The 72,089-nt window shown below is 41.1% G+C and overlaps 2 long non-coding RNA genes across 2 annotated transcripts; both read left to right on the plus strand.

Annotated features, from left to right (window-relative positions):
• The first annotated feature begins 7,634 nt into the window (after positions 1-7,634).
• LOC134142331 (uncharacterized) lies at positions 7,635-20,067 on the plus strand. Its single transcript, XR_009958831.1, has 3 exons — positions 7,635-7,963; positions 10,605-10,791; positions 15,618-20,067. It is a non-coding gene; the product is annotated as an uncharacterized LOC134142331 (long non-coding RNA).
• A 2,759-nt stretch (positions 20,068-22,826) lies between these two features.
• Positions 22,827-53,985, plus strand: LOC134142327 (uncharacterized). Its single transcript, XR_009958829.1, has 4 exons — positions 22,827-22,906; positions 24,227-24,301; positions 25,378-25,485; positions 53,885-53,985. It is a non-coding gene; the product is annotated as an uncharacterized LOC134142327 (long non-coding RNA).
• The last annotated feature ends 18,104 nt before the right edge of the window (positions 53,986-72,089 follow it).

Raw genomic sequence — 72,089 nt, forward strand, 5'->3', positions numbered from 1 at the left:
AGTGAAAGACTGCTGCTGCTCCTCTCCATTCTACTTGTATATTCAAGAACACTATGAAAAAGCATTCTTCATTTTTAAATTTTAGCCATATAAATGTCATAAATCAAGCCTCAGGGTAAAACCCCAGAGGATTAAAATAATAATTTTAATCTTGCCTCCTTCTTATTGCCTTCAAATGGCTGAAGTATGTGATGAGACCCTCACAAAACCAAATGACACTGGAATAACATAAAGTGTTATTTACTTTTTTAATACATAGCTGAAAATCTTCAACAGGAAAGACTGGACTCCAGTCCCGTGCTGGGAAGGTAAAAGGGAATGTGACTCCCGTGCTTGCCAGTGCCAGCTGGCTCCTACACCAATGGCTATGAGATAAGAGCTTTTTAGGTCTGTTGGCCCACTGCAGTATGTTATTGCATGGTGTTTGGGGGAAAATGCATGCTTTCCCCTGCTGAGCACTAGTTAAGCTGTCCCGCTGTGTTCCCAGCCCACAGAGTCGTCCTTTGCTGTGCCAGCAGGATTTGTGCAGTGCCTGCTCCGAGATGCTGCCTGCTCTGTTTCTCCTGTGCCCCCGGAAAACTCTGCAAGGGGAGGATTTAATCTTATGTAAAATCTGCTATGGAACAGGTAAGGTGATTCATTCCCCTGGCAGAACAACAGCTGAACTTGGATCCAGTCCTTGTTTTCAGTAGACTGATTAAATTTGGATCTGTAATTCTGAATGCACAGTCAGCATGAATTATCAGTGTCCAGCACTTACCAAGCAATTGCAGAGCCAGCATAGGTGACAGATTCCACTTTTATGTCAATACAATCCATCTTCAGTATCAGAGGGAAAAAGAAAATAGCTTTTGTATCATGATATCGTTTGCCCATGAAAAAAAATTTCAAAATCACTTTTTTTAATCTGAAAATTGAAGTAAAAAAAGATCATGACGCCAGTAGGATTAACCCCTTTCCCTCTCAAACAACAAACTTTTATGGAGCCGTGCAGCTGCTGCAGCAACCACCCATAAAATTAGTGCTCAGAGAAATGCAAAACTAAATGACATATTTTTGGATAGTTAAGTGTCACTTCAGTGAAATGTATTCATGTTTGAATAGCTCCAGTTTATTTTCTAGAGGTGGTTAAAAATGAAGAAATTTTGACAATTTTTGAATATTTTCCATTGCTTTTCCTTCTGTTATTTTTGCTGAATGAGGAGAATGTTTTTATTTTTGAATGTTTCAAGGGGAAAAATATTCAAAACATTCAGTTTTGCCACTACTTTTAATCACTTCACCTCTTTTTCTCCTTCCCATATTTGCTGCTGAAATGAGGAGGAAGTTCAGAAATGGGGAAAGGAGATGTAGAGGGAAGTGGAGGTGAGAGAAAACATGAAAGCCTGAAAAAAAGGTTTCTTTCAGTGTAAATGATAAAATGGAAGATTTTGTCTTGAAGGTAAGTGTTTTCAGTGAAAAAGCTTTATAAAAATCTTTAGGGGGACTGAAAAGAAGGGAAATATTAATTCCACTGTATTCTCATGCTTGCTTTGTTGAGATGGTGGTTTCAAGGAGCAGGAGAGATGCTTGTGCTGCTGATCTTGCCTTGTCCCAAAGGCCTCACTGTTGCTGAGTGGCTAAATATAGGGGCAGTAACAACATCTTTTGGGAGTGAGAGAGGTTGGTACAGGAAGGAGCTGAAGACAGAGCCATGGGAAGTAGCAGAAGGAGGGCAACCCCACCAGCAAATTTAGCTTGGAGGTGCCATAAAGATGAGAGAGAAAAAGATATAAATTAGGTGTTTATGTGTGGCTTCACTGGAGTGAAGGGGAGAAAGAATAAACATGCATAAATAATTAATCCCCAAAATATGTCTTTGAAAATACCAGCAACTAACTTGTTAAGAGTGAAAGCCCTGCCTTATTTCAGTCTTTATTTCAAAGGAGCATTTGACACCCTGTGACACAATAGATTGATGTGGTTTTTTAAGGTAAAAAGTAGCTTAGGAGAAAAGCTATTGAAATGGATTATAAACTGGCTTATGGAGATGAAGCAGAGGGTGTCAGTGAAGGAGAGCAATTCAGAGTGAGGTGGGAAACACGTGGGATCAGGACCATAGGACTATTTCCTGAGTAATCTTGAATGTGGCTGACCTTGGTGAAGGTAATATTTCAAAAGAAGTTTGCACAGTGCTAATCACACAAGGCTGGAGCATAGCAGCCAAACACAACCAAGCAGACAGACAAGCCAAGAGAGCTAAAGTTAAGAATAAAGGTGAATAAGTGATTCATGAAGTTTAGCATTTGCAGTATAGTGTGGTAACGTGGTTTTAAACTATTGAAATGGAAACTTAATTTAGAGCGGAACAGAGATGTCAAGGTGTCAGCTAGAAAGGAAACTTTGCTGGGTGATTGAAATAGTCCACAGACCATAGTCAGTACTGTATAGGGCACAGTTGGAAAACAAATTCTAAAATTATTTTGCTTGACTAGTGGAAAATATGTTTTCCTGAGACTCTGTTCCCCTACAATGTCTCTGTAGTCAGGAGAGTCTTATGAGTCACCTTAGAATAAATCATCATATCACCTGGACTCCAGAGTCTGGAGGGGTTGTCCTGGTTGGGATTGCCCTGGTGCTTTGGGCAGGGATGTGGACAGCTCTGAATATGTTAAATGGTGGTCAAAGTTCAGAGCAGTCAAGGCAGTAAAAAGTTGACAATCAAGTGGGAGGATGTACTAGTCTGACATGCCTTCATCCTTTAAGCAGCAACACATTTCTGAACAAAACTAAGCTTAAAAGAGTTTTATCAAGAGATACCATTGGGAAAACTGAACTAAGAGGAGAATTTGTGATTCCTTTTTAGGGTTTGAATCTATCCCTTTGAATCTTTGGCATCTAGAAAATATTCAGGGGCTTAGTTATCACTAAGATGATGCTCTTTTTGAAGGAATATATTGTGTGATCATAAAGATGTACTTCATCCAACAGATCATTTCAGCTGAATTCTGTAATATGGACAAGAACCCAAGAATTTGGTTTCCTGTTGAAAGTCTCTAAACTTCACAGGACAGCCACAGCATAAAATGTATTTTCCCGCAATGTTTGTAGTACTTCCACCTGAACATGGTTCTAGACCCGAATACTCCCTCAGGCGAGGCAGTAGTGGCTTACTGGGGGCTTACTTGCTGCTTCTGTGATTTGCTTGTTTCTTCTTGCTTCTAACCATTGAATGGGAGGCAGATACACTTTTGCAGTATTTGAATGTTCTGGGTTAGTACCTGGAGCCAGAGACAGGCAAGAAATGCATGAGGTAAAAATTAACTGAACTTTTTTCAGTCCTTAAATTTGTTTTAGCTTTGGCACATTTTGTCCAAACCAATTTGTCCATCTCTAATACAGTGTAAATAGCATAAAGCAGTTACTTTGTGAAATGTGTGACGTTTGTAGAAAAGTATATATAGACTGGGTTCCAAAATCAATATAGTAAACTCTTGATATTGCATACCGAAGTTCATTTCTGTTTTGACAGATCTCCAAAGTAAGACCAGAGAGTCCGTTATTTCACACGCTTTGTAAATTTAAATTCAGCAATTTATGTATTGATGAAAATGTATAATCATCATCATTATGAATGGTTTATGGAATCCATTTATCAGAAATCTGTGGTTCTATTTTATATGCACTTTTCTCATTGTTTATTTGATTAAACAAAGAGTCTGTAGATTTTCATGGTTTTTAGACAAACTGAATTGCTAAATGAACTTCTTGGGAGTATAGCTTTCAGTTACAATTCACTAAAACCACACATGCCACTTGTACATTCTGTCTTGCAACACCCAGAGAAATTATGTTTTGTTTTTTGTAAATATTTTTGTTAGGTAATATTATTGGAGAGACCATGGAGTATGAAATTGTCCTCTGATCTCTTTTCTCATGCCCATTGGCAAGTATCCCAGTACAAGGCCTGATGCTTTAAAGTCAAACTTTAAAGAGACTCCAAACACCAAAACTTGCCTGGGGCCTCCTCCGACCCTGCTTGTGGCCTGGGGCTTTGTGCCACTTCAGTGACGCCTCAGCTGTACTGCTCTCCAGCTCGGCCACTGGCATGCCCCCACCCATCCCCATTCCCATCCCCATCTGCATCCCTATTCCCATCTCCATCCCCATCCTCATCTTTATCCCTATCTACATCCCCAATTCCATCTCCATCTCCATCCCCATCTTCATCCCCATCTCCATCCCCACCCACAGGCCACCTGCCTGGCCTGGCCTTGGCCTTGCCCCACAATAGTGGCTGGTGCTTGGTCTGCCCCAGCTGCCCCACTCCCTCACAGGGTGGTGGGACATCCCCACTGCCAGCCCCACAGCCTCCAATACCCCCAGCCCATGTGGCACCTTGGCACTGCCTACCTGGGCATGTAGAGACCATTTGCCTCTACAAGGTTTTGAAGGTGTGAGCTCCAAGGGCATCTGAGGTTGCAAATCTAATTTAAGCTTTCTCTCAGCTGTCTTTTAACTTTTTTAACAGTTCTCAGAGACATGGGAGAGAGAAAATAGACATTATATCTCAACCTGCTATGCAAAATGAAATGTTATCTGAATCTGTTCATTGGAATGGTTTAAAAAGTTGTTTAGAACTAATTTTACCAAGTTTCCAAAATGCATGAAACCATTTTTCCAGGCAGTGAGGTTTTGATTTTTTTTTTTTTTTTGATTTTTCGCTTTAATCCAGTAAAACAGAATCACCTTTAGTGTAAGCCTTTAACAGCTGAGTGGCGTTTGCACAGGAGAGCTGGAGCCACGGGTGCGTCCCTGGCCCATAGGAACATCTCCTCATGGGGTGCACTTTATTTTGGGAGCCAGGAGGCTGGTGGCTGGCTGCCCTCCCACTAGCTGCAGAGCTTAGTTTCAGAGGAGTCTGTGGATATTATGTCCAGGAGGCTTTCAGATTTCCGTTGCTGAGAGGGAGCTGTATAGGAAAATCAGATGACGAGCACTGATGTTTAAGACTGTAGAAGGATGAAATAGGGGTGTAGGGGTGAAATGGATAAAAGAACTGACTTCCTAAATTTTTTGTCTTTGGAGTCTCTTCATTCTGTTTAACTGAGGAGAATGTTATTGGCTGGAATGATAAATAATTGGAAGCAAAACTAAGATTTCTCTGTTGTTACTTGCTCAGCAAAACAAGGTCCTTGAGGCATATTGTCTAAGCAGTCCTCCCGAGGACTTTTCCTGGGTACTTATGCTCCTCTTCAGGCTCAGCTGTCTTCTACTTCCTTCACTTACTGCAGACAATAAGGACTGAATTAATGAAAAAATCAAACTATTGTTCCACTGTGTTTTTGATGTGTGTGGGAAGCCTGGTCTGGCCAGCTTTACGCAGCACATGTTTTTTTGCTTGTCGAATAGCATTGCCATCAGTGTGAACGGTCTTCTGGGCTGCCAAACCAGCAGCTGAGCTCCCAGTGCTCAACTGGGAGAAAAAATGTCAGAGGACTGACAATGAGGAACATTTTTGGTATCTGCATAGAAAATTTGGAGTCAGGATTTGTAATTTTTGTCCCAGATGTGCAACTATGTGACTCTATGTATGTTTTAACAAATAATTAAGTCAAATAGTTCCCGTAGCTCATGTGGACATAAATACTGAAACAAAACTTTAGTTAAACCAAAGAAAGTGCTGAGCAGATATGGCTACACTCATTTTGGGACATGAGCGTGTGTTTCTGCATGATGTGGGTTGTGCTGCACCTCTTTTAAGGGGCTCTTAACAAGGGACAGCTCTCAGGACACATGTTCCTAGGAAGGATATGTTATGCCATGCAATTCTTATGTGTCAGAATTATAAATTTTCTTTCTCTTAGAACAGGTGGACTACATGAGGTTTTGTGGTGGGTGTGCTCTGCAGTGTGCCTGCCTGCAGGCTGGGGACACGGCCGGAGTGCAGCCCGCTCCCCAGTGCCATGCGGATACTGGTGTCCGACCGTGCTGGGGTGCTCCCGGGTCCTCGTATCTCAGCATAGTTGGAGACATGAGGAGAAGAGTTGAGACTGCCTCTGGCCTTTTTCCAAGCACAGGTTGATTCAGAATTATTTCTAAATCAGGCTGAAGGCCAGAGAAAGTTGTGGCAAAAAGGGTTTTGTGAGGGCTGAAGGCCTAATTGTCAGTCATTCTCAGTCGGTGGGTTGAAAAAGGGATACAGAGGAGGGACGGCGGAGTTTTTTGGCTAGCGATCAAGAAAAAATGAGCTGTGTCCCAGGAAGGAAAGCTGGGAGCCTCTGGCAGAACAGAAGAGAAACCCTGGCAGGGAGGGCGGTGGAGGCTTTTGCGGTGCATTTGATGGCTGTGGAGACTTTTGCGGCGCATTCGAGGCACCGGAGGCCGGGCAGGAGGCATCGCTGCTGCAGCGTGGCGGCGGAGCAGAGATGTCGGCGGGCCCAGAGGGAGGCTGGGCTGGGCGAGAGGTGCCAGCAAGGCACAGCTCGGCTCCGCGGCAGGCCGGGCTGGGCGGCCAGCAAAGGACAAATTAGGGCAGCTGCACTGCATACCATGTAGTCTTAGGGAGAGGATCTGTCTTCTTTCCAGCATCTGGTTATTTGTGTAATCATTGCAGTACGAGCAACAGTGTTGTCTGTTCTATTGTCTCAGCGGAGGCTTAACATTGGGATGTCTTATTTGGAGCTAATGCCCGCATCAGATCCTGCCGTGTTTGGATGGAAAATGAGTTATGTCAGCTCAGCCTTAAATCCTGGAACTGTTTTAAATAAGCTGCTCTGCACTTCCTGTAACACTGGCATGCTGTGGCCAAGAAATGGAGTTTAAGACATAGTGTATCTTCTACAAACCAAATTTATGTTGTTAGGTGTTTTTTGATTACTAGACACTGCAAATACAGTGACTGTTCCAATCAGGATCAACATTAATTTCTTCCTAGCTTTCAAATGTTATAACTACATTTCTCCCGACATGTTGGCATCTGTGTTGGTATCTATAAATTTTTGCATGCTTTGACTGCCATGCAAATTGTTCCAGCAAGTATCCTCTAAGGAACTGAAGTGAGAGAGAACTCAGCAGTTCTAGTAATCCTGCCTTTTAAAAGATTATTTTGCAATTACAGTTCTGATGCTTTTATAGAATAGATGCACAGATAGTGACTTGCTGGCATCAATAACAGATAAAATAGGACTTTGCATTCGTAAATAAAAGTTTTAATCCACTGAACTTGCATAGATAGTATCAGGGTTTTTTTTGCCTTTTTTTTGTATTTGCCTGCTGAGAGGGCTCATGTACACAGTATAGAGGTGTCCTGGGTGAGGGCAATTTTTCCCAAGGGGACATATGCAGAAACTCCCATCAAGCAGAATAATTATCAGCGAGGGGTTATTTGACAGAAGCAAATGGGCTTTATGCATCCTTACTGTAGTTGAAATACCATGCAAACTTTTCTGTGAGTTAACCTTTTGAAGGCTGTCAGGCTGATGCCGATGTTCTCGCCTCCCACCGAACCCCGCGGGAGTGGAGAGTGCAGCCTCCCGGTGCGACCTTCCTCCGCTTCCCTCCCGTGATCTTGCCTACGGACTACACCACCCCGCCGGCATGCGCCCGAGCGCAGCTGCCGCTCGGGGAGCTGCCAGACCTCGGGCAGCCGCGGGGAAAGGGCGGTATTTCGCTCCCCATACATCACGCCGGCAGCGGGCTGGAAGAAGGAGGCTCCCGCTGGCCGCTGCCTCCGCCGCTCGCTCACCCCCAGGCTGCCCATGTTCCCCCTCGCCTCACTGTAAGCTCCTGGAAGCTGCATAACATTCCAGGGCTCTGAGGTATAAACGTATTTAAACCCACGTGCTCAAGAAGGAAATACGATCTATTTATTTTGCTTTCTAATGTGTGCCTCACCAAAGAGATGGAAACCTGTAACGGGAGTATGACTTCCCCCACTGGAAAAGGAAACAAAGGAGCAGGGCAAAGTTCTGTCTCTGCCAAGGTAAGCAGAAAAGCGGGGTAGTATAGAAAGAAGTAAAATCCACTGCAGTATGCCCATGTGATATGGGCATCCTCACCAGGAAGCCTGTTACTACTGGCAGCCCTGCTCTCCCCATTGCTGAGATCCTGACCTCTCCTTCCCTTTGTCAAAAATAAATTTACCATAACAAAATTAGGTCTCTACCAGCAGGTTATTAGTGAGCAGAATATATAGCTTGGGGCCTCTGAGCTCACCTTCTAAAATCATTATGAAAACCTGTCCCTGTTGAAATCACTGGGAATTTTGCCACTGTTTTCAAGGAACCAGGATTTCTTTGCAGGTTTTGAAGTTGCTTCTCCAAAATGGAGAGCTGTTTAGTTCTGTGTAGAGGGAGTGTATGTACCTCAGATATTTATATTACTCTACTGTCACATTGCTTCAAGCTGTGATTGCTTAGAAATAACATTGATGCTAAGAGGGTTCAACATGTTCTGCTGATTAAAGTTTAAACTAAGCTTAGACTGAGCAAGATAGATTAATGTATAAAAAGTTAAATGTTTAAACCTGAATACATGAACTGAATATAGAAAAAAGTCTATGAAATGATAAAGACACATCTCATGACACCGTTTATCATGGATCCATTTGTCACATCCCACTTTATGAAGTGCCAACAAACTGGTTATACCTTTTTGCTGTGAAGTTCTCTGTCCACAGAACACTTCTCCTGTCCTCTTATTTTCCAGAAGAAGTTAGGAATACAGATTTTAGGGCTAAACGGAGGAAGTTTATCCTTACTGTGAAGCTCCTTTCTGCTAGAAGTTATCGAGCCGCATACATGATAAATGTAACCCAGTTGTGCCTGTGTTTCTGTCAGCACTCCTCTCAGATTGCAGCCTCATATGATCTTAAAATAGCACTGAAAAGACATCAGTGCATAGCATATACCTCTATACCATATGCTAGGGATAAAGGAATCTAATTGGGTTTTTTTTTGCATGTATTATAATTTTTTATCTTTGGCTTCTGCAAAACATTTTTTACTTTCAAGAGAACCTACTAAAATATATTTGACTCCAATTATGCAAAGAGTGATTCTTGTCCTGGTCTTTTGTAGGTTAAGGCATTAAAGAAAAACCAGGGGTAATGCGAGTTTTAAGTTAGTTGTTCCCCCCCCCCCCCAAAAAAAAAAAAAAAAAAAAACTCTTTTAATCACAGAATCAACCCTTTTGGAATGGGTTCCTCGTCTGTTGAAACCAGGTCTCCCCCAATACTGTCATCAGCATAATTTTGTTTGAATACATCTCAAAAAGTTGCAGGCAATGTGTGTATCTGATACGCATTACTTATCTGGTGCAATCACAGTGAACAGGGCACTTGGTGCTTACCACTTTCCATGCATACTAATGCTTTCAAATTGTACGGACATAAATGTTCATGGAAAATTAACTTGCGTTTGTTGAAGCATACTGCGTTTAGAAAGTGTGTACTTGGGTGAGAGTCAGCAGCAGCACAAGCCGGTACAATGCAATTTGTCTGCGAGCCTTTGCACAGAAGTGCGTTAGATTCAGATGTGGTTATGTCCACTTGGAAATGTTTGCTCACTCATCTAGGCAGGAAATGAAAACACTTACACGTAAGTTATGTGTCAAATCACTCCTAGACAGCACAACTTGAATATCAGATTATGCTTTTCAGTTAGCCCGGAACATGAATGTCTTTCACAGAATGTTTTCTCAATTCTTTTCTCAGTTATAAATGTTATTTGATGAAATGATCAAATAGGAACAGTAAAATCATGAACAGCATCTGCTTAGAAAATAAGCGAGAACTATCTATATCTCAGTATAATAAAATGGCTCAGCACATAGTTGACCTTTTAGGCATTTCTATAATAAACACGATTAAAATAGTAAAGAAAAATGCTTGTAGGACTTGAATAACATATGAAACTATCTTTTCTTTCCTTGCTTTTGTATATGATATATATGAAGTACCCATGTGAGCTTTAATATGGGTTTTGCTTAATGCAAGAATCTGAAGTTAAGAAAAATGGGTTCTTCAAAAATGAGAAAAATGTTCATAGAACTTCTAATCATTTCTGGAGTATTAAAAAACATAGTTAGATCTCAATTTTTAGATAACTAGCTATTCATAGATTTAGAACACTTTATTTTTTGCCCTGCCTCTAAGAATTTGCTGTTGTCCCATTTTACAAAAGTATTTATAACGTTTCCTTCAGTCTGAGAATAACACACTCAGCTGGAGAAGATGGTAAGTTGGGCCTGAGAAGTCTTACAAATAGCAGCTGGCACTGCAATTGTTATTAAATATCCACATCCCTCTCTGATTTCAGAACCTGGCCTTCCTGCGGTTTTGGTTAAAGCCCAGGGTCTCAGGAGCAACAGCAATCATGGCAGCAAAATACGGCTAGATTTTCTCCTCTGTTGAGGACTGGATACACAAGATTTGTGACAAATCTATTTCTTTCTTTTTGAAAGATCCTTTCTATTTGAGGATTATATGCCCAGCTGGCACTCTGGAAAGAGCTAGATCGAGGATGACTTGGTTTGGTTGGTCTAATATGTTACTAAGGGTCCAAGAAAGGAGCGGGATGTCAGGTCTCTGTAAAACCTGTGCTCTCGTAACATCTTCCCTGCAGCCTCCATGTCGGTCTCAATGAGGGGCCATCACCATGTGGGGCCCTCTGGACTCTGTCACCTGGTGGGACCCTGTGGCTTGTGAGGAGAAGAATCAAACTGCTGTTGCTGAGGGCCTTCTCAGATGCTAAACTTACCTGAAGATCTTAAATGCTATTAGAAATTCCACCATAGCTTGCTGAGAGAAGAGTAAGTATTGCCGTTTGTTAGACTGCTTTTATTCCTTCACTTATCACACAGCTACCTCGCTGGCTATAAACTGCTGAAGGCGCTTTATCAGCACTAGATACCCCTTCCCTCTTAGCAGCAAGGCTATCTAAAGAGGAATGGGCTTTACCATCTGTGGACAAAGTAAGCCTCTCCAGCCAGAAACCTTCTCACGCTTCCTAACGGATGGGAAAGTTCAGTGGTGGTGGTGGTGGTGGGGGCTGGGGCTGCCTCCCAAATGCTTTTACTTTGATTTTATTTTGACTTTTTTTTTTCCTGCCAATTTGATAGTATCTCATGAAATGTTTTGGCCTGCAACACAGACCCTTTCTTTGGTCCTGCTGTACCAGTGCATCTTTTGTGCAGTGTTTTAAATATGAGCTGGTTACATGAGCAGAAGTTACTTTGCATCCTAAATTTTAAGCATTTCTCAGACGAAAAGTTATTGATCAAGCAGCCTTGGGAGCAGTAGCTGTAGCTGAAGCACAGCATCTTCTAGAGGAAAAATTAGCATTATTAGCACCTCTAGGGAACTCCCTCCTTATGTGCAGCAGTTTCGGAAGCCTCCTTAAATCCAAAAATCCATCTGTTTCAAGCTAGCTGACAAATAAAGAAGCCAAGCATCTGCATGCCACTTGGTTGTGTACACATCAAAGTATTTAAATGGTCAGAAGTTCTCTCTGGTGTACCAAAAATTTATTTTGTTCTGCTTTTTGCATCCTGACAATTTTCAAGTCCAGGCTCTTTACAGAGGAAGTAGGTCCAAAATATAATTAGGAACATTTTACATTTTTTTGGTTCATATGACGCACTTGTTACCCGGCAGGACATTTTGGAGAGCTTGCTCTAAAGGAATGGAGCTTTCCTTGTTCCATTTAACGCCCAAAGCAACCTCCTTTGAAATATTGTTTTGTCAAAAGCTGGGAAAGTTTGGGTGATGGGAGTAGGAGGTTTTGGAGTAAGGACTCAATCCCTAGCAGGAAATTTACTGAACTGCCAATTTTTGATCATCTAATTGACTTAGAAAGAATTTGGATGAGTTGCTAAATATCTGCTGGCAATCAATGGTGACTGTATTTTAGGCCTGGGGCAGATTGAAATGGAGACAGTAAAGGAGAGCGGTGGCTGGCAGCTTCGCAGCAAGCTTTGGGGGAAGAGGAGGAGGAGCAACCAGGGGCTCCCGCAGACTGGGGAGGTTATAGAGGCGGCAGAGCAGCCGCCGCTTGCTTAGTCCAAGGGGCCAAACTCTGCTCCATCCGAGGATCCTCGCCGCCGGCTCGGCTCTTGAGAGTGCCCTGCGGAGGAGAAAACCCTCATCCCCACTGCTTTTAATCTCTTTCACACTCGAATCCTCAGAGAATTTAAGTGTCTGTAAAATGTTGTGAGAGTCTCCATTTTTAGGTGTAATTAACTAAAAATACATTTAACTAATGGTATGTAAGATCAGTATGTTTTTATTACAATTTTATACTGTGTATAAAGGTGTAATCTGTCTTAATACAGCATCATGTACCTAAACTAGGAGTAGACTGTTAATAGCCCAGGAAATGACAACTTTTTTTTTTTTTTTTTTTTTTTTTTTTTTTTTTTAAAAAAAAACCCTTTTATTGCCCTGGTGTATCTGGTAACGCTGATCTGACCCCAGCCTAGAAGCCTTTAATGCAATTATGCTGAACAATATTTAAAACTGTGAACAGATGCAGGCCCCCTGACTCTAGGACACGTTTCCCCATCTACATGATCTCCCCGGCCGCCTTTTGAAGTCCTCCTCGTCCGGGAGGTGGAATGTGTTTGGTATGAACTGGAAATCGAAATAGCTCTGCGAACACGAGGACAGATGGCAAAATCCCAGTTGGAACGTGCGACCAGCAAAGTGGCTGCTCTGTGCTTTCGCGCCGGGGCCACCGGCAGCCACGCTGCGTCTGCAGAGCAGCTGCGGCCGGGGGCTCCTGCGAGAGCTGGCGAGAGCCGGGAGAGCTGCCAGGGAGACGCTACCTGCGCCCTCGCTTCGTCTCGCCTCAAAAACAAGAGGGGAAACTTTCTGTAGCCCCGGGGGTAGAAGAAAAAGCTCAGGAAGTAGAAAATGAGTAATAGTATATATCATATTTATGCTCTCAGTTGAGTGCAGCTTACTGCCTTGGTCTAATACAGAGAACAAAAGCAGAGTCTGCTCAAGTGAAGATGCTGGCTTTTCAATGCCAGAGAGACTTTCGAATGTTGAACAATATGCTTTCTTCAGGGAACCGGTTTTTTGTTTAAGAATATTTTTAATAAGATCGTTTGAAAAGTGACGCACTTTCATATGAGTCCAAGTTAGTAAGACCTGCAGACCTCTGAAATGAACTCTTTATTATTACAATCTTTTTGCTCTTTAGAATGAAAAATAAGTATATAAGAATGCAGTCAACGGGCTGGAGTACTATCAGAATGAGAATTATGAGAATGCTCCAAGTGCCTTTTCTGTTCAAGTACTGAACATAGCTAATAAGTAGTACATAAATGTTGCACTAGATATTACGTTTTTCTTTTCCCTCTTCTGTTTTTTCACTTTTACATATACTCAAAATAAGTAGTCTGCCCTTATCCTGACTCCTTTAAAACTGATGGTAAATTTTGTTTGAAAACAGTATCAAGTTTAAGCAATGAGACCCCATATCCAGTATTACCCCGCATTCCTCTGCATCTGCTTCGCTTTTCCTGCATCTTTGTATGCTGCTGAATTCTCCAAGTACATTATCTTGGCTCTCAGTCTCTGCTTTCCAGAGGCATTAAAGAACAGCATATTGTATTTGAGTACCATGACAAAAGTCCCAAATGTGCCATTTCATTTAAGTAACATAAAAAAGATGAATGTTTCACTTTAAGAAAAGTTTTCTTTCCAAAAAACCCTTCAAAAGTAGATTTAATTCACAACTAAATTCCTAAGAGGGGACACTGAATGGAGATCTATAACATTACTGTTTTAAATGGAATGTGGCTTGGCTACAAAACATGTTAGCACTAGCATGTGAGTCTGAAATACATAGTATGTATGTGTGTGTATGTACGTAGATAAATAGATGTGTATACAGAAGTCTATTTAATCTTCTGTTTCTTATACTTTAACAACTGAGGTCTTGGTCTGTTTCCCAATGCAGAAAAAAATAGTTCACATAAGTAATCACAAAATACAATTTAGATACTTTTTCTTATCTGCTGATATGAAGTAGAAAAAGGCGACATTTATATGGGAATCCTGAGTAGAAGAAAGGATATTAAAGTGTACAGGATTAGAAGAAATTATTTCAGGTTTAAAGCAAGGTTCAGAACAGGGAGGAGTAAAGCTGAATTCATGGAGAATGAAATATTACTAGACAACATAGGGCTATGTTCATTTTAACTGGATTGATGTTTACAATCTCTGTTATTCTTGAAAATATAAAAAGCAGTGTTAGCTCAAGCCTTTCTACTTATGGATAAATAGTATCATTACTTCTTTTGTATGACTTTTTTGTTACTTCAATCTCATTTTTCTAAGCTGTTTTTGTATTTGAAAGCATTTTAATCGTTACAACAATAGCCTTTGGAAGACTGTTTTTTAAAAAAGAGTTGTGCTCTTGAAACATTTATTCTGGTAACTGTTTCACTATATAATTTCTCTAGAAGAAATGGCCAGGTCAGATCTGATGGTGGGAAAGAGCCCTGGTTTACAAAGGATGTTCTCTTTTCATGCATTCAAGAATGGAGGGATGGTCTTTTCAGGGCGAGCATTGAGCTAGCAGCTCCTATTCAGTTTGGTATCCACAGTATCTGCCAGACTGTTCTCAGAGCTGCTGTTTCCTAGGAATCCCCCATCCTATAAATATGGACTACGTTCTTTGTTCCTAGAAGTACACCCGAAATTTCATTGTGCTGAAATGAATGTTGTTTGCTTATGCAAAGTAGCTCACTTGAGGCTGTATCAATGACCTACTTGTTCATTTAATATGTTCAGGACATTAAACTAACTAATTATTAATGAACCTGTTGGTAAGTTTATGCTCACTGAACTTTTCATCATGTCCTTCAGGGAACATGCCGCATAACAGAAGAAATTTGCTGTCCCTCCTGGTGAGAACAGGCTTGGGGAGGAACTTTCTAGGGGCAGAGCAGTATCATTGTTTGCTTAGGGCAGAAGCTCATAGAAATAACCTTTATTTCTCGCATACCACTACATAGGCATATTTACAAAGCAATATGGGCATCATTACTTCTATGATTACAGATGCATAAAATGAGGAATAGAGAGAAGAACAAAAGATCTTAGAAGTAGTGAGGTCAAAACCTGGTGTCGACTCCTTCATCTGATGCTCTGCCTAGAAACAAGCTGCTCACAGTAAAACCAAAAAATAGTACGGCTGCGAGGTGGCAGTTTGTAAAGGCAGGAGCCTACTAAGACAGAGAAAAAAAAAACAAAGCAGGGATGGCAGCTCTTATCAAGGGGCTAGAAATACAGAATTCTTCTGTCCCAGCTTCACCTACAATATTCAAATAATAGAAGCAAATACAGCTGTTCAATAATAGCACAGGACTTCACCACGGAGCAAAGTGTAGCCCAGATCCCCCAGCTCAGGGAGTGAATGTGAACTAGTGTAGCAACAACACACTCTTACCAGGGGGAGCTCTGAACTGTCCTCAAGCCAGTTTGCTCAGAAGACCGAACGATGGATGAGGGTAAATTGATTTGGTGTTCAGAAGTAATTAAAAAAAAAAAAAAGATTCCAACCCAAACCCAAAATAGATGTGTGCCTAGAGAAATAAAAGGGGATGTTTTGTGTTTTCTTCCACAGATGCAGAGACAAAGCCGTGAAGCCACGTTCAGAACAGATGTACTGCATGTTTTATAAGCCTTGAAGGGCTTTTTCTGTTGTGCCTGATGGACTCGCATCTGCACCTGCATCTGTACCTAGTGATTTCTGGAGAACAGTGTCACTGATTTCAAACAGCCTCTTTGGGGTTCCATCTTGCCTGCTAATATCATTGTGAAGACACCTGCACAGCACGCAAAAGAGTAATAGTGACACATGAGTATGTAGCGGGGCTGGCCTAAATTTAGCTTTCACAGAGCCATTTGAGGCAGAAAAATGCTCTTATTTTGTGGGGCAAGATGTAATTTCAGAGAAAGCATCAGAACAACTCCAAGCAGCTGTGTTGTTTGAAACAAACAAGCAAAAAATCCTAAATCCACACAACTTCAGTGTGCGATGGGAAGATCGGCAACATTTGGTAATCAGGTTAGGAACTGGGGAGCAGGAACAGCCAAATGACTGCTGTCTTCCCCTAAAACCTCAGTATCCCTAGAAACCACTGTCATCTCTATCTTTACCATGTATTGCAAAGAAGCAACCTGGTAGTTCAGTCATTTCAAGAGTTCTAGATATTGATCAGGCTTCTATGAATGTGAAATTTTGGGGGAAGTCAGGGAGTAACTTGTCCTCTGAACTGCTGACATTGCTGCAGCTGGTCCGTATGCGGATGGCAACTTCAGGAGGGAAGGAGAGTGACTGCTTTCACACTGCATCCTGCTCGTGGAGGCTCTAGTCCTCCTCAAAACCTGCGTCTGTCTGTTCTCTAAACAGTTAGCTCTGGCGATGCTCTCCCTGCCACTCAGGGCATTTGGCGTGCAAACCAATGAATTTAGTTACTTAACCGAGTTCAGAATTTCGTTACTTTGAGTTGCTTGTGGGCTGGGGTAACAACGTCAAAAGTGGACAGCATGAGGAAAACCTGGCAGGCAAACCAAGGTTACATGATACATAAATTCACATAGGTGCAGACTGGAGTTTAATGCATACGGTGTAGTGTGTGTGCAATGCGCACATTTCTTCCCCCTTGGCAGGGTAATTGCTTTGTGGATTTCTTGTGGAAATTAGATCAATCTATAGCTGTGCTGCTAGCTGCTTATCCCCAAGTTGTCACTCCTTTAGTGTCTGAGCTCTCCCAGTGGGTTGCAAATTGTTCTAGATAAATGGTTGCATTTATTTCCTTCTCATACTGTGTCCAACCACCTGCTTTTTTGTGTTGCTGTAGGAGCTTGTAAAATACTCCACAGTTCATAGATTTTTTGAACTGGAGCCCATAAACATGGCAGAACAAATTTGGAGCCAATTTCACAGTGGCGCAAGTTGCCAGAAAGGACCATTAATTAAAGGAATCTTCACTCTGTCATCTGCAGTAATACTGATTAAAGGTTTTCCATTCTAGATCTTTCAGATATATTCTGTGTATGAACTTGCATGATCTACAACACAGCTAAGGAAAAGGCTTGAGGTTTTTTAAGAGGAGAGGGGTTATGTTTTTCACTTTTTTGAAAATGTTCTGAGCTAAGAACCAGATTTAAACTTGGCATAAGCGGGTACCTCATTAATGCCAAGACTGATGCAGGGGCCGCACCAGTGCACATATTAGTAGTTATCCCTGAGAGTATTTGAGAAGTCGAACTGTAAGGCGACAGTCCGAGCTCTTCCCGATGAGATGAAGCGTGGAGTAGTGACATTAGGAATGTATTAAGGGAACCAAAGAGGGTGGCTGTTCTTTCTGTTCTTGTGTTTATACATCAGTAAGTAATATGCCAAGCACATACCTTACTTTTATACTAACTAATATAAAGGCTTTTCTCTGATTTATAGACTGGAAAGGTTATTTCTTTAAACCTGACAAATGGTGCGATTTCAAGTGAGGAACTGATCCTGCTGTTCTAAGCCAGCTGCAATGATCAGTTTGAGCTCAGGATTATGTAAGTAGGAGGAATAAACCTTGGCAGACCAAATTTGAAATATTTGTTTTACACCTCAAAACAGACTGGTAACTGTAATACAAATGTTTGTAGATGATTTCTTTGATTTCCAGTGGCAGAGGTAGATCTGCCATAATGTCTGACCATTGGGCTCTGGAGCAGGCTTTTGCTGAGCAGTGTTTGATTTCTCCCTTCTCACTGCCCATTCTTTCCATTTATTCTCATTAAAAAGAGCCTCCTGAAAGTCTGCAGAATAGTCGAGTGCACAGCTTTCCGATGAGCTCCCGTGCCATTTTGCAGCAGGGGAAGGTAGCAAGCAGCTACTTGCAGAAACAGCTATGGAGAGGTCCTTGAGATGCGTTCCTCCCTTGAAAGGCTGTTGCAGCAATAAAGGCCTTATCCAAAGGCAGAAAGTCAATGCAAAGACTGACCTGAGAGAATACAAGCTATAAAACAAGCCAAACCAAAATAAACACTGTAATTAGCAAAGTGGATTTTTTGTAAGGGTTACAGTTTTAGCAAGATCAGATATTTATGGCAGTATAAAATCTCATTCCTAGTATATATTTTAAAATAAATTTGAATGGAAGTTAATAGAAATTGATTAAAACTTCATATGTATCATGCTTTCATTTTTTCTTATTCCCTTTCTAAACAGTTTTTAATGAAATTAGTATTACCAGACAGTCTGCTCATCTCACTTATGACATCTTAAAAGGCATTTTCCATTTCTTTAAAATCCTTTGGGTGGCTTTCTATTTGGAAGAATGAGAAAATTCAAATACAAACATCAGATAAGAGATATCCAAAGATGTAGATATGCATGTACTTTAAGAATTTGAGAATTTAGGACAGGCACTTAATTTTTGAAATCATTACTCTGTGCTTTCTTCCAGTAAAACTCAAAGATTTTTTGTTTGGTTTCAGTATGTAAGCTCCACATACATGGTGTGGTGCCACATATATACATATATGGTAGGCAACAAACAATGACTTGTAAATGCCTAATGCTATTTAATATCAAAAAGAGATTATTAAATGAGATAAGGTGGGTAGGGGGAGTGTACATATGTTTCACAAGCTTTCCATGCTAAGCAGTAGAGGAGATACTGCCTGTTGGAGTATCAGTCTCATATGGCTCCTATATTAACTGGAACTTATGGCATCACATTTATTGAATTGAATTGATGCAGAACGCTAAAAATACTCTCCTCTCTGCTGAACTCAATGATTATGTTCCCTAGCTGGCATCTACACCACACTTAGCCTGTGTATTTAGATCAGCAACGAGGGCAGCAAAAGATCTACTTTATATTTATAGTTAGTTAAATTTAATTCATTGGTGTGAGGATCTCAGGTCATAATTGAAGTGACTAGTGATCATTTTTTTGCAAAATTGTCCATCACTGTCTTGCCCTTACCACCCTGACGTTTCCTTTCGCATCTCCATCTCCTGCTGCATTCACTGAGAAATGTCCTTCCTCGGGGCTCTCATCGCTCACATAGCGCAGGAAAGCGCTGGGTGACGGTACCTGCTCCCAGCCGCAAAGCTGGCTCTGCTTATCTGGGGTCTGGACAGGTTAGCTAGCTCTGCGGTGAGCCAGGCCTTACTTCTTATGCCTCAGTGACATTATAAGTGCAGTTTTTCTGGTAGCTAAGTGCAGTCAGACTCCCTCGGGAGCGCCCGCAGTGCTAGATGATACTGAAGGAGCATATCCTTGCTGCCCTGCTTTGCAGGATGCTTCTCACTTTCACAAAGTTCAGCCAAACTCCTCCTCATCTTCTGACAGCTCTGGTGGTTCCAAATCAAATCACTTCTTATCTCCTTCCGTTTGTCTAATTCGACTTTTCTCCTTCTCCTGACACACTCAGTTTGGCACAGGAGCACGCTCTGCCAGTTTGCCATCTGGTACTCTCTTCTCGTACGCCGCCGCTTTCCTAAAGAGACTTTCCATCACGCTTCAGAAGCTCCATCGCTCTGCAGAGTCTTTACCCATATCTCCTGGTGTTTGTCCACTGCAGAGTCTTTACCCATATCTCATGGTGTTTGTCCACTCATCTCTTAGTTACCCTTTACCATACTCTCTAGCTCTCCAGAGGACACTGATCTGTTTTTTTTTTTTTTTTTTTTTTTCTGATAGGGCTGAACATTTTGTCATACCATGTCTTGAGGAAAATCTATGAAAGTTCTGGGGAAAACAAAAATCATTTAAATTCACCAAAACCCCATGTTCTGCCTGTCCTTCAAAAATATAAAATTTCCTACAGAGTAGTGGTCACAACTGGATGCATGCTCCAGCTGCAGCTCCATAATGTAGAAAATTGTATGTCTTTATGGTGATTAAATGAAAGTAACTTAAGCTTTTCAGTAAATTGCTAGATAATTATAAATGCTTTAAAAAAAGTATTCTGATCAATAGGGTAGTGCTGACTTTTGTGTCTCCTGTTTCGGCAGCCATGGGATAAAACTCTGCCAATAAATATTTACTACTATGTTGCTTTTAGAGATTTGTTTTTAGTCTGAGTTTTTCTTACTCTTAAATGAACACCGAAATGAAAGAAGCATATAGCATTAACTTCTGCTCTGTTACACTGCTGCAATGCATTGAAAAGAAAAATATAAAACAGAACAGAAACATCCCCATTATATAGAATTACTGGCTTTTTACATAGAATTTGCTTGAGTCTTTTGAGAGAGAGTTACAGGTCTCACAGCCATGACTTCAGTAAGCATGTAGCTTATAAAATACATTATTCTGTGTTATTCTGTCTTATTCACTAATGTGCTTTTAAAATTTCATCAAAATGGCTTGTCTAAACAATTTTTTAGAGAATTTACATTTTGCAACCAAAAGTACAGTTAAATATTACAGTGAAAACCAAGAAATCTGGAGATTCATTTTATACCCTTAACTGCTGATTGTTTGCTTTCTGCTCTGTATGGCTGTGCAGCTTCATTGTCCTATAATGGTGATGAAATTAAAGGAAAAAGATGATGATTATCATATATGCATCCACATAAAATTACAGGATTCCGAGTGTGAATGAAGAAAGAAAATATTCAAGCCAAATTTTCCTTGTGTTCTAAGTCTTGAAGATAAAACAAATGCTGCTGAACATAAGGTTTTAAGGCCAAATCCAAAAAAGGATTTAGCAGTGAGGCAGACTTTAGTGTCTAAATCCAAAATTGCACTACCAAAATATCATCAGCTCAGCTCTGGAAGTAATGAAAATGTACTGGCCGTCTCTCCTTGGAAATGTCTCTGCTTTTCAGCTCCCCTGTGTGCCCAGCTGCCTCACCCTGGCTGCTAGATGTCTGGCTCTCGCTGGAAGCCAGGAAGGAGACAAACGGCATGTAGATCATCAGAGCGTGTCCTCCCACACGCTGACGGGGTTGTGTCCCTGCTGAATTCATTCGGAGTAACTCTTTTCTTAAAATGATACTGATGGAAGTAAGGGTTGTGGTGCTTCCTAGAGCCACGCTTTATCACGTAGAGCCAAGCTTTTAGAGAAATTCAGTCAGAAAGCAGATGACCCAGCTTGTTCTTATGTCCATGGAGGTCACCGCCGCATTGCTCTTCTCAGTGAAGAGTGGTCACACCGCAGGTTGTAGACTAGACTGGATAGGTTAATTATTCCAAGTTTTTGTTTGGATTTTACTACCGTATGCGAGTTAATGCAAGACGCATTGCACTAGAGAGAAACAGGCAAAAACCACCCTGCAGCTGATTCAGCATCCCATGTGGGCCCAACAGGAAAGTCCTGCACACTGGACTTCTAACTTTGCTAAATCTAAGAACTATTTAATGTTAAATACATCATGTCTTGGGCAGCAAAGTCAGAATGGAGGACTTGCTATTGAATGTTGAATATTGAATGTATTGACATTAGAGGGTCAGTTTTCTTTGTAACCTTTCTCCTTTTGGTCCCAGGAATCTGGCGTTCCTAGTTGGCAGCACAGTCTGGCAGGGGAAAGCAGAGCAAGGCCTCTTGCCACCAAGTCCCTTGCACAGGGATTGGCTTTTCCTGTAGACTGGTTTTCCTATAGACCGTCTTCCCACTTCAGCCCTTTTTGTCAGGTAGTCCCACTGGAACTACTTGTTCCCTGAAGTGTCAGTCAGCAAAGGAGAAGAAATTGCTCTAAGGCCAACTGTAAGGCCAAACTGGTCATTCTGTGGTGCCCACAGGACATCTCCCAGTCTCCGCAGTTTGGACTGTATTACACGGTATGAGATGCAGCGCGTGCTGGGAAGCAAAGCTCATCGCCATAGTGCTAGGTGTCCCTATCATTATTATGTGAGGGGGTGGAATGTATGATTAAATATCAAAGAGATTCCTCATGTCCAGCAACAACTTGAATTTAGTGTGACTAACCAGAGTGACTGGCAGAGGGTATTGTTTCTGATTTTGGAAACTAACCATTGGAAGGCTGTACTTTGCAAAGAAATTCAGGCTAGGGGGTTTTGATCCTTTTGGTATTCTCATTAGTTTCTTAGAGAATCCAGTAGGGATTTTGTTTCAAATGCTGTTGCAGTGGTAGTGATTGATTTCCTGTCAGATTTATGGATTGTGCAGTGGCAGTATGAAGAGATTTCTCCCGAAGGATGACATTTATTATTGGAAACTCAGAGTTTGTTGGATTCCTGTTTGAAGAAGGAAGAGAAATTGGGATAACTGCTGGGTAACTTCCAAGTGGCAATATGCTGACCTCCCAATAGCTGTACGTTGCACCTCTCCTTCCTAAGGAGCAAATTATGCCTCTGTTACTCACTGGGTAGTAGTTCTTCATTTCCACTTACAAGATAAAGTAGTATTAAATACAGGTAAAGTTGTCAGAGTTTGGAACATAAATACTTACTTTTAGTAGCTCCATGTCTCACACCCCTAGGTATATAAATGTTTGCCTCTTCTGCGTTTGTAAAGGCTGCTGTTCATTCCGTTACATCTGAAGAACTGCATCCTTAATGCATACCAGTTAGTGCTCTAGAAAACTATCTTCATATTTTTCATATTGTCATCTTCAGGAAGCAATATGTGAGTCAGGGAGCTGCTCTAAGGTTAGATTCATTTATATTGGGCTCTGTGGACTTTTCTGCTTTGTAGCAAAGATTATTTGAACAACACATTCACAGTAATCTCAATTTTATATATTAAATTTCTTAATTATTACAATGCAGCACTAAGTTTTGGTGAATTTGTACTAATTTGACATTGTAGTCATAAAAGTTCAGACTCAAAAAGTTTTATTTGGTTTCCATTCCATTAGGAAAGACATTCATAAGGAAGTTGACAAGAATATCAGCCTCATATTAGAAAGAATGAAATGAAAAAAAATAATTCCAGGTAATTTTCTTGTTTCTTTTCATATACTATTTATTTTCCATTTATGAGTTTATCAATTTTTTATTTATTAACTTTTTTAAAAAACATAGATTTACATTATTAGAGAGATGCTTTAATGGGCTCAGACTATTTTCAGGAGAGTGACAGTTCAAGATCAGACCTGATTTTACTAACTTTTAAAACCATTCCTTAATATATAACCAGTTAGAAGCCACTGAGGCCACATTGGTTTGCTTAGTACCGAGCCTCTCTTCAGAAGTCAGATTACATTACGTTTGTGTGCAAGGGCTTGACGGTGCTTTCCAGCAGATCCAGTGTCAGAATATTAAAAAACTCTATGTGTAAAATGTGCAGTGGCTTAATCAAAAAACAGATAAACCACACAAAACCAAAACAAATAAAAATGAAATTAGATATTTTGCACTGTAAGATGGATTTGCACCGAGTAAGTGATTTGCATTTTGTCAGTCAGCTAGTCAGATTTTTTTGGTGAGCCTGGAAGCGCTGTAACATTTCTGCCCACAAGAGACAGTTCCGTCAAGGCTTTGGGACATTGTATTGGAGTCAATGAGAGAACTTCCATTGACTGCAGCTGGAACAGGATCAAGCCCTTTACGCATGCAGTGAAATGGCTTTCTAAAGCCTATAAACTTAAGCCCAGTATTTATCAAGTCTGTGTCATATTATATGTTGAAATCAGGCAACAATTGAATTTTCACATAGCTTTGGCAAGAAACCAGGAAAGACTTGGGGACTTCAACTGACTTTCTCATGAAGTAAAACCAGAAGAAATATTTTTACAACACCCTGTAGGACAAAACTTGGTAGTTAGCTACACGGTTGTCTTCCAGCAAGTTTGGAAGGCAATGGAGTTCTTTGCCGTGTTGCTCTGCTGTACAGAGGCTCTTCTCTCTGTTTATTTGTACTTAGTGTTTATGGGCAGAAAGACCCTTCAGTTCTTCAACAACAGGATTATAATAAATCTGGCTGAGCCACTGCTTCTCTGTCAGCTCTTGTACTCTGGCAGTGAAATATCCCAGTACGTGCGTTGGATTTTTTATTGATAGATATCGGGCAGCTTTCTTAGCAATAGGGGAATCAATTGCAAAGTTTAACACAAATACAAACTTTCTGAAAACATAAAGCACTGACTAAAGACTGGCCTTGAATTAATTTAGGCTGGAGATCCAAAATCCTGAAAAAGGGATGAAGAAACCGATAATATTTCCCAATGTTTGCTTGATGTTAAATATCTTTAAAATGATGAGTCTTAAAAGGTGATCCTAATGAACTGTAATCATATATCATCCATCCCTGCAGGATAATCTCTGTATTCACATGATTATAATAGTCACATGCAAGTCTATGCGTTGGGATCCCTGCACTCAAGTTAATGTAAGTATTTCTTTTCATTTGAAAATGTACATCTTGGCTTTGCCTCCATTTGCTTTGGCCAACCAGTGAGACATTTCGCTAACATTTGGAGGCTCATACCTTCCTATAGGGCTTATCTGTTCTATTAACTTTGTCATTAAACCTGCTTCTTGTTTGTTTGGATGTTATCTTCTGCATGATTGATAAAATGTTTAAAATTTTCACAGAATTTATATTAAAATAACAAGCATTTTAATCTGTCAGCAGTAAGTGCTAGTCTCTGTGTAGGTATCTGTAAACTTTGAGGTGTCATCTGTGCAGAGCCTGAAGGAAGACTGAGCCAGCTTCCGGGCAAACAAAAGCATTCCTGCAGGTTTTAAAACTTGTATAGTTTTGTGTCAGTGCCTCTTTGAGTTTTGCAAGAGCAGAGAATCAGCAGTGGAAGGGAAAGTGTGGGAACATTAGCAACAATGGTGTTGTCAAAATACTTTCAAAATGCCTGTAGGCAAATTCTATTAATTAAAACAAGTAGGAAACTCTGTGGGTCTCTACTTCCATGGGAATTTCAGTGTGTAGGGGGTAGACGGTTTAGTGTGGTTTATGTGTATGTTGTGTTGCTTGAAGGATTTTTTTTTTTTTTTAATTTTGAGGTTGGCCATAGGCCAGAACTCCTTTGATTTCCCCATTACAGTTGCTGACTGCAGCAGTGCCTAGATTTGGGCTCTGGGTTGCCTTCTGCCTTCTCAGTTGCCTGCGTGGTTTTGCTAAAGTGTGCAGTTTGTACCCCTGCTTTCTGCAGGTGCTGTACACCATCAGAGTTGCTGCATCCTCCCAAAGTCATCTGCCTTTTGAGTTGGAGATTTTCAGCCTTGATGCTGGTTTCTCAGGACTCACTGAGAGCAGGAAACCCTCTGCTGTGTCAGTCTTCCCATTAGCACCAGATAGCAGCAGACTTATCTCAAGCAGCTTTTAATCAGGAGATGAGGATCTTTCACAGAGTGATACTGCAGCTGCAGGGGGGAGCAGATATGTGTGTGGGCTGTAAGAGTCACTTCATTGACTCTGGGAACTGACAGCTTGTTTTTCCTCTCTCCTAGGAGCTCACCTGAGGTTCGTGGTGTTATCGGGGCTGTTTGGGTTAGAGTTACTCTGCACTTTCCGCTCGCATCCTGCACCTCCTCCAGGCACCAGAAGCTCCAGAGAAGGTATTTTTATAGACTACATTGTCAACGTGCTCCTAAAATTTGGCTATCCCTTTCCTGCCATATGTCCCTGGCAACTTCCTTCAGTTGAAGCAAACCCCCCTCAGAGCCAGCACAGAAGCTCAGAGCCTGCTGTCAATCGCGTCCACATCCATTCAGTCACTTAACAGGCCCGAGACCACCTGCTCGTGGGGCTGACTTCTTTCCCCCATCCCTTAGGTCTGCCTCAAAGCTGTCCCTGATCAAACACTTCTATTTCCTGGTTCCCTAACCACCATTGCGTTTCTGCACTATCCTCTTCTCTCTCTGATCTTCAACTAAAATCAGAATATAAGTACCACCTATAAATGATAATAGTTGACATAAAAGGAAAATGCCCTGAGTAAGATCTAGTTTTTATTGCCCCAATCAGCTAAGCTTATGTGAACTTTGAGATGCTTGCCTTGTCTCTTCTCATGTCTTTTATCAGTTCCGGAGTTACTTACAACTCGGTTTGAAATTAGATTTTAAATTTAGTGGTATATCCTGCATGCTTGTGAATTCCCATAATTAGCACAAAGATTCTGCTGTTCTTCAGTCTTTAAGAATTAATATAAAGAATTGTAAGACAGAAGTAAAAAGACTATTAAAGAAAAATATTACTACACGTTGTTATGATTACTATGGATATTTTATTTAGTACTAAATTTATTGTACATGTTTGGCTTGTCATTATTTTAGTTCCTGAGTCATTGCTTTCACTGAAATCAAAGGATAACTGCCACTGTACCTCTGAAAAGAAAAATGGCTAGTTTTAGGTGTGGTTTCAGGCATGATGTTTTGCTTGGTTGACAAGAGCTGATCCAATGCTTCCACTTTTGTTTGGTGTTTTTTTTTCTTAAAGTAAACAAAAGTCAAAACCTACCAAATGTCAACCAGCTTTGCTGCCACACAAGGGTAAAACACTTATCGCTGAGAACCTACAATGTGAAATCACTGTTCCTTAAATTATTGTACTGTTGTGTTTGAGTATCAGCCTTGTGCTAGAGTCAGGATGGAAAAGGTACATGGAGATACGTCCACATACAGGGTCAGGGCCTTGGGGTCCTGCGGCATAAACATCGGAGTTCTTCCATGCACATTCAACATTTTATTTTAAGATTCCTTTAATCTGTTTAATGGATGGAGAGAATAAGGAGTAACTATAGCAGATGTCTAATTTTTTAGATTTGGATGTCTAACTAATGTTGACCAGATTTATATTTGGAGCCTGAAATTGGCAGTTAATTAAAATATTGGCCTCGCGTCCCAGCACATGCCAGAGCAGCGAGGGAGACGGCGAGAGTGACAAGGCTGAGGGAGCTGCCCGACGTTCCTGGGCCGCCTCTGGGGCTTGGCTGGGAGCTCCTGTAGCAGCACCGGTGCCGCCCAGGCAGCAGTCTCCCTCCTCTGCTCTCCCCCTTGCTCAAGAAGCACCAAGGATCTGATGCTTCTCTGACTTCTCCTCCGGTAGGAATGAAGACTTCTGGTTTTCAGAAAGCCAGCTGTTAGCATTTACGGTATTAGGAAATCTCTTAGGAAAACTGAGGTTCAGGACACTTTGTGTGGCTGAAGGAGAGGTTTCATGAGATGGCTAAATCTAACTGCTGCCAAGAGGATCTATCTCAAACCTGCATGTGTGTGCCTGTCCTCACCCTTATGCTGGCCTTGGTGCCCTTGATGAACAAATTCTACTCATTGGCAGAAACTGGCAGGAAACAGGCACTTATGTATTAGTTTCCAAACAGTTTATTGAAATGAACTGTCCATGGAGAGGTCAGATAAATGTCCGAACTACTGGAGGGAAGCAGTGGGGACACTGTTGGAATAAGGAGAGGAGAACAAGACTCTCCCTTTTTGGTGGATCTGCTCTTAAATCAGCTAAGACATCTAGTAAACCTCATTTTAAGCAAGAAAAAGGCCTTTTAGATAGTGCATAGATCAAGATCTCATTTAATCTTATAAAAGTCCTTAAAGACTGGGAATTTTTTTTCATATGCATAAGAGATTCACTATAATTATAATTATCTCAATAACAGGATTTGGATTACAAGCATCGTGTAGGAAAAGTATGGAATTATTCACTGCTTCTGCAATATGTAAAGCAGTCCATGAGAAAAAAAACATAGCATCCTTGAAAATCTCAGAAAGACTCAAAATATCTTTACTCAGATTTCTTTGTTCCCTAGCAGTCAACCTTTAATTAGTCAGTAGAGACCCAGTAAATTTGCCTTTTCTGCTTATCAATATTCTTTGTCTTTTTTCTGATAACATTAATTTGCCTTTTCCAATTCAATTCATCCAGAGATGATCTCTTGGTTTCTTTTCCAGGCATTGTATTCTTGTTGCAGTTTTGGTCTTTTGTTTTTTGGTTTCCCCCCTTTTTCTTGTGATTTACATAAATCTTTCTGGAAGAAAAGTGCAAATTTGTGAGGATATTTCAACCTGGCTCCAAAACTGGATTGGGAAACGTTACTTTGACTTATTGTTCAACGGGAAAAAAATCTTACATAGTTTTGGAGGTCATTTAGTTTCTAAATGTGATTGTTTAAAAATGTTTTCCTGATCAGAGGACAGATGAAAATGAAAAAAGAAAAATGTCTAGAATCAAGTACAGTATAGCTGAGTACAAATTTTGCACCTTTTTGAGGAACATTAACATTTTGAGGAACATAAACATCAATTAACATTGATTATTCTTGAAAACAAAAAATTGAGAAGTTTAAATTGATTAGATAGGTTTAATTAGAAAAAAAATCAGAAGACATTGAGAGATACAACTGGAATTAAAGGATATGAGCATTAATAGTTACTTTCATTTTAAAATAAAATAATAAAACTTCTGTAGCACATTTTGTTCAGGTTTTTAAAGTTCTGCACATTTCTGCATTAAGTAAATCAAGATGCAGAGAATGACGTACCCTGACCAAATATTTTTATTAGTACAAAGAGGCTTAGAAACTCAACTATTTTCCATTATATTATTTTAATAATAGATATTTTTTTTAATGATGCAAGGTGGTAGACCTCATGAATCTTCCGAAGAGCTGTTGTTTTCTTCAGCTGAATTCTTCCGAGCGAGGTTTGACTCCAGCCCTCAGTCTGCTCCTGTGGTTTTCCCCGACATTTCAGTTTTCCATGTGACACACTGTCATTTATCCAGCCTTCGGCCTGGGGAACGTATGGTCCCATGCCCTGCAGCACATGCGTGAGAAGATCCTAACTGATCCTGTGTTATCTCCTTAGCCCCGGGCATGCGGCCACCCGGCTCCTTAGAGGAGCTTTCAGGATCCGCCGGAGTCATCCTGGGGCATGGCAAGATGAGGCATGGTTTGTCACGAGGTCTCGCCGGTGTTGCGAGTCATTCCTCTGAGCGCTGGGAAAAGGCAGCTCGCATGACTTAAGATGCAGGATTAAAAAATTTTTAATAGCAAGTGCAATGCTAGGCTGATGCCCGAAGTATAAAAATGGCCTTATTGTAACTCGCTCAGTCTGCTTTTGCATCATGTAGTCTGACTTTGCATACTACAGTGAATCCCTTGTCCCAGTAAAGTTAGTGTTTTGCCATTTAATTCACTAGGGCCACCGTTTTTTCTAATGTCTTTACTTGTTTTTATCCTTAATGACCTACTTTTTACATTGTAGGCCGAGTATGCATCAAGGAGAGCAGAGTTAGAGTTCTGTTCTGACTCAGGCAGCCAGAAAAAAAATTAGCTGTAAAATCTGGCTGCCAAATCTTTGTTGTTTAGTAATGCATGACTTGGAAAGAGTCCAGAATTGGAGTAAGTTTGTACAACTGGTATTTGAAAAAAACAACCCCCCCCCCCCGAATAACCCTCAGACAAAACCCCCTTCTGCTTCATTACTTATAGAGTAATTTGATTTCATCTGGAAATTACCTAGATGCCATAAATATGAGTACCCCCAGCACAAACTTTTCAGAGCCACTTTTCAAAGGAGAGCTGCTCTTAAGGGAAACTTGATATTGTAGCAGTAGAAACCGGTTTAGATTTATATTTAGTGACTTGCATACTTACTCAGTGATTAGACTGTTTTCCATTTTCTGGCATGGATGAAATGGTATGTTAAGACAGGATATAATCCTTTCACACTCTGCAGGCAATGTCACAGTATGATGTTGGCAGCACGTTAGGCTTCCTTAACCCTAGAACATGTTGCATATTCACTCTTGGCAGTCTTTTAGAGGCTACAGGCAGTAACCCAGACATAATCTTATTACCTACAACCAACTGTATCTCCATGGAATGGGGGGCTGACTACTGAGTGAGACACAGTTACAGGCATTTGAGATTCAATTAAAAACTTGGTTTTATCATTTTCCTGAGTCTGAAGTAGATTTCTTCAACCTCCTTCTGGAACTGGTGGTTTCACTGAGAATTTTCTGAAATAATGAACATCATAAGCTGCCAGCATTCCTTCAATACACGCTCTTGCCTTTTAAGTACATTTTGTAACTTGTTTATCTAAATAAATGTGAGCAATATTCCTATCCATATAGTCTATGATATTTGGAATTATTAATCTTACCAGCATGGTCAGAAGACTTTTTATTCTGCATAAGTATACCTGCTTAAACAGGAATTTCTTCGTGATGAAATATTTATTTATTTATTTCTGCCTCCTGTTGCTTAAAAAAAAAAAAAAAAAAGGAAAACCAGTGCACTTTATCAATAATAGCCACTAAGGCAAAAAAGATGAATTTCTGTTTAAAAGGAGTTTATTCTATTGCCCATTCAAATATCTTTATTTAAAAGCTAGAAAAGTGACTTAGAAGCTACCTTAGAAGATACTGTGGCAGGCAGGCATTGATACTGTTGAATAACTGTGCGGCTACTGCACAAGACTGATTGTAAGAGCAAAACTGGGTCTAAATATTGTGTTTAGGAACTTCATAAGGATATATAAGAGTGATAATATGCAGGTGGGTTGCAGAAGGTGCTGCTATTAGAAGTACACATTTAAGTGCAGACCCAAAGTAGAGCTCTCGCTCTCCCAAGATGAAGACATTCATCACAGTCCAGGCTGTGACGTTCACTCTCTATTCCTGTATGAAGTTCACAGGAATTTAATGCATATTTTTAACTTGAAATCAATCACTAGGTGACATAGAAGAGGAAAAAAAAATGAAACAAAACTTGCTCCAAACTTTGTGAAAGAGGGAGTCTGACAGTCCTACACCCTTCCTAGGGCAAGTATGAAACAGGCACCAAGCAAACCTCGTGGCAACTTTGTTAGAAATGCTAAAAAGATTGTAATGATTGTGGAGGGGAAACTGTAACTTCTTTCCTTCTCTTACATACACATAAGTAAAATAGAGTGCAAATAGGCATTACCTTTGTGCTGTATAAAATGCCAGGCCAGGACATGCATTTAATCCTCCCTGATGCTGCAGGTACAGAAGCTATTGAACACTGAAGACTTGCTTGTTAACATGGAAAGGAATGGCAGAGAGCCCCTTACTCCCCTGGCTCTGCTGATTACTGGTTTATCGTAAATCTCCCCTGGCAATAGCTCTGCATATATGTGGCTGGTATGCGTTTTGTAGAGGGTTCTGTGGGAGGCAATGTCAAATATCTTATCCTTAGTATTTCAGACTCCTTAGGTGCAGTCGTCACTTCTAATAACTAATATCAAGCTCATATTTAAACTATTTTTCTGCCCCAAACTATTCATTTTCAACCTTTACTGTTACTTTTAATGAATCACTAAGTGGTCAAACTTTACATTCGTTATTAGTCATCGAGATTTTTAGATATTTTCCAGCATATTTTGCAAGATTTCTACTATTCTGACTAACCACAGCTGCAGCTTTTAGTTCAGAAAAGCAAAGTGTAGCTACTTGAGCGATTGGGAAAAATCTCAGTGACATATCTATTAAAGAATGGTAGAAAAAAGACAAAGGATTTTTCAAGACTTTTGGCTCATCTTGAGCTTTTCTTTTGATGTAGTACAAGCAGAGAAAACTGTAAGTTGTTCCAGTTTTTGTATTACTCGTAGCCACATCTGTGAGCCCATCATGCTGTTCGTGTCGATACATATGGATATGGTAGGCAATCTGTCTGCCAGTGGTAGTACAAATGAATAACTGAAAATGAGGTCCATATTTTTTGCATTTTATTTGCTGATTTTAATTATTATTGTCAGAGGGCACCTGAGTTACAACTGGAGGCTCAGGTCCTAAATCTGGTTATATGTGGTGCATATGTATAATCAAATATGTGTTTAAAAGTAACAGCACAGAAGCTTCAAAGATGAAATGGTCAAATTGACCAACAACATTTCTTTTTGAATCATTCTTATAAATAACTTCCTTTTCCTCCTTTGAATCACAAAGTCAACAAATATCCATTCCCTTCAGAAGCCTGGCACAAAGGTATCAATTATTTCTGCCAAAGGATCTTTTTATAGATTTTTTATATAGCTGTGGGTCCAAACAAACTGCTATTTAAAGTATGTGGATATTTTTATTGTCAGTAAGATGGCAGATCACAAGTGTAGTAACCCCAAATTGTAATGTTTGGGATTTGAATTTCTTTAGTGCCCAAAGCAATGAAAGATTAATTGAAAGGTTTGTGGAGATGTACAATCTTTGTTACACAGGTCTGTCAGTTCACTTTGATACTCATCCATTCGATTCTACCCTCTTTTCTCAGTATACAGGTTTTTCTAGGCCAAATATATCTGATGAGGTTAGTTGCACAAGCTTTAAGGTCTAGATAGAAATGGAAAAGTTTTGTGGTATATATAACTACCAAAGGGATAAATGTAGTGTCAGTATACAGAATAATCTATATCCTCAAAAATATGTGCTAACTTATTATAAGTTGACTTCAGTGTCAAACCTTCAGCATTTTCCCTTTTCATTTTCAAGTCTACTTCAGTTAAAGTTCGATATTCTGGATATACTAAATATTAGGAAACATGAGTTTCTGGTGCTACAGCAGGCCCTTGCTGGAGGTTTCAGCTCGGATGCACAAATGCCTTCAGGCTCATTTGGAAAAGCCTCAGTAGTGACCACAGTGACCTCGCTGGTATTGGCATTTGTCAGTATGGGATGAAAGCCAGCCTTAATGTGACCGGGACTTATGCACTATAACGGTATTGAGAGATTCATTAATTTTCTCAGCAAATGAGAGCAGCTTGGAAGAGAAAGTGAGAGCCCTAAACAAGACTGGAAAAATCAGGCATGTTTAAGAACATATTTTGCCCCTTTGGAGAATTTGATTTCGAATGAAGTACTCCCTGGGCTCTCACACTTGTTTGCCAGATGTGGTTTTCCAGTCTTTCAGAGTGCTAATTGTGTCCCAACTGGTGCATTTTATGGCTTTGCCTATACCTGCAGCAAAACAATTAAGAATTGAATTGTGCCTCGGGAGCGGGAGAAGTGACAGCAAGGTGGGGAGGAGTGCGATAGCCCCGGGGAAGTGGCGGGAGGTATTATGCCTTTAAAAACCACGGTGCCTCCCGCACACTACTACCTGCCCAACACATGTTGTAAACACCCTTCCCAGACTACCAGCACGTTTCCCGTCTCAGAAGGCCCCTTTTAATACTGCTGCCATTATTAATGTAAACCTGGTATGGGGAGATGGATTATTGCCCTATGCAAGGATGCTATGGCATTTTTAATAGCTTAGAAAAACTCGTCGCTCACACGCACGTAGCTCGGTGCTGCAGTTTTCAGCACGTGTGTGTTACTCCAGCGTGCCTTCTGCCTGAGACTCGGCCCACGAACAGCGCCGCTCGCGGAGCGCCTGCCCCTGTGTTTTATTGCCGGTGACCTTCCCTGCAATAAATTTATTCCATTGACTTTTTTGGTTGAAGCTGATAAATACAGACATAGCAGCAGTGCTCCAGCTGCTCTTGCTCTTGTCCTGCCTGGTGCATGGAGGCCTGAGAGGTCTCTCCCGAGCCTGAGCCTTGAGCTGCTGCACCCGCAACCAAAGGGCTAGAATTCGTAGCAGATACGAACTAACAAAGCAAGAGGCTTTAACACACGCTCTCCAGTAAGTTATAGTGCCCTCTGTCACCAGGAGAGCCTCCAGAGGCCTGGCAGTGTAATGGAGCATTATCAAAAACCTTCCTTTTCTGTCAAGAGAAATACCTTAATGAAGATTGCTCAGAAAACTCATGTGGCTAGGTCTGTGCAAGTCTCTGATGCTCTCTGTTGCAGAGAAAACTAGAGACCTTAATTTACTTTTCTGTTTAAGGAGAAAACAAAAAAAGAAAGACCTGAAACATGAATTTGTGTTGAGTGGTTAAGAATTGTGCATGTTTGTTTTTAATATCAGAAGAGGAGAGGATTTCTCAATATCATATGTTACGTAGGATTGCTTGGGCTTAGAATTACTCACACAGTCATCAGGTCTGTTGAGCAGACAGTTATATGCACCAAATCCCAGAGCTTACTAACTCTGAGGTAGTGTTGGAAAGATAGTAACAAAGTTAGGAGAGAAATAAAGCTAGTAATTTATAGGGAAAGGGAAAAATTGTCCTTTGAATGCCTCAGCCATGTTTTCTGATTTGAGGAAGAAGCCATTTCTCTCTTTAGACCTGTCACTTGGCCCCACAGAGAAATGTTTTAATACATTTTTAAAATGAGAAAGCAAAAAACTGCTGTGCTGTGTTCTGTGTTGCATTATTAAAGAGGAGATGTTGGGTCATTACTAATGCAGTGAAGCACCTGGACCTTTGCACTTTGTTTAAACATGCGTATCTTGGAGAGGAGATTACAGCAGGATAAAGTACAGTATTTCTCAGACTTAAGTGAGCTCGTGTTGAAAAACTGTATTAAAAAAATGAAAATGCAAAAGCCACTTATTATGCTTGCCAAATTTAACTGTTAATGTTAGGTTTGTTAACTTAACCTTGGTTAAACCGACGGCCTTTTGTCTCTTCCTGAAGTGGATCTGCTGGCAAAGGGAAAGGCATTAGCTGTGCAGAGTCGCCTCCTCCGCAGGCTCCCTGGGCCGAGCCCACACTTCGGGCTAAAATCCGCCGCTCGGGCCAAGCTGCCGCTTCTGGGAAGCAGCTCGCGGTGGCCCCAGGGGCTTCTGCACCTCCTCCAGCTGCTGCGAGGACCACGGCAGCCAGCGCTCCCTGACAGCGACTTATTGGCCACAGCTGCCACTGCACTCATCGAGAAGAAATGCAAAATATCTACAAAAACCAGAAGCCAGCCGGCAGAAAATAGCATCGTCCCCGGCCTGTTGTGTTGCCCGCTGCAGATAAACATGTCTCCTCGCTTTTCGGGCTCCCTTTTCCGTGCATTCGAAACCCGCTCCATCTCCCAGGGGTGGTTGTGTGGCTCAGGGGCAGAAGAGTTTTGCTTTCACCGTTGCTGGCTGTTGCCCTCGCAGAACAGCAGCCAAGAGCTCGGGGCTGCCTGATTGAGGCTGTTTCACTGAAACGGGCAGGTTTTGCCCGACAAACAGGAGCGCCGTGCGTTGTCATTAGCGGCGCTGGGGCTCGTTTCTGCAGCACATCGCAAAATGCCCGTCGTCGCGGAGCAATTGCAGTTCAGTGCCGAGAGGCTCCCAGACGAAGGCAGAACGAGTGTGCTCACCCAGACGGATAAAAAAGCCTCTGGTAATGACAGACAAACTGTATTAGAGGACAGGCATGTCATGCGTGATCAGGTATTGCAGCTAGAGCATTTAGGTTTTTATTTTCCCTTCAAGTCTTTTGGGAAGGTGGGTTCAGCAGCTCAAGAAAAGAGATGCCATAGTTCCTGACAAGTTAATTAAGCTTTCACTTCTGAGTATTATATGTGTAGTGAAGAAAAGAAACTTAATTGTCTTTGCAGTGCCTGACAAAAACCAAGAAAAATGCCTGCATATTTTCGCAGTTTTGTCTCTATTTTTGATACTTACTCAGTGTGAGCATTATACTTTCATGGGTTTAATTAAAAGCAAAGTTTTGGAAGCTTCTCAACTGTTAGTTTTGGTACATAGATACGTGCATTTAAAGAAATATTTATGTGAAATCTAAGTCCTAAAAGGGATGAGGGAGGCTTTAAAATGGATCGGCTGTCTCCCTTTATAGCTTTTGTCCAACTGCCTCTCACCTTCGAGTGTTCAGGGTGACTCGGAAGGAGGTGAGGGAGCCGCTCAGACCGCTGCGAGGGGTTTGTGAGCCCCCGAGCAGTCCTCGCTTTGTGGCACACGGTCTTCCTCTTTGGATTTCCATGTATTTAGTTTTTAATCGTTGTGCAGCACGTGACGAAGTCACAGGTTTCTAAGCAGCCTCCTAAATGGTTCCTGCAGTAGTTTCTTACCTTCAGCGGTTTCGTTTTCCACTGTGAGATTGTTAAAATTGAGTTGCTGTAAAATCAAGGATGGCGCAGAGAAGGTGAACAGCGAAAGGCTGCTCCTTATTTAGGAGTGATACATTTTTGTGGCTGCTAACCACGATGGTGGGGCCGTAACGGCTTGCTCAGGAGTCCCTAAGCTGGCTGCTGGCGGCACACAGGAGGCGAGGACCGGGCTGCTCCTGCGCACGTGCCTCCGCCAGCAGCCCCAGCTCGTGGCAAGGAGCAAGGCCGACCTCCACCTTCGCTCGCGTCTCGTGCGGCTGGTTTCGTGTCTCACAGCGCTTGTGGCGAAAGCTGTGTTAAACGAGCTGAATCTGGGAAGCTGGCCGTGAAGTGCCGTGCCTAGGCTGTCCGAGACCTCTCCTGCCCTGAAAGACTCGCGGGCCACGGCAGAGAGAAGGGGATGCCGGTGCCTCAAGGCATCGGAGGCAATGGAGGGGGAACAGGATCGCAGAAAGGGAGCACAAGGCTGGACGGATGGGTGACCTGCTGCCTGAAGTGGGATGCAATTCTTTAATGACCTATTCTTAGCAGTCAGCGCAGGGAGGTTTCTATGAATGTAGCATTAAGTGGAAGCCGCAAAAATCTATAAATATATCTGAAGAGAGTGTTTTATGAATAGGGACTGTCTGGTAGTAGGTGTTTGTTGAAGAAGGGACAAGCTGTTGCTTTTCCATGCTGTAGCAGGACTTCTTCCTAATTTCTAGGGGGATCTTCTGTATGTAAAAAGCGTTTTTGCTGCTCTGTGCTTGGACAGTATTTCCTGGAAACCCCTGTTGGAGCTCATACATTAAATACCATTTCAATCTCTGACTCAAAACTTACTGGAAATCCAGTTATCAACCTAGCAGAAAGATAGAGATCTAGGGCAGGATTTGACTGAGCACTGAAATATCAGAGGCTTACTTAAAGGAGTGGGTGTGTGTCAGCAGAGAGGCTTGAGGCAGGAGGAAAAGCTGGCTACTTCTTTATTTATTTATTTATTTTCTTGGCTTTGCCAAGGCCTCGAAATCAGCGAGATTTTTAAGCTCAAACCCAGAAGCAGCTTTTTTTTCTGTCTTTTTTTTCTTTATTTTTTATTTCTTTTTAATTGATGGAGTATTTTTTTTCCCTTCCAAGCGGTTCCAGACGTGGCAGGCTTCCTGGGCCACGCGCAGGATTTTGCTTTGCTTTCTTGCAATCTTCTGTTTCAAGCACCACCTAATGGCATCGGTGCAAAATGCACGGGCCCATCCGCGCCGGGTGACAGCTGCAAGCCGTTCTGCCGCACACCGGCTCCCGCCCGGAGAAGCTGTAGGCCTTAATAGAGCAAATACCAGTCCAAAAATGTCATCGCTGGAGGGAGTTGGCCTTCGTTTTTATAGTATAATATTGCCCCAAATGCCCAGGATATTACGATTTCACCGTGTAAATGTATTATACTACAAAGTGACCATTCATAGCAGCAGACAGAGAGCTTGGCTCAAATGCTTTGCCTAAAAGAAACTGGGAAGCCTTAAATGTTTAAAAGTTCTCTGTAGTGTTTGAAGGGAAGCATTGCACTTATTTCTCATCTTATTTTTAATTCCTTTAACGTGCTTTGTGGTAGGGAGCGTAGAGCAGGAGCATTATTTGCTACTTGAATGAGATTTTTGCATCATTAAAGCATATCAGATGTGCTACTCCCATGCTACGGGCACAGCTACAGATAACTGGATAAGGCAAACATGCATAACATAAACTTGGATCAATAATTAATTTTTTTTTAATACTCTGACATTCAGGGGAGCCTGGGAATCTTGTTTTCTCAGAAGTCCATCTGAGAAGCTGCCCAGGAGCCAAGGATTCAAGTAAAACAAATAGGCAAATGACTTGTCAAGAAGCAAGGCCTATCAGACTGCTGTGTTCCTCCAGATCGTTTTGATTTGACACATCAGCATTTTTCAACAAGAGGATATTTCATCAGAAACTCCTGGAACAGCTTTAGTTCTGACCTCAGTAATAATTCTTCATGGGTGAAAAATGGCATTTCTTTACTCTGTCACTTCTCCTCCCTTTGTTCTTTCCCTCTGTTGCTTTTTTCTTGTTCAGCTGGATTTAGAGCATGATCTCACTTCTGCCAAATCTCATAATTTTGCTGGGAGTCTTGTCATATATGGCCTTCTTCTCAAAGACGCGGTCATGTGAATGCATCTGGCTCGCAACCTGCGTTCAGACAGAAACGGACACTTCGGTCCTCACGTATCTGAAGGAGAATCTGCAGATTTAGAAACTAGCAGTTAAAAGGTAGTATTTTTAAAACTGTTGTATAATTTTGCAGTTAGAGAAACCTGTGGCTGAGGCTGGCTCTGAGACCTGCATTCCGATCTTTGGGTATTTTTTGATATTCCTTAAAAATTCCTCCATTTACTTGAGGATGATGTAGCTGCCATAAAGCTGTTATGTGATATATAAGAATTAGTATGACATGTCTCAAGAGAATCATAGACCAGAAACATGCAGCGGATGAATATATCTCGCTTTCTCTCTACGAGTCCTCTCACACGTCCAAATGCACCTAATTTCTAAATCCTGTCATCTCTTCAGAAATTAAAGATCAATAGTGCAGATGTTTACTGTCCAGGAAATCTGCATACACTTCCAGTCATGTATCATTTGGAGCGGTATTTTGCCTCAAATGAACCTTTGTCCTATACAATTCTGCTGTTGTGCAACATTTATTACTGTGAATCAGAAATGCTGGACCATGAACCTGAAATTATGTATATTAAAAAAAAAAAAAAAAGACTAAGTAAGTAATTCCACATGAGAGCTGAGTTTCCTGTGGAGGCAGGGTGCGGGGGCAGTTGCTTGCTCATCCCCCGCTTTTTCACACAGTTCCACACCTAAGTTTTAGGCCAAGAAAATAGGATTTTTAAAAGGAAACGCTTTTTTTTTTTTTTTTTTTTTTTTTTTTTTTGAATCCAGTGACACACTCAGTATTAAGTGCATAGACCATAGGGAGTAGAACTTGTTTAGGTGGCTCTCATAAAGGATGTCCAGAGCTACCCCCTGTTTGCTCCCTGGCTGCTCTGTGGATTTATAAGCTGTTGCTGAAGTGGCACAAATTCAGTGCATGGTCTGTAGCGGTCTGTAGCCTGCTCCTTGGTTTCTCGAACGCAGGGGGTGGGAGTTTTACCCAGGATATGAAGGGATGATACGGTGTTTATATAATATGTGCTGCAGCTCTGTCTATAGTTTAAAACAGACTGTTTCACTTGCAGTTTGAGGGCGACCGCTGCTGTGGCTGCATGTTAGGTGTGCTCAGAGTTCATCTGCAGGCTGAGACCCCAGGAGGTACCTGAGGTCTCCACCTGGTTTCTGGATCCTTGTCCCCTCCCAAACAAGAATCATCTGCAGCACCCAGGACCGTGCTCAGAAGCAGTCCTGCAGGTGCCTGGAGGACTTTCAGGCTGGACAGGCTGGTGTCTAGTGAGATTTCTCTTCTCCCAGCAGAAGAGGCTGGTGAGAGAGGTTGTTCTGGATTATAATTAGAATTCAGCTGCCGATCCTGAGCCGAAGTCGCGGTCAGGTGCTGAAACCCTTTTGTGGGATGTAGTGCATACAAACCAGCTCATAGCTAGAGGACTGTCAGCTTAGGTCTAGATGTTATTTACTTTTTATAAAGTTAACATTTTTTAAAAAAGATTCTGAGCATGCACTTTTTTGAAATTGTACCCAGAAACAAAATGTTGGGATTGCAGATGTAGGAAACATGTTTTCCATGAGGAAGGTGCAGTTTTCAGTCTATCATTTTCCCAATGTATTTAAAAAAAGTAGGAACCAATTACTATTAACTCTTAATTACAAGCAAATTTTTAAATAAATGCAATGGAAAGTACTTTTTCCAGAGCAGTTGAAAACAGTGGATTTCACCCTAAAATGGTTGTGTTCCAAGAGGATAGAGCTACCTAAGCAGGGACGTCCAGTCCCATGGTTTTCTCAGAGACCAGTACTCTGGCTTTAGTCTCCCTGTAACCTATTTTTAAGAGGTTAAGTACTCATTAAGATAAGATAGAGCAAAAGATTGAACACATTGTAAAGGAACATTATCCATAAACTAATTTAGAGCTCAGTCACATGAAAGCCAAGCCTAGTTTTGCTCACATAGTACAAGATAATGATATGTTTCAGGATTGCAGCTGAGGACAAATTTGACAGATCTGTGCACCGTGCAATCACATTTGCTAATGTTGGTTTTAAAACAGTAAAAATCAAGCCCTGTTGGAAATATTTTCTTGGGAAAGCTGTGAATGTGTCTTAATATCGCCTAGTAATAGAGATGGGCACCCATTCAGTAGGAACATGGCATGTTGGTCCTTGCAGAAAGATCACTGCTGATGATAGTCTGATGTACCTCTCACCTTTTCTAACCTCTGTTTTCCTTTGATCTACAGTATTTAGTAGCTCTTGATGCAGTTATCATTGCAGCTCTGGCTAGGAGATCGTATAGAAGTCACTCTGAACTGAAGAGCTCCGTCTTGCCTGCTCATTCATCTTGAGGTAGAGGTTTATGGAGTTATTTGGGTTGAAGATGTTATTTGGTCATAGCTGGCCCGGGAGAAGTGGAAGAGCCACGCATCCCTTAGCCTGCCTGGCTCGCTAAAGGCACCCACCCTGGATCCCGCTCGCTTTCGTATCGGTGAAAAGGCATGCCTGGCAAAACAGCCCCTCTGAGGGCTTTTCGATTTTGCAGTGTGCTCCCTCCAAGTCTGAATTCGATAATTTCTTGATATGCTGCAAGACATCTGTTTCAGGGGATTTTTGGAGAGGATCGTGAGATCACTTCCCATAACGATGGATGAATAGAGAGAAGTTTCCATAGGTGTTCCCTGGCTGAGTTCCTGCTGGAACGATTATTTCAGCGCTTGTGGGATTTCAGTATATTGTATAATTAGCAAAGGTGTCAGGAAAAATTGAGCTTGGGAGAAGCATGTTTTTATCATTTTAAATCTTTATAAATAAATATCCTGCCATCTAAGTTGTGCAAGTGATTTAGGCACCTGGGTCTCAGACACAGAAGTTACCAGCATCAGCTACTCCATGGGAGCTGCCCCTGGATAGGCTCTTCCTTTGCAGCAAAGGCAACATAATTCAAATGGGAGAGCTCAGCTATCTCACAGTGCTTTATAATTATTACACCCTAAGAGTTCACACAGTGCCAGTGAAAACAGCTCAGCCAATTTGGGGAAGCTGGTTTTATATCCATCCCCAGTGATCCTTTATCCTTAGTTCCTTTTTAAAGCCAGATGCCAGATGCCATCCCTCCCCACGGTGATGGGAATGGTGGAAGTAACACCCGTCATGTGTATTTACAGTGCTGGGACACCAGGGGCGAAGGCAGCCAGCCTTCACTAGCTCTTTGGCCGAGGAGTTTTGAATACAACCTCAGGGTGCTTTAGAAGCCCTTTGCCACCTGGAGCCAGGTTTGGGTGGTCATTTCTTCGGGTAGGAGCTGCTAGAGCAAATGGTGGGAAAGGAGCACGTGCCTAGGCTCAACCCTACGCATTTTTGTGCTTGTGCTTTAGGGTGTTCTGGTTTAAAGAAAACAGTGTTTGCTATGGGTGGAGAGTCGTGGGGAGCTGGGAAGTAGAGGAACATGCAACACTCTAAAGGATGTGATCAAATAATAGAAGTTAATTGTTTAGGTTTCAGAAATACTGACAGTTTGTGCTAAATTGGCTTTCTGTAACATACCTCAGTAATGACAAATGGTAAAAGCAGGTGGAAACGAACCTATCCAGCTGTTGCAGCCGGGGGGAAGTTGGAAGTAGTCTGAATTCAGCAGGTTTGTACATGTTATATAAAAAGTGGTTGCTTGTTGACATTGCAGTGTTGAAAAGCTCATATTTTCTTAATGCTTTTTTAATGAAAGATCAGTTCTAGCAGAACTTTCTCATTCCTCCTGTTTTTAGATTTGCCTTCAAATAGTTCTTAGTTATCTGAGAAGTCACTGTAATGTTGGGAAACTCAGAAATAGATGAGGCCCACTTGGAAAATTTGTTTCAGGAGGGCAAAGGCTTTTGTTTGGAAGTGAATGACTTCTGTGAAGGGAGCTCATTCTTTACATTCTGTTCTTTGTTGTGGCGCTGCCAAGTTATGGGTAAACAAAACACTTAATGCACTTTTCTGTGTATGATTTGATGAGAATGACGTACAAAGCTCGAAGGGGAAATTAAGCCTTTTCTGGTGAATAAAAAACAAGCCTTAAAAGTGGTGAGTACTTCTTGCTGAAATCCTGTGCAGATTGTGCAACAGTTCTTGAAACAGATACGAAGGGAGGGGGATAAGTAATACTTCTGTGTGTTTGCTGCCTTAGGAAATAGGTTAGGAATGAAGTGTTCTCTGGTTGGCTGCAGAATCTCTTTTTAAGTAAATGCATACTGTGTATATTGTCAACACACTTTCAAGGAAAAATTTTCCATCCTATTCAAAACAAAAAATCCAGCAGAAGGATAAAGAAGATGCTGCAGAGAATCACTCCAGTCCATTTTAAATAAAAGGGATGTATGGAGAATAATTGCATTTACACTTTTAAAATGTTCCCATAGATACTGCCCTGTGCTTCCTTCTGGTAGGACCAGCAAGGTGTAGGGCCACAGCGTTTCCTTGGCTTTTCCCAGGGCGCATGGGCTGAGGCAGATGCTGGGGAGCTTTAAATGCATGAGACGTTTCTCACAGTAAAAATCCCTATGGAGAGACCGAGTAATATCACATTTAACCTTTGCTAAAATGTCAATAATACAATATATTTTTCCAGCATAATAAATACATGGTATTTACTCACCACCACAGGTATATACATCACTACAGGCTGGAGATTTTTGCACAATAATTCTTGAGCGTGGATATCTAAAGTGAAAATATATGCAGAATTGCAGGAGGTAAAGTTTGACTGGAATGATAGATTACTGGAAAGTTACTGCAGTTTTGCAAAGTTCAGAGGCTAGTAGCATAGGTGTAACCTGAGGAAATTGCTGTCAGAGTTGTGCGGAATAAAGAGGCTGCTGTGGCTCACATATGTTGGGGTTCAGGTTATCTGAACAAGCATCTGGAAAAATAGATGCAAATGTTTGGCTGCCCTGAAAAACTGCAGTGCAGAGGCTTGTCTGAAATCTCAGACACTTGGAGCAGCATCAGAAAAGCCACAATAAGAAATAAAGCAGCTATTAGCTCATTAAGCTAGTGAATCTCTCAGGTTGTTCAGAGATTACCCACATATATGTTTGTTTTGTTTTGTTTTGTTTCCCAGTTCCTGTACTTTGCCCTATAAGTGCACCAAGTTTGCAGAAAGGGCAGCCCGTGGAGGCCGTGACTACAGAGCAATGGATCCCTGTATATCGAACCTTTGCTAAAATGTTTACATTTGGCTTTTTAAAACAAGTCTGCTGAAGTAGTCAGATTTGTACTTTGTCATAATTCAGGGTGCTAAGTAATCTACAGAATGCTTCTGGAATTCGAGGAAGTGAATGTCTCGTGCTCAAGATCACAAAAGAACCGCTGAGCAAACGGTGCAGTTGCAGAGATCGCTCCTTCCGGCAGAGGGGAAGGAGCACGAGAAGCAAGCCTGGAGCAGACAAAAATTAATGTCCAACTGCATTTGAAACACCCACGGCAAGGCAGCAGTTAACATCATGTTAGCTTATTGGCTCTTTGGGATTTTTTTTTCGCTTTTGCTTTGCTTTATAGGTGTGTTGGCCTGTGATTTGAAGGTCCAGTGAAGTACTTCATTTTAGGGGTGCAGCTGCTGCACCTCGCTTGACTCCGTTCACAGACCCCGTCAAACATGGCAGTGATGATTGCAGGAGGATCAGAGGGAGTGAAGAAGGAATAGGGCCGCCTTGGCACTCAGTACCCTGACAAGACATTACAGCAGGTTTTGAGGAGGCCCTTTGGCTTTTTTAAAGAGTGCTTCCTTCCTGAAGGGCTCTGAAAACATGCGGATTACAAGGATCAAGGCATAATCGTCTCGACTGTTTGTCAAGGGTGGTCACTTCCAGCCATATCCAAGCTACTCCAAACAGAAGTAAGGAACTAGGACATTTCTAAGAGAGAGTGCAGTTTGTGCATCTGAAATTCAGTAGGGAAAGGCAAGCTTCTTCCAAAATAAATACTGTTCAAAAACAGCTATACAGTAGCAGAGCTGAGGAAACGGCGCTGAGCAATTACAACACTTTGCAGGGGCAGAGAAGGAAATAGCGGACTCTTACGAGAGCAGTCCCTGAGAACTGCTGGGAGCAGGGAAAGATCTATGAAAAAAAAAAAAAAAAAGGCAAGAGGGGAGTTCAGCGTCAAACTGGCAGACTTGACAGTGTCATCTGTAAAATGATATCATCTGCCAGAAAGCCTGCTGCCAATTCATACATTTTTCTGCATTCACAAGTTACAAGTGTGCAGCTGTGAGGCTATTGAATTTCATGACTGTACATTTGCAGCTTGTGAATTTGTCAGTAGGCATTTCCATCTTGGTAATATTTGCTGAGAGCTGTGCAGTATGTATTGCTTTTATATTAGCTATGCTTAGTACAGTCTGCAAATGTTAATCAGAGGATCTCTACTGGACCATAGGAAAAGTATCTGAGACACCGTATTTCCTTACTGTTTTGCTTTTATATTTCTTGGGTTTCCAGAACTCTTAATCGTGACTGGAACATCATTGTGCTAAGCACCTGAATACTGTTTCAGTTCAGAAATATGTGTAGTCAACTAGGAGAATGTCATCTACCTCACATTGTCATTATTTTCATCCTTTGCTTTTTTATGTTGAGCTCTAAGAAAACTTCATCCTCCAGCATGCAGTACAAAAATTTCTTATTGTGCAAACAAATGATTTTATTTATTTAATGCATACTAAGAATAGAAGTGAAGTTTTATAAACATTAATTTGTTTGCATTTGTAGAATTGTGAGCATTAGGAACAAGCCTTATATTTTTTTCATAAATGAAGGAAGCAAAAATGTCTACATAAAGTAGTTTGCTGAGGACCATGTAGAAAAATCTTATTTTTAGGAATGAGTTATAAATGCATCCCTCTTAAACTGAGTATTCTAAAAATTCTGGGTAAAATTGTGCTGCAAAGGCACAGTTCTGAAGTAATGGGATATCTATGTGGAAGAAGGGGAGCCCTAAGAAAAAACATCTTTTTTTGTGTAGCAGAATTCACTTTGTAATATCTGGGCAGCTCATTTCGCAGTGGGAACTCTGCCAACAACCTAGTTTTGTAGTAAATAAATATTGCAGGGAAAAGCTGGCTGAAGAGAGATAGGTAGCTAAGTAGACTCTTGAACACATTTTTATTTATTTATTATTTTATTTGTTGTAACTCACCCCTAGTTGTATACAGAACCTGTCTGGATACGGCTGGTAAATGAGAGGCTCACCCTCCAGAATTGGAATATAATTAAATAATACTCCACTACAACTACCAGCTCTTCCTACTTCCAAATTTCATACCTTTTCACTGAGTCAAATGGTCACGTGCAGAGGGCCGATCTTCTGGTCATCCTGACCAAAAAACACGTATGCTGTGCTAGGCCAAACAGCAGTTTGAACTGCCCTGGGAAGACGGACAGCTGGGGTCCCAAAGCGTTGCATGGTGACACACCACGATGAGGAGGCCACCAGCTCCTCCAGCTTGCTTCCGGGGCTGAATTAAGGTTTTGCCCCAGCGGTGCAGTTTGCTGTAGTCCCAGCTGGACAGAACTGTGCGTTAGGGTAATAAATGCCACCTGTGCAAGCTACCCTCACAAGCACCCTTTTAGTATGATTTTCTTTGTCATCATGGTGGTGCTGTTGCTCTCTAAAGGCTTGTCCTCAGGACTCCTGCAGCCTGGCACATGGATACTAGAGCACAAGGTAAAGAAGAAACAAACTGCAACTTTGGTTTTCTCAGTCTGTTACAGTCGGTAGTTACTGCAGTGGTTAGCTAATTCAAATTTGGATCCTCCAGAGGGTGGTTTATCTGTTGCTGAAGTGTCTGCAATGCCTGGGGAATAACAGAGCTTTTGAAATGCAGATCTCTTTGCCACGGAAAGTCTGGGTGCATCGCCTTTTTCCGTGGAGGTAAATCTTACTTCACATTCCTTACCAGTTTAGGGGGAAATAATTATAAATATCTTCTGCTGGCTACAAAGAAATAACTAAATAAACTCCCAAGTTCAAGTATGTGTGGTTGTTCCATAGTGAGCAGTGTAAATAAATGAAGCAGTCTTTTTACTACTTCTGGGCTTCTGCAAAACATAGCCAGTTGATAATGTAGCGTAGTAATATTAACACATGCCTGTTCAGAAATGTGATGCATACTTTTGGGTCTTTGAGATTAGTTCCTCTGAAGTGCTTTTTCTTCGGCTGCCTGAAAAGATTTTTGGCTCCACTTCAGTCTGGGAAGAAGACAGCTGCTCAACTTCTGACACACATGAAGAAAATTGATGGTATGCCATCTTCAAAATTCCCTTTTCCTGGCAGGCAGGACGCGGCTGAGTGCAAGGAGTCGTTTCAAGTTTGGGCTTTGTTTGTTTTGTTTTGTTTTTTTTTTAATGTTAGTTGGGGCAGGCTTTGGCGGTGCTTACTTAGGGGGGTTGCCCTTGATGGTAACGTTTCAACACTTGCATAGAGTCTGCATCTCTGTGAGCGTAAACAAATATCCTCTCATTAATACTTACACGGCTTGCTTGCTTAGCGGTTGTTTGGCGCTGTCATTAGCATGATTTTGCATAATGAGTTAAAACTTTGTTGCTCTCTCTCTTCATCGTGGCCATGCATGGCAGGAATGCAGCAGGAAGAAAGCTCAGCGAGGGTCCCTGCAAGTGTGGGGCTCCTTGGAGCATTTCTGCGAGTAGAAAGGCATGTGGGCAAGCAACAGGAGTCATGTTTTGTAGCTAGTGACCTTAGTTTGCCCATCATGATGTTCCTCTGAGCTCTCTGGTCTTCTGCCCAGTGTGGGAGCATCTCCAGATGCCTGTGGACTCCCCACTGCAGAGTACCTGGATTTATTGCTTTAACAAAGGAAGCTCCTTCCTTTGTGCTCTGCTGCCACCGTCTCCCTGCTCCTCAAGATCATACGAACCACAGTGTCCTTGTTGTGCCACGTGGGCTGTTTCCTGGATCGAGGTTCCTGTCTGGGAAGGACTTCACCCATCTGGGGCTGTGGGTGAAGTACACCCTCAGACCTGCCAGTCTCGCAAGTACTGACTTTACTGTGTTTCTGTCCTATTCATTTGGAAAAGAACCTCGTCCTTCTCTGGCTTTTCTTCATGATTATAATTATTGTTGTAAAGGATTTGATTTTGATGCACATTTTCATATTCATTTTTAAAACTCCATGGAAAACAAGCTGTGTAAAGCTGTGAATAATGCCACATGACATATGCTGCCTGTCTGACGGCGGGAGCTGAAGAGCCTGACAGAAGTTACTGTTTTTGGAGCTGGACACTAGTGAGGGCTGAGTACGAGGCTCAGCCCTGGGCTTGAGGCAGGAGGGACTGGGAATCGGAGGTCCAAGCACAAGGAGGAGCTCAGCGCTGCTCCAGCACAGATGCTGGCTAGATGGGGCACATGGGTGTGCTCAGAGCTGCCCTGAATGAGAGCAAAAACAAATATAACATAGTGCTAATATCCTCTGTGAACGAACAAATAAACAAAACCTTCCTCTTTAAATCACAATATTTTAATAGCTTAGCAAAGTGTGTAGGGGAACGTTAGCAGAGGCGGTGCCAGGGGCTCTGCCGTGGCACTAAATGATGGCTATTTGCACAGCTCAGTTTTCTTAGTTGGATGTGGAGTTAGTAAGTGCTCTGTTTCCCGTGTTCCGCCTGGTTGTTGCTGAGCAGTACCGGCAAGCCTCAGGGCGACGGGGGATTCCTGCGCGGCAGCCGTTGCAGAAACACTTAGGAGTACAAAACTCTCCTGTAAAACTGCTTTGTTTCTTCAAAGTGGGTAAAAAAGACTCTACCCAACTGTGCTGAAGCTTGGCTCTTGTTAATTATTTCATGAAGGCAGCAAAATACCTCCCAATGACTAACTCTCTGAGATTAAATTCTTTCTTGTGGGAAATGAAAAGTTGACGGGAGGTTTGGATAAAATAAATCAAAAAGATTTCCGTCTTCAAGAATCAAATACTGGCACCATCCACCTTCAGTTGTGACTTCCATTTTCCCTGGTGAAAGAGAAACAGGTTCAGTCAGAAATGCCGCTTTTCCGGCAGACGTGGGGATGGGAACGGTGCCGCGAGGCGGCTGGGGGAGGCGCTTGCACCCGCGAGGCTGCCGGAGCCGCCGTGGCAGCTGCCCTGCTCCGGCTCCCGGCGGGCTGTTGCTCTTCCCCCCTCGAAGGCCGCGGCGCAGCGGCGATTCCACATCCGTTAGCGAGTGACACAGGATACCCTTCGGCTGTATTAACTGGTAGCCGGTTTTGACGTTTTCGTCTCCAGCGAGTCCACTCGCTGTTTTAGGGGAACGTGGAAATGTGGGTTTGGTCCTAGCGCGGGCCTTTGGTTCGCGTCTCATGCAACCGTTGCTGGTTCGGTGGAGCTGACCTGTCCAAAAAGTGCAGCTACCTCCTTTAGCCTCTTAGGCAACCGCAAGAATAACTCCATCGAGAATAAACCTGCAAAAAAGCCCGAAAAACAGACTGAAATGAAATACATTGGTGTAAATAGCCGTGTACAGTTACTTCCTCCCTCTGTACCTTTTCAAAGCCTGCAGTGATGTGCTCTGATTCCTAAGCATAAATCCTGACTTGTATAAATTCAGAGATTTCATCTGTATAGATCTGCAAATCGCTGCGATATTAATACCTGAATATTTTTATGGCACATTCTGAAGTCAATAGGCAAAAGGTTTCTGAATAAAAGCCGTAAAATTACCTTAGGAATTATTAACTAATCCCTATATTACCTTTGAATTATAAAAGCATTGAGAAATGGAGAGGAGCATTGAAAAGCATCAGTCTCAGGTTCTTTAAAAATGCAATACTAATCATTTGAGCAGTGTACAAATCTTTTATTAAAGATGAAGAAGAAGCCATACTTTTTTATTAACTTGAGGATATGTTCAATCCACATGATTGAAAATGTCATTACTAACTCGAGTTAGGAAAATGATTTATTGCTGAAACAAGATAGAAGGCATTCTGTTGCCCCAACTGTATTTATTGTGAAGAAAACTATCAGTTTGTATCTACTTTTGTGTATTAAGTATTTCTAAGGATGGATTAGATTTTTTCTGAGAATTACAGGGTTTCACTGCAGTCTGCAACTGAGCTATAACTTTAAGAAAAAATGCTTGAACCAAACTTATAGGTACCAAGAGAAAAACTTTTATATTAGTAAATTAAGGTGAAAATTGCTTTACCTGATTGGAAAATAGCGTATACAAAAATTCAGATTTTATAAGAAAGGGCAAAAATTATGCCCTTGTTTTTTGAAAAACACAGAGACTAATAAGATGTTAATATTGTAAAATGAACATCTAACGGTACATATTTTTAGGGATTCTTCATATATCAGTTATACTGGTATTTATTTTCTTTATCAATATAGTGTAGTTAAACTGTTTAAAATGAGCCCTTGAAGTGAAGTCTCAGTTTGCAGTGATGAAAAATGATCAACTCAGTGACTTTATGTCCTAAATACTATCTGACTTGGGAAAATATGTCTAGAAAATATATATCATTTTTATCCTTACAATACCTTAAGCAGGTCAGTTAATTTGTGTAAGTGGTAGGCAGCTATATGGGTATTTTGCATTTGAGTAAATGTCTTAAAATACTAAATTATGCCCAGCAGAAGTTCCAATACTATTTATGTTACATGCTACAATGTAACAGGGAGATAATACTGAATTTATGTATGTCATAGCAGCTGTGGAAAAAATGGGTTATACACACTTGCATATAAAGACAAGACATTAAATGATGCCATCAGTTCTTGCAAGCCAGCAGAAATAGCTTTTCTCTTCCTAATAGCCATGGCTGGATGGCTCCCAAGGCTGAGTGCTACTTTTGCACATCCCACAGGAAGTTTGGATTCTCTCCTACACTGGGGGTGGAAAATGCCTGGTATTATCATGACAGGTGCTTTAAGTATTGAAACGTAAACCTTTCACTAATCCTGGGTAACATATGGCCTGCCCTGGGCTTTGCTCCAGAGGCATGTTTAGGGAGAAAGTGCCTATCTGGAGGTAAAGAAACATTTCTGGAAATGGATTGCTTCAAAAATTTGGCAGCTCTTCAGATGTTCAAAATGTTAAAAGCAGTCAAGAGAGAGATCAAATAGTGGATAGAGGTGAGGAAAGTAGTCAAAGGTGCTTAACGCATTGTAAAGCCATGGGAGAAATGTGTTACACACACCTCGTGGTCCTTTAAGGAGGTATTCATGTGACAATTTCCAAAGGTGTGTGATAAATAATTTTGTTGGGCACTTTTATCCATTTTATTTATTCTCAGTTCACTGTTCTACTTCCATCTAGACTGAGTCAGTGATTAATGCACTGAGCAACTTCAGATTCCACTCAGTAATTTCAAAACTTCAGATATTTAAAACCTAATAGAATATTTCCAGATTCTCCACTTAAAGACCTATCTTGAAGCTGTCAAGAAAGATCCAATGGAAAATACTGTGTATGTGAGGTGCAGAAGTGCTAACAAACCTGAATGGACTTTTTCCTTGGGTTAGACAGAGAAAGCTGTTTCTAGTGAAAGAAGGATGTTTCCAGTTTCCCGGTAAGCCCTAGCAGTCGCTTCAGGAGGCATGGGACTGTCAGCATGCCAGCCTCTGGGTATGGGCAGGAGTCGCTTGCATTCGCCCTAAATATGCTATGTAGCTGTAGCCTCAATTTGAGAAGTCTCAGCTTATCAGAAATTCTAGGAAATAGCGGTGGGGTTCATGCTTCTGTTTGTGCTTGGCCTGCACTAATCAAAATAAATGGCTTTCTGAGGAATGGCAGAGTAAGAAAAATGCCACCAAACCATCTTTTAAAAATCTCACTTAAATATATTTCCAATACGGTTTCTGTTGTCATAGTTTTGGCAGTTGAGGGAGGAGCATCAAGAGAACAAGAACTTATTTTCTGTGGAAAATCTGTTTTTCTTTCTTTTTTTTTTTTTTCTTTCTTTCTTTTTTTTTTTTTCTCCTATGTTTGCACATAAGTCTGTTTTCATTCCTATCTGGAAGATACAATCTTCATCTGAAATCTTTAAGTTGTAGCTTTATGAAATAGCATCAAAGCTGGTGATAGTAAACACATTAACCATCTTCTGATGATTAGCATGATCATTTTAAGATCTTATTTTGTCACGTGGGTGTAGGACGGATGAGATTCCTTATGTAAATCCAGTACACACCAACGTCTGCTTAGTCTGAATGCTTCCTGCATTTCTCCTGATCTCAAAGGATGAGTTTACACTAGGGTTGGGGGGGGACAGTTCATCTACTTTGTGACTGCTCCAAGGTGCAAAGCAAGGCACACAAATGTGGGCAATGTTGGTTTTGGATGAAACTTGGCAAGCAGATGTGCTCCGGGGTGTGCCTTACATACTCTAACCGAAGTAGGCGTCTGATCGGTGGGAACTGCTGGAGCTGAAGCTGTTCTGCAACAGACTCCCCCCCCCCCCCCCCAAAGCGAGAGTAGTGGGGAAATCAGGTCCTTGGCACCAACTATTTTGCTCCTTGAGACACGCTCGTTGGCCACTAGTACATGCTAATGTAGACAGAACTAAAGTAGCTCCTTGTATCGCATATGTGAATGACAAAACATGAATGAGACAAGATGAATTTCAAATAGATCAGTGTACACACTAAATGGCATAACTGCTCACTTCTGAGCTTATGTGATTTTATTTTTCAAGTGTTGACACTCAGCACTATGGCTGGTGTCTTAATTAAAATTTGCTCAAAATATTGCATTCTGGATTTCATCTGCTAGATTCTGATTTTTCTCTTCAGAAATCTTTAAGTTTATATTAATCATCTTACTTATCTCTTAATTTATTTTAACTATTCTATTGGAACTGTATTGTAATTTATTTCTAAATATTATTGAAAAACCTATTTGATTTTGAAAATCTGTGAAAAACCCAGCTGCTTCAAAAGGAATAGAAAAAATACAGTGCTAAATCTGAACCCAAATAATATGTCTAACTTACTACTATCAAACTATTAAGTTTGGATTGGGATCTAATTTATGGCTTATATACATTGTAAGATCTCTGTGTCTCTCCTACTGTAGAATACCAAGAATACTTCAATGATTTGACATTGCTTTCAAAAAGTACAATTATAATATATTCCATAGAAGAGTTATGTATCACACTAGTCCTTTGTTGTAGACGGCAATAAATTTGACACAGCTTGGTTCAGAGCTGCGTGTTTGACTTTTTTCAAAATCTTGTCTGATAAGACTCATAAGACTTGTAATGTGTTGTAAAGAGGCTCAGCTATCAGAACAGTGTTATAATTGTATTTATTTATGTAGATATGCATGCACGTATACACAAGCACATATTTTACATATAGAGGTAGGTAAGTATAAAAAGTTTTCAGAAATGAGGTCCTAAGTGTTAGTGAGAATGCTGGAATAGCTACAGGCCTGAAAAGGTGTAGCTAAGGTATGTGTATGATAACTCCAGAAATACCATAGTGATCCTAAATAGAGAGCTATGAAGAAGGGCCTGATGCTAAGAGGCAATTAACACATGTATTTTGGGGGTAAACGTTATATTGTGCTTTGACATAGCACTCGAGGCAAGATCTGGCTCCCTTGCGGTGGCCATTGTATGTTACGAGAAGGCCTTTTTCTTCAGGCGTTACCTGGTGGCTTCTCAGATATCTTTGTGACTTCTTCAGGCCTTTTAGGTCTGGAATTGGGCCCCGAGGCTATGAACAGTTCCTTTTTGGACTTCACCCCACACCAATGCGATGCTTCTCTGAAACCAGGTCAAAGAAAACTGAAGAATGAAAAAAAATATATATATATTGGTAGATGATATAATGTCCTGTACTACGCTGTGTCTTTCTCCTGAGTTCTTCATCTGTAACTTGTTATTTAGGGTACAAACGCTGGCATATATTTATATGCTGTTGCGTGAAGCAAGCCTACACAATGGGGTGCAAATCAGGACTGAAAAAGGCCTCTGTGTTCAAAAGCATTTAAATATGTATACAGATAAGGACTCGTACAGAGAGTCTAACCAGATTAAGTAACTAAGTCCTGTGAACTTCTTATGGGAAGGTGTGCTTTACATCTAATATCACTTGTCTGCATTGCCTGGAGGCTAAATGCTGTTCAAATCTATCACTGTTTAATGTATTTGAAATACTACCTTCTGCTTGCAAATATTCTCAGGTAGCTTTTGAATATGAGAATTCATGTAGTTGTCCATATTCTCTTGACCAACACTTTTTTCCTCTCTAGTTTAATATTTGGGCTAGAGAAAGCATGCGAGGGAGATTTTTGTTTTTCTTTATTTGTATGTAGCTGACAGGAAGGAGAGAAAAACTAGTAGCCCAATAGTCAGGATGTTCTTTGAAGCTGGGAAGGGTCTTTCTTGCTAGGCTCAGGACTGACCTGGTATAAAAGGAAAAGAAATGTTGTAAAAATAGGACTCTTCATAAAACAACTGTCTTTTTTTAGCCAGCCAAACACAAAACTTGCATCACATTGCCCGCCAGGACGGAGCCTGTTAGGTTGCCCACCCCTGCTAGGACAGATGCTGTTTCACAGCATGGCAACCTATGTTGCTGCCTGGGGACCTCTGCCATTTAGGGATGACTGCCCCACTTTTAGGAATCCCACAACCTTTCAGGCAACTGATGTTTTAGGAATTTCCCAGGACTTAATGGATTAGCTAATGGATCTGCTACCTTCAAAGTGGCATCATGTTTTGAGAGTTGGAGTCAGACTGATCACACATCTAAGACAATTTAAGAATGCATTTGCTTAAAAATACAGATTTTTTGAAACAAAAACAGAAAAAGAAATAATGATACACACTGCTAAGAATATATGTAGTAATAAACTCTACTTTGTGTGCTCCTAGCTTTGCTCTGCTGTCTGCGTGAGGGCTGAGCAGCCGAGAGTTGTCTTCTGCTGGTTCCACAGGACGTTTACTAGGATGCTTCAGAAACCGGGGACCTGATTTGGCCATGACTTACCTTAGTGTTATGAGGTGATTCATTCAAATTCCTTTGGTGATATTACTTTGGTGTAAAGTTACAAGAGAAGCAGACTGAAGGAAGTAACTATAATGAATATTACATGTAGGTTTAGAGCTCTCTGGCAGCAGTCTTACTACCATGTTCTAACACTTGATTTAATAGAACATCCCATATGTATTATTTCCATCCAATATTAGGCCTCTGCCAATGCTAGTGACTGCAAATTAGGGGTTATATTAGCACCGGATACGCTATTTATTTTGAAGAAATACTGTGTAATACTTGAAGCTACAGAATCAGTTTTGAAATAAATAGATCTTAATATCAGATAAATGATGGATAAAAATTAAGTTCAGACTGTCTCCCTGATAGATCAAGGCAAATGTTCTGCTGGAGATTTAGTGTTAATGCCGTGCAGCAGGGATTTTTTAGGATATCACCCCAATCTCTGTAATGCAGATGAATCATACCCTGGACTTCTGGAGTCTCATTGCTGAACTTGCCTGGTCTTTGGGCAAATCTTTCCGCTCTGCATGTGTTTACTTAAATTCACTTATCTCTTTTTCTTGTTCAGATAGTCTCAAAAACATTAACTGATTATACTAATTACTAAGGCTGACAGATTAGGTAAGGATTAAGAGAAGTCAGTCATAGCTCTGAAATAGCATGAGCACAGCAATCACCGTGTGGAAGTTGCAGAGTCAAATGGGCCGTTGAGTTGATCTGGAAAAAGCACATAAATGTTATGCAGGCCTCCCCAAAGTCTTTCTGTAACTGTAGGAGCTAATGTTTTCAATTTAGTTTTAAATGTATCTTTTTTTTTCATGAATGACTGTGAAGATAGATGATTTTGCTGTTGATATTCATTGTTATTTCTACTGATCCTATTGATAGGTATTTCAGCACAATTTTTGATGGAAGCCACCTAAGCACATTAAGTTTATATCCAAGTAAAACAGAGGTGCAATAGCAGGAGGCAATGTGGGAGAAGCCAGAATGTGGCAACGGTTAAGCCCCGTTCCTGAATGTGCATGTACATTTGGCTATATGTGCTGCGTGAATGTGTTTACAGGTTTGTATCTGGGGCTTATGTGATAACTTTCCCTGTGGAAAATACTCTTCACAAAATCAAAAATTCCTCTGGGCAGGCAGCTGGCAGTCCCAAAATATCGGGGGTTGATTCTCTTGGAGCACTTTGCTGCTTTGGTTTTGTTCCCCTCTTCCCGCCCTTCGCAGGCAACGCGCACGTTTCCCTCGCGGAGCGGGGCGGCCAAAAGCTGGCCTCCCTGCAAGGTGTTGTTAGCATAGCTGTGTTTACTCCAGTTGTGAAAAATTCATGCCTCTGGGTGATACCACTGTGCAAAGGCCCCTGGTGTGGACGTGGCTACCCTGACAGAGGAGCTCTTGTCTGCTTCACTTACGTCGCTAAAGGCTGATGTTACCAGGCTAGCAGAAAAAGTCCTTCCATAAGCATATGCTGCTGCTTCTTTGGGGGCTCTGTGTATACAGCTACAGCCCTGTACAGAGACTTCCTTGTGTGGGTGAGGCATAATTTATATATAGTAAGTGCCTTTTCCTAGAAGTGTTGCATCTGAACTTTGTAAAAGTAGTTTTGCTGATGCTAGTATTTTTGATTGTACCATTTCTTACCTCTTATGTTGCTGTGGAGGCCATTTATTTCTTGATCCATAGAGGTACACGGGTTGTTGTAAATTCAAAGTAGCTTCATTTCATACAGGAGAATGGAACTTGGGCATCACCTCTGTTCTCTGCTACAGTTCCCCCAGTCAAAAAAGTACATTTTCAAGTTTAGTGCTGAATGTGCTGTTCCCTGTGACATCTAGAAGCCCATGCACACTGAATAACAGCGTAAGGTCTTGCGAAAGTGTTAGAAAAGGACTTGGGATAGTATGATGCAGACCAAAGCAGTTTTTCTGTTTCTCTTCTGGCCTTTATTTATTTTTTTTAAATTCATTTGTTTTTAGCACGTAAGAAGACTGCTGCCTGCTGAGCTTCCACTAACTGGCTGAGTTGTGCTTTACTTCCCAAACGCTCCAGGCTAATTAGGATGCTCCTGTTTGCCGTCCCTCAGTACCGGCACCCTGCCCACCAGCGCGGGACTGGGAGCACATTATTAAGAAAGCGCGGCGCAATACAAGCTGCTAATTTGCTTTGGTCTCTGTTGGAAGATTGAAATTGCAAAGCACTTCCTAAGCATGTACAAAGTTGATTACGTGGCCTGGCAGAGCTTGGATATCTAACTGTTGCTTCTCAAAGGAAAAACCTTTCGTTTCTGGTAATCTTAGAAGACAGAGAGGGATTTTCTTCCAGGCGGGCAGTTCATGGGCTGCAGGGCAAGAGGGCTTCGGGCTGGTGGGCTCTTCTACCGCTGTGCACCGTGGAAAAACATGTGTCCCCACAGCCATGGGCGAAAGCGGGAGTATTTTTAACAAGGTTAAAAAGCGCATGTTAAAATCCTAGCACTGAAAATAACAGTTGTAATTACTGATGGGTCAGCAGGTTGAGATAAATCCTAGGTTAGAGTTAATGTTGCAGAAATGCAGTGCTTTGTCAATGCACTGTTTGCCAGGAGGAAAAAAAGAACAAAAGTGAAATCAATTCTGTGCTCATGCCTTTGTCCTGCAAATTTTAATAGTAGCAAGTGAGGTCGGACGAATTCCCCAGCAGTGAACGTGGTTCTTGTACTGCCTCTTGAGTAAAAGGAGCCATGTTCCCATATGCCAGGAGGGTCTCTCTTTCGCATCAGAGTGGCAATTCCTAGGCAGAAACAAAAGCGGAGCAGAGCCTACAGCGGAGGTCTTGTTTGCTGGAGGGCTTAAACTACTCTTATTTAAGCGGAGTGCTGCCTTCTTCCTTGGCTGTGCTGGCGCGTGCCATGATGTGGCCTCCGAAGACGCTCGGGAAGGCATGGCGCTCGGCCCGCACGGGGGGTTTGGGGCTGCAGCGCCCCGAGGCTGCTGCGCAGCTTCCGCCAAACGCAAAGCCCTGCTAGGCTCCTTGCCATGCCGCAAAAGTAGCTGCGAGCTTAAAGGGCAGCGTGGGGTGGTGCCTCGGGTGCTCCCACCATACAGAGGATGTCATTGCCCCTTCTTTGTGGTTTTAAAATATTAAGGCATGTTAACTACGTGCAGCGCTGAATGTCCATTAAAACAGCTAAGATACCTGCATGAAAGCTAGGTTCTCAACTCGCAGAGCAAAGGATCTTTGGTTGGAGATTTTCATTTAGGTACCTGACTCTCATAGTTAAGGGGAATTCAACATCCTAGTGAAATCTGCAATTTTTATTTGAAAAAACATTAAAACAGTGTGAAATGTTCATGGCAGAGACCAAAACTTGCTTGATTGAACTTCATTACAACTGCAGACTTTACTCCTTAACATGTATGGTGCTTGAGATACCTTCAGTGACAGGGAAAGGGTTTATATTGAATTAATTAAATAAATAACCTCCAATTCCTATAGATACCACGAGGCTTTGGGACATTGATTATTAGGCTGCAAGCTTTGGGTGTCTCTGTGTTTTCCAGGGAGACAGAAATCCTGCAGGGCTGGCTCCCCTCGTGGGCCGTGGGGGGAAAGCCAAGGTTGCAAGTTCCCGGCTGAGCACTAGCAGCAATTCCTTGCTGCCCTTTCTCTGATGCTGAACATGTCTTTCTCCCTGCTTCAAAACTCATGAGCTAACGAGATAGTGTCTGAATCTATTGTTTGGTATGAGACAGTACTGATACTTGGGATTAAATAGCTTTAGATTATGTATTAAGCAAAAATCTGCTTTAGAAGCATATTAAGTAGTTGGACAAAAAGAAGCCTATGCATGAAAGGTGAGTTGGTAAAATTTTGGTTCTTGAATTAAAAACCTCAAAAGTTTGTGAATCTGGATGAGATCATATCCACTGTAAGGGCATATGAGCATTATTTTTATGATCTAGTAATGAGGCAAATAGGGAGAACAGAACTCAGATTCCATTTGAGATTCCCCAGGCTAAGATAAGGGGAAAAAACATTATTTGAATTTACAGGAAGGGAATGAATAATATTTTAAACATTGCTCCATCCTTCCTAGAGAGGCTGCATAAACTTAAACAGTATTGGAAATGACAACCGAGATTAAAACAGGTCATCTTTTCTAAGCGCTTGCACAATATCTCTATTTCTGTGACACTGTAAGATGGAGAAAGTCTGCTGTTGGCCAGCCCCCCAAGGGAAAGCATGTTTGGAAATGAATTGTTCTCTGTACAGAAAACACAAACAAATACGTTTTTGGAAGGGCGGTGTGAGAGCGCACTGTTTACTCATGCTGTTTACAAAAAAATCTCTTTTCTTTAGAAATGCAAGTCAGCCAAACTGCGGTTTCAAGCTCTTGGTCTGGATATCTTCCTGGTTTGTGTAGGCTGTGTGGTAGTCAGTACTACAGTCTGCAGTATCTCAGCTCTCAATGTGTGCTGAAATACTTTCCCTCCTTGTAACTTTTTCCAACCTTGATCTTGAGTTGACAACTGATTAAGAGGGGATCGTAGCTGCAGAGGGGAAAGCATGCCAAGAATGAATATAATAATTTACTGCAGGGAAAAAAGTCTTACTGTGATGTGACTGGTCAAGTAATAATACTATTAATGATAGACCAAATTTATATTTACAAACCTTTCCATGCTGTTCTAAACTGCACTGAAGAAATAATGTCTGAGAAGTGTCTCAGACTGCATGTGACCGTGGATGTGAGACAGAGCTGGTTCCATCATAACTTTGATTTTTCACTCAGTTGTGGGACTTTCTAAAATTTTTACTCTTTTGTAAGTATACTTTTCATCATAGAAGGTTTAACTGGAATTCCTTCAGCTGTTCATCAATTAATTACAGCACATCAGCTATGAACAGTATCATCAAGGGAATGCCATCGTGCAACTTCTGCTTTCCTTGTGAGAGAGCTTTTGCCGTGCAAATGCTCAGTTATCATATGAAGGGCCTTAGCAACCAGGGAGTTTTCCTGACCTGATAACAAATAAATGTTGTCTTGAGTTTTAGAACAGCATTTACTTTTAGCAACGCTGTGAGCAAACTCAGGAAAAGTTGTGTTCTAGATCTATAACTGTGGAAAGCATAGCATTAAAAAAGGCCAGAGAATATCTGCAAAAGAGAAATATTGTTTGTTATAAGTTATATCCAACTCTCTTAAGAAAGCAAATTAAATTGCAGTTAACCAAAGAATACAAATAACAGTATTAAGCACAACAGAACATTTTAATTACTAAGAAAAACAAATGTGTGTGTCTGTAACTGTAATTCGAGGAGTGCTGTATTTACTGTGCATTAGTGTGACTTGCGTGTCTGCAATACAGTAATTGACCTAATTCATCACTTGTTTCTGACTTGCCATTAAGGTTACTGTGAAGCTGTGCAAGGAATTCAGCATTTAGCTGCAGCCTGTTTGGCAGGTCATCTGACCACTGCTGGAGCATAGCTGTCATGTGTTTCCGTCTGCCAAGCTTCAGGGGGGCAGTTGTGCACTAGGCAACGTTTTCCTGATCTCCTTGGATCTTCCTCATCGTTATCAGTGTGCCTTCATATATGTCCTGCTAACAATATCTCAGCTCTAGTTCTACATCCCTCCCTGTGGGATCTGGGGTTTGATTGTCTCAGGGGCTCTCCTGAGGGTTACAGACAAACCAATGTGGTCTCTCTGCAGCCAGGACGGAGACATCAAACCTTGTCCCTGTGGCAGTGCACAGGGTGACACAGAGAGCGGTGCACAGGAACAAATGGGAAGCACCTAGCAATGAAGAGGCTGAGCTTAGTTCCAAGATCTAGTTCTTGCCTGGCTTTTTCCTCTAGCCTCAGTGTTATTACAGTAATGCAGCCTTCAGACGTGTTAAAGGCTGCTGGAAGAAGAAGAATCTGTTCTCTGTACCCATTGTGGATAGGGGAAGGGCAGTGATCTTAAAAACTGCAACAAGAGGTTAAAAATTAGGGAATGGTTTAAGGTAGCTAAGTACTAGAATAGATTCCCTACAGAGACTGTGGAAAGTTCTTCCCTGGAAGTCTCAGGACAATATGCAGGGAAACAGGACAAGGTGAGGACATGCACTGGTCTTTCCTTGGAACAGGTGAATGCACTCAGTCATCTTTGGTGATCTCCTGCAGTCGGGTTCCTGTGACTCCAGGGTGGACAAAATCCGTGCCTTTGTGGGGGTATATGGAAGAAAAAAAAACTGCCCTGGTGATTCCTTAGGGAGATTGCTTTTGAGCAGGCAATGTAACGATGCAGCGGGTTCATATGTGGTGGTTCCTGACCTCGCCAAGAGTAAGAAGTGGAACCAGGTGGGAAATGGTTCATCTTTGGTGAGCCTGCATGGGTGCCAGGCCTTATGAGGTGCACTTAATGCGAAAGCTATACAGCAACCCCAGACGGTTTACAGTGAAATTGGAGGTGTAACCAAATCCCGGTCTGTCCCCGGATTAAGAATAAGTATGAAGCAGAAATAGAGACTTCTCTTTTTCCAATCATCTTGAATACATTTTCAAGCATGGTATATTTGAAACTATAGTGGCAAGCAACGACGCTGCTTTTGTAAAAAGTACTAGAAGGTAGGGAGCTAACTGCTTATCACCCATAACTTTATACTGTTTTGGTAGGGCAGTAAGGTGGTAAAAGGCAACACACTTTTTTCTGCTTTGTCATTTAAGGTGAAGACTGAACAGTTGTAAAGAAGTGGAACAAAATGAGCTAGAATAGCTGCTAGTTAATATTTAATGAACAGAACTGTTTTGAACGCACATTCCAGAGATGCCCCTGCTGATTGTATTTAAGCAATAAAATGCAACAGGCAGTGCTCTCCTAGGTGATTACAGCGGTCCTCATGTGGTGTAATAATGCACAGAACTGAAGGCTGAGTGACTTTAATCACTGGAGAACTACAATAACCTCCTAAAAAATCATTGCCTGGCATTAGGGGATGAACTTTTTTTTTTTTTTAAAAAAAAAATAAGTAAAACAGGTAGACCCATCAATTTACTGAGGATTTCTGACAGAAGCATGACCTAATTGGCAACCAGTGAGAAATCACTGTTTAAGCAAAAGTTACAGTAAGATTTATATTGTATGAAGAATAGTTTATAGCTATTGTATAATCAAGTGATGTATTTTGTTTTCCTTTGATCATATTTTAGTTATGAATAAGTACCTTAATTGTGATTTCCTTTCTTTTCAATAGAGTGATACTAGGATGCTGACTTGTCAGCTTTAAAGTCATATAAACAGATTTCATATCCATTTATTAAAGCAGATTTAGCACTAAAATAATTCTTTTTCATGTGAAAAAACATAAGGGGGTTAAGATAAAATCTTGCATGTGAGTCTGCTAAAATAGTTCGAAAATAGTTGGTGATCCTGAGAAAACCAGAGTGCTCTGTTGTCATTCAAAGGGACAGAAGCAGTATTTGCCTCCTGCAGCTCTTGGGGGGCTGAGCTTGTGCACACAGGTTTTCCAGTAGGGTTTAGCTGGGAAGACAAACAAGAACAGACCTTTGAAGTAGCTATGAGAACCCTGAAGAGTATCGAGGCCCTTGTACTGCTTTGCAGATAATTATTCTCTTGGAGCAAAGGGTGACTGAACCAAAGGATTAATTGGTAATCCTGTGCCGATGCAGAAGGTGGTGTCTGGCTAGACGAGCTTGGTGGGAGCTCGAGCAATGCGTGCTCAGTAACAGAGCAGAGCTGCGTTACAAAGAAGGGTACGGACCTCGGAGAAAAGCTGCTCAGCACCAGAAAGCGGAGGATGGGGCTTAACTCAGAACATAAGATTTTGCTCCTTAAGCCTCTCCTCAATGCTGCAGAATGTTTCGTAGTTATCCAGCTGGGTTAGCGATAACACCATTCCTGGGTATACATACCCAAGATTTACTTTTAATTTTACTGATTCTCTGTTTTCATTGCTAAACTTCTTGATTTTCTTAAGCTCAGAGAAAGCTGCCAGCTGTCTTGGGACATCATCCTGAGCCATGGAAATCTGAATGATTCATTAGCCTCCAAAGAGTGAGCTCAAAGCTTGAAACCCGTTTCAGATTCTTAGTAAAAGATGTAGTTTAGGAGGGATCTCAGTTTCCATCTCCCAGCGACCAGCCAGTCTTCTCTTCTCCACTGCTCTGGTTCTTATGCCCCTCTTCAGCAAAATGCATTAAATAACATGACTAATACTTGTCATGTGTTATTTGTCCTTTTGGGCCTCTACAGAGGGAGAAATGTGTGCATTGTTTTATTTCTTTTCTTAATTTATGCAACTATATATTTGTTAGAGATAGTGAGAACATATGCGCTAGTATGGTTTGGGTCTGGCATGATCTTTACTTCCTGAGAGGGTTCATTCCAGTCCTGGGCTATTTGCAAGAAAACTTAATTCTGGTAATTGAATGAGCTCTGGTTTTACCCCCTAGTGGGGTTATTAGCAAATAGCGTGGCACTGAGGCACCATTGCTTCTGAGGACCCGTGGTCCACGTTCGGTGGGTTTTTACTCCAGACCAGCTGCATTGCGGTCCCTAGCCAAGCGCCCTTTGGCAATCAGAGTACACTGGGGGTGTTCCTGGGGTATATCTTTTGGATTTGCTTTCTCCAGAAAGGCAAAGGATTCTCCAGGAATCCAACTCGAGAGTGAGCCCAAGCACAGGGAGGAGGGAAGGCTGCATGAAAGCCTGCTGCTTGTCTGAACTAAACACACGGCGTGGGCGTGCCCCCAAAAATGTAGTCAAGCAGAGAAATGAAGCCTCGGGAAAAATCTAAATGTTTACCAGTCGGATGTGCTAAAAGGAGTCACTGCCACTGAGAAACTTCTCACTGGGTACTGGCAAATATAGTCCTACTATTTTATTACGCTGCAAGGAGGAGAAACAGTCACAGCACCAATAAAACCTTGCCACGTATCTTCTCTATCGTGGTCTCCAGTTCTCTTGTTAACTCATGGACATTGACCTCTCTACGCAGTGTTCATGAACCAGCGTATGTCTTAATACGCCTTCTGTGCAAATTATTTGTGTTAGTTCAGCATGTCTCTAATGATCGGTCTCTATAATTTGGTTTTCTACATTCATTGATTGCCCCAAATATGATTTTGCAATGCAAAGATTCCCTAGTCATAACTACAGAAATGACAGGCAGTACTTTTTGTAATCTCCATATTTGATGCATGAAAGAAGGCTAAATTCCTGTTTGAATAAACAACATAATAAGGTTATTGAGAATAAGACCATTACTATATAAAATTATGTCTAAGTGGCAGATATAATTAACATTGGATTGTAATTACTCTAATTACAAGTCACATTAAGATACTCCAGTAATGACAAAGTGAGCACCCTATAATTGAATGGAATAAGCAGGGAAACATGCTGCTCACACTAATTACCTAAATGAGCTAATATGTCTTCAGAGTGACAGTCATGCTCAGTGTTATTACACAGGCAAGACAATTTGGTAAGTTAAAAAAAAAAATCTAATTTCCTTCCTTTCTTCTCTTCAGGACCTATTTCAAATCATCAGCAGCTTTAGAATTTCTCTCTTGAGCCAAAAATAGAGAGATCCCACGGTTTAGTCCTTTTCTAATTTTGTTCATCAAAATGCAATTTTCAGGGTTACACTGTGATGTTGAAGTATTTCTGCTGCTTTAAGAGTGAAATTTGGCTTGTTCTGTGTTTATTGGTGGGCTCCTTCGACAAGCCAATCCACTGTGATTTCTTCACTTGTCTGAATTTGAAACAAACAAAATAATGTAACTTAAGCTCAGCACGCTCTGTGGCATAAAGCATACTTATTTTGTTGGCTCCAGAGTAACAAATACGGCTTATAACAGTCTGGCTCCAGTTGTGCCCTTGAGAGTGGTAAAATTTGAATTATTCAAGGCAATTAGTGGGAGCATTGCAGTGGAACTCAAATTTCAGCCCTAGCTTCTAAGAATAAAAACTAATATAAGAATAGGAATTCTACATATTGTGGAAAAAATGCATATTACTTCTTTTCTTTAAACACCTCCAGCTGTCTGGGGCTCTGAGTGGGGAGGAAAGAGAACGTAACAATTTAAAATAGTTTGCTAAGACAAACAAATAAAGCACTTCATCAGCTTGTCTATACTTTAGCCTTATCTGCATGCTTAATATTATTATCTTTACTTTATGTGTGGTTTGATTTTTAGGGGCCCAGTAGACCAATAATTCTCATCATTCTGGTGATAGCCAAAAATGAGAAGCATATGGTTTCTTAGCAATATTTCTGCATTCTGTTGTTTATTTTTATCTCAGGGCGTAGGAGGCTCAGTCGCAGAGCAGTTCAGTGCTAGCACTTTGATGAACTCTTTTCCTGTCACCAGGGAAGCCAGGAGTCTTACGGAAACATTTGATAGAGAGTGAGGAGATAGTTCAGCGGGATGTTGCCCTCAAATAAAGATAAGGCAAAACTACTTACTGGAAAGGTAACATATGGGTGTCCTGGTGGCTCATCCTCCCCTGTAGAGAGTGAAGAGGAGAAAGAGGATGCCTGAGCCTTGGAAGTGAAGGTCAGACTGCTGGAGAAATGCAGCAAGGTTGGGACAGGCAATAAGGAGGATGAAGAAGATGATAATACTGTTTTTTGGGGTTAGGGAGAAGTATGGGAGATTTGCAGTGTTCATATCCTTGAAAGGCAGTTTTTCAGTGGAACGGAAGAAATCCAAAGGGAGGGGAGTGGCAGGAGGCAATCTGAAATGCCACTGGGGGGAAGGCACGCCGGAGAGAGACAGGAACCCATCTCCAGGGAGCTCCGAAATAAGGAGAAAAAGGGGACACCAGGCAATCGGATGGGCATGGCTAGCACCAAGGAGGACTTTTTAAGATAGCAGAGGCTAAGTACGTGTTTGTATCATGTGGGGAAGGAAGGGGAGAGCAAAATGTTAAGGGTATGTGCAAGGAGGAGAGAAGAAAGGAGGGATTAGGAGAAGGGCTGGAATGGGACGGGATAGTTGAGAAAATTGGAGAGTTTGAGGAAGAGAAGGAAACTTTTATTTTTCTTTCCTTTGGCTTTAAAGAGACTGTGCAGAATGAGCTCTAATACAGACATCTGTATTCTAGGTGGTGAAAATTTTATTTGGCCTACAAAGAATCACCAGTTTGAGGGAGCCCTGAATCATCCTTTTAATTCTTACGGATTTGAAAAGGGAGTAAAGGATAAAGTCATAGTGCTGCTTAACCTTTCATCTGGAGTACACCTGGATTCTTTGTCACTGTATTCCTGCCTATTTATTCATTTAGGGATTTAATTAATAGCAGAAATACATAAATTCTTCCTTGTGAAAGTGTCAGAGTTGACAAAGGTTTTAACACTCCACACTATCTACGATTTTGGCTAGTCATTTGTAATCAACTATATAAAAAAAGAATAAAATTGTCTGAATTTATTCTAGGAGGAGTTGATTCATTAATCTGCTGCAGGCAGAATGCAGATATATATTCTGTGTCTTGCAAAATGACATTCTTTATATAAGTTAATTCCTTATTTGAATAAATAAGTTAACAGTTTTTGCCAAAATGCATAAATCCGTTAATAAAAAGGTCTCCAGTAACCAAAGTCTTTAGATTGAAAGTATTATCCAAAAAAAGTTACCTGAGAATTTAAATTCCACAGAAAATTGTGATTTAAATTCACAAAACTATCAAATGAATAATTTTAACAGATTCTCAGCTCTTCTTAAACAGATGACTGTGTTTTTGCAACTGAATGTTTGATAAATGAAAAGAGACAAAATGTTCTACTTTTCAGCACATTTTTATCTGCAGCTGGTGCACAGACTGAGACCGAGTGTATGTTAGCTTTAGCTGTGATTTTTCAAGTTGAGGTTTACTATATTTAGTTCTACGTATATTTAGAATTGATGGAAGTAAATTTTTTAACTTTCAAAAATGTTGCTGAATGGAGAGACTTTGGTCCAACCGAGAAATATCAGTGGTGCTCCTCGATCCTATCGTCTCCCTCTCTGTGAGGAGACCTTGGTGCTGCGCAGAGATTTACCGGCTCCAGGGAACCCAGCCTTGCTCTGGGATAGATTTTCGTGGTCCCTAATGGCATCGTGAAGCAATCATGAGGCACATTCATTTGTTTCCCATACAAACACAGCATCCTATGTCCAGATACATTGCATTTCAGGCACCAGACTTCAATAAGTTTGAAAGAGAAGGTGCACCATTGTTTATTAGGATTAGCTATGATACTTGTACATTTAGAATAAAAAAAGATACCTGGAGATTTGCCTAGCCACTTCAGTAACAGTTAATATATTAGAAAGTATTTAACCTATTAATTTTACTATATATTTTTCTAAATGGATGTTTGCCTCACTAGTACGATGATAAAAATCCAATTTCGTATTTGCATTCCTATTCAGTAGGTGTGACTCTACTTCCACACCTGCTGAATGAAACTTAGGTTGAGTCATTACAGTAATTAATTACGAAAATACATTTCATGTACATGCTTATATGTTCCCTATTAAACATACCCTTCATTTTTTACAGAATAACTGTTATATATATTCCACTAATACCTTTCTGTGTGGCTAGGCAGAAGTCTTTCACTGTACTATCTGTGTTCCCAACTGTAAAATGGGATAATGCTACATTTCTACATATGGATTGTGTCCTAATATTGGTATGAGTATTGCTAGGGTATTCAGAATTTGCTAAACATTTTGCAAATTCTAGACTGCAAAAACATTACAATAAAGCTGTTGAACAAAAAAGTTATTTGAATGACTGTAAAATAAACAGCTCAAAGCTCTTGCAATGTTAATCAAAATACTAAAGTTAATATAGTTGTTATTCAGAGGAGTAATTAATTCAGTTGGCAGAAGCATAGTTCACAGCCACTAGAGATAAATAACAATCACTAAAAAAGAGTAACTTATTCTAATTTGATTATGTCAGCCTAAGCACGGTACTGCTGTGCTGGACGGGAGAAACTGAAGACTAGCACTTCTATTACAGCTGTCTCTGCCAAGCTCCTATAATAAAGGTGCTAATTCTGCCTTGGGTTGTGTCACCATTTATGGGACAGCCACCCTATGGCGGTCTAATATCATTCTGCTAACACATTGCTCCATCACTTGGCACCGAGATTGGCATAACGTGCTTTATCTGTGGGGTGGCGGAACTCCACTTTTTGTCTTGTAAAAATAGAGGGAAACTTTTAGCAGTGTCTGTGTGTTCACAGAGCTGCTTTCAGCTGGACTTCCACCATGCCTTGTCAAGTAACGTGTGATCTAATTCTTACACTCATCTTCGCTGTAGCTTCAGCGTGCTGTTTTATTTTAGGCTGCAGCACACAGGAGGGAGAATGTTAAACTCTATAGTGAAGGCACTAAGAGATCTTAAGCTGGTAAAACTCATTTCATTGAGAACATAAATTAAGCTGGTGGTGGCCGGCAGTCCATGCCGTTGGAGAGCCAGTGCATCTGAACTGCATTTGGCAATATAAACAACAATCCTCTCAGTTTACTCTGTAATTAGAACTCTTTGATGAGTCACTTCTTTCACATGATGCAGATATTTATGACTTGTAAAGAATATGATGTCCAACCAAGAAACAGACTTTTCTGGTTAGCGTGGAAAAGGCTGGACATCTGAGAATGAGAAACTCAGGAGACGGTATTGGCTCTGTAAAACAGAAATGCTTCAGCAGTACCAAATATCTTCCTAAACCAGCTCAAATCCTTGGTTTAAGAAGTCCAGCATTTGTTCAGACTTTTACTGGGGAAGGTGGTGGTTCCTGAAAGCTCTGTGATATGAAAGCAATATGTGGAGAGGTGTTAGGCATCTAGATTCAGGAGCTTTGCATCACAGTGTACTAGTTACTCTTTGGAGCCACAGGGCTTGAAATCCCATCTTTCTCAGCCAAACACGATTTTAACATTCCCTTGCTGATGGACATTTGGTCATATGAGGAAAACAAATCTCGGAGCCTGTGTGTTGTCTGCTCCACGATGCTGGCAGCAGCATGGGAGCAGGCTGGTGAGGTGGCCTCTGCCACTGCAGCTGGGTTATCTGTGTTATTTGTCACTCACCTCCGTGGACACCATGTTGAGACACACATTGAATTGGAGGGGAGCGAAAACACAATTCAGTTATGGCCCAGTGAAGTGCAGAATGAATTGATGTGCCTCAGTCCTTCCAGAGCCTGTATGGCTCACAATTTACTTTGAAGAAATCTTGCTTGGGTTTTAAACATAAGCAAACATAACCCATCTGGTGATTTTACTGCTTGTGGACTACAAAAGAAATCAAAATGACATATTTTACAGCTTTGTTCTCTCACAATCTGAAAAAATTAATAGTTTTTCACTATAAGGAAATACTAACCAGAAAACTGGTTTACAGTGGGAATTCCCAGGAAGGGCAATAGTTGACTAGCTCATTGATATGTGGAGTACAAGTCCAATTTAGTAGTTTTAAATTTTGTACTTTTTAAAAAGATAAATGACTGGGTGATTAAAACATCCAGCTGATAATTCAGGCTTGGAAGGAGCAGTGACCAAATTGTTCACTAAATACTTACCCAACTTATTCCAATCTCTCTTGAGATATTTGAGCTGTTTGTGCCAGAGTAGAAGTTGCTTCTTGATAAACTTAAATATAGAAGTTCCCAAATTCCTTCTCAATGTGAAAGAATAATTAACCCCTTCTTCCCATCCCCATCCTGTACTATAGCTTGAATCTGGTCTGATTAGCATCAGTTGTTTATTATGTAACTTCATTTATATAAGCTCTCAAAATGTGCCTGGACACTGCCCTGGGCAACCTGCTCTAGCTGACCCTGTTGAGCAGGGGGTTGGACCAAATGATCTCCAGAGGTCCCTTCCAACTCTAGCTATTCTGTGATTCTGTGATAAGTATCTTTTTAATGTAAATCAAATGAAAATAGAAATATTCCCAATGTGTTTGGTCTTTTATAACTGAAAATTTAATGTAGAAATGCTGCAATATACAAACTTGGAAACCAGCTGAGATAACTACACTCTAATGTATGTGCTATGAATCAGTACAGGTAAAGAAGGCAATTTAGAATGAAAATTAAGAGACTAGGGAAAGTATATATGAGCTAAAAACATTAAACTTGTTGCTAAACAGCAACTGTCAGTGATACTTTTTTAATAAAAGCAGTGTGTTTACAGAAAATAGGAAGAAATGTTTAGACAAACAGACAAATTCAAAAACCAAGATCTTGCTTATTAGGAACAGTTATTAAGAGTTTTGAAATTATAAACTGAAAGGAAGAGCTGAGATGAATCATGCCATAGAATGTTTCATGTTTTTTGTAGCTCATATGCTTATGTGAAATGAATAAAACAGTGTTATCTGCTATCAGACTTAGAGTAAAGGTGATGGTCAGGATTTTCGGCATTTCCTTACTTATCTTGTGAAAAAGATGAGGTTAAGGCTTGAATCCTGGTGAATCCTGCAGAAGATTGCATTGGACAAGTGCTGGTCAATGTTTGCCGCACATCTGAGATATGAAGCAAAAATGATTTCATTGCATCTTTTCTTCACCGTCTTGGGTCTGGGGCTGATTGAGGACTTCCTTTCAGGAAAATTGCAAGTAGCCTCAGATGCCCCTTTCTGCTTATTTTTAATGCAGAGTAACAGTGGATTCCTGTTCTGAGAATGTGTGTTTGAGACGCGTCTTGTTTTTTGGTGACCCAAGACATAGACACATCTCAAGATTTTAATTTTCCTACTATTTTTTTTTTAATTCTGTTTTTGTTCTTCTAAAAAACCACAGATGGCTGAAGTTTTAACAGTAGATTAGTGCTTCTTCTTGCCTATTGTTTTCCTTCCCGTTTTGTCCTGGAGCAGAACGAGGGAATTGAATCCATACAAAGCTTCTGACCAGTCTGGAGCGAGCTCTAGCTGCCACTCTTTTGTACACTTGTGGCAGCCAGTGGTCTGAGCAGGCTGTGAATTCAGTACAGAGGCCAACCGCCCAGGTATGCTTTCTGAAATCTGCTTCAGGGGCTTCAGCAATAAACAAGGTAATCTAGTAATACGTAGCACTTAAAATCATAATTCAGTGATGTCAGGATTTTAAAACGGTAATACCTAGTCTTCATGACTTCATTGCTTCATGAGGCAAGTGAATAAGTCAGTGTTACACTGGATGAGAAACTGAGCCCCAGAAGGGTGACGTGATGTGACCAGGATATTGCTCTCGGCTCAGGAGATCCTCTGAGGTAAATACCTGCCTGGTCCTCAGGCACAGTGAATTCCCGATGGCAGCAGTGTTGATAGATCTACAGTTTAGTGATACTTCTGTGCATAGTGGCCACAAAAGAAACTTTCTATAGTTCAGTGCTGCCTCTGTGACTGGAGCTGCTGGCGCTATAGTACAAGTCGGTAATCAGAAGTTTCTGACCAGTTTCTTCTCAATTCCTAAACTTCCTCTTGACTGGCAATTTAAACTTTTTGTTTCAGAAATTTACACAATCTCAGAGGCTCATGTATAAAGAAATGTGGTCAGATTCTGGGCTAACTCGAAGCTGGCTCTGTGTTGCAGAAGCTGGAAGAGGCATTTTTGTTGAATGGGGTTCTAGCTGATATTTATTGTCATCGTATTCTGGAGTCCTGGACTATCTGCAATCAGAAATATAAGTTTCAAAAACTACAATATTTTGAGGATAGAGGCTGTCAAAGATGATTTAGCAAAGATATCCAGCATCAGTCTAATAAAATGAGACAAATTCTGTCAGTGTGAAGTGAAACACTTATTAGGGCTGCTGCATAAAATGGTACTGGCAGCATCTTCCTTTCTGCCATGTAATATAGTTTCTTAATTACAACCACAGCTGAAATGACTAGACTTTGGGAATTGGAATGAGTTCATATAAGCACTTAAATTATCAGAAAATATAAATAGTTCATTTATTTGTAGGATAGCTACCATGTTCCTACTATCATTTTTTGATGGACACTCGCACTGTATCAATCCACTCAAAATTCAAAATTGTTCTTTAGTGAAAGGACTCAGTGGCAAAAGCACTATAATTTAATTTAGTATAATGTCTTTAAAACAATGATGTTTGTTTCTTAAATGAATATTTTATATGTTGTGTTTAATTAAAATAAAAGTCTGCCACTGATCTAGGAAACACAAAACAGACTTGAGTTCGTATTTATGAAGTGTAACAATATTGGCAAGAAACAACTTATCTTGTTTATGAGACATGCCTCCCATTATGGCTACAGATTGCAGACGTTTTATTGCTGAGCTTTACATGGTTTACAATTCAACAAATGTAGCGAAACTGTCATCCTGAAAATAGGCCTATAAATGTAGGGTTTGAGGTTTTTGTTTTTAAGGATAATATTTACAGATCAAAATGTGTTTCTGGTAACTCTGCACACTGGAAGATTTGCTTTTAAATCCGGATAAAGACAGAGCCATCCTAGGGAATGTTCTCCCAAGTACGAAGGGGAAACTGAAGTGAAATTGTGGCATCTATTTCAAAATTACCTATAAATGACAAAGCTTGGCTTGACTCCCTGGAAGGGGGTTAATTAGCTTGAGAAGAGAACGACTTCAAAAGCTCAAATCCAAGTATTGTCCAGGACTACTGAAATTATTAGCTTTGCTCTTTGGCTGGTGGAGCTGTAGACATTGCCTCTGGCCATCCCTTGGCAGCCAGGGTTTGAGCCTGCGAGCTGCACTCAGCCTTCCTGCTGCACCCTGCTGTGGCTTTTACAGGAGTTTGTTCTAGCTATGAACAGTGCACCTGGGTCAAGCTATCACTCCAAACTTTTATATTTTTCATTAAAGCATCTGATGACATTAAGCATCTCCAATATCTAGTTGTTTAATTACAGAAGTTTCTATGATAGTCATTAGTGTGGAGTATCTGCACTTCAATAAAAATAAAAATAGTAGCATTGCTAGCTGAAAAATCTGCTGCAAGAAGAGGTAATTAATTACCTGCTGATGCCAGCAGATTTTATTCATTTTTCATGGGAGAAGAGGCAAGGTGAGCAGTGAAGTGGATTTGCCACACTAGTACCATGCATCCTTGGAA

Source organism: Rhea pennata, chromosome 6 (assembly GCF_028389875.1).
Source record: "Rhea pennata isolate bPtePen1 chromosome 6, bPtePen1.pri, whole genome shotgun sequence".
Lineage (NCBI taxonomy): Eukaryota > Metazoa > Chordata > Aves > Rheiformes > Rheidae > Rhea > Rhea pennata.